This window comes from Wyeomyia smithii, chromosome 2, assembly GCF_029784165.1.
Source record: "Wyeomyia smithii strain HCP4-BCI-WySm-NY-G18 chromosome 2, ASM2978416v1, whole genome shotgun sequence".
Lineage (NCBI taxonomy): Eukaryota > Metazoa > Arthropoda > Insecta > Diptera > Culicidae > Wyeomyia > Wyeomyia smithii.
In genome coordinates, this window is record NC_073695.1 from 182,290,869 (window position 1) to 182,351,816 (window position 60,948).

The window sequence follows — 60,948 nt, forward strand, 5'->3', positions numbered from 1 at the left end:
TTTTTACCATCGGGCAAGTATGGTTCCGAATACTCGAACAATAATTGGTCAAACATGAAAGTATTCTAATTTCACCTCCAATAAAATGACGATGGCAAACTACGATGTGCTTCAAGTTATTAGCCTTCAAATCATCCCGTTTCAACGCGGACAACCACTTCTGTTGTCGTAAAGTCGATAAACGTATTCTCTCTTCCGTTCTGTGGACAATTGCCGAAAATCGACTGAATCGACATCCATCACGATTCTCACGAAAACTGCATGCAACCACCGCACGAATTTTAGGCACTGTAAAAGAATTTTGCATTTTATATTCTTCCGTCACATAAATCAATTATTTTGACACACATAGAATCGTTTTACCTTCTTCTTGTATAAGATAAACGATGAAAAGTAGTAAAAAACAACCGTAGAAATAATTTTTTCCTTTAATATTTACCTTTTGTGTCAGATGTTTTGACGGAATGTGTGCCCCCCAGAAGTCGCGTATGTGTTAGTGTGAAATGATCTACTGAACGAAATCTTATTGGAATTTGTTTTGCTATAATCAGTGATGCCGAATTGTGCCATAAATCATTGAACATGTTGAATCGCACAAGACTTATAATTGATACAAGCAGCTTAGCCGAAGTCTATCAGTTTAACACTCTGCATAGCTTTCGTTTGCTTATGTGTGCAAATCTGATGTTATTGATGCTGTTTTTTTTTCTTCGTTCGATTGCTTGGTTCAATTGGCGTTGTTCGAGTGGTTCTCGGTGAATAAGATATATCATATATAATACGTTGGCTGCTTGTTTCCATGTCTCTGGTACGTGGTTTATTCATGTCGGCAGAGAACCTAGTACATGAATAATTCTTCCTCTCAGTACCACGGGGGGCTAGAAACACAGCAACAAAATTTTTTTTTTTGTTTTTATTTGGTGTAGACCAGTGACCCGGGGTTGCCAGCTATGCAAATTGATTAATAAAAAGACTACGATCTTAAATTCAATCTGATGATTTTTGTTGGGCTCGTTTTATGATTAGTTTGGCTTTTGAAAAATGAGCTATAAATGCATGACACTCTTACAAGACAAAATAGGCAGTTTTACAATATAGTTTAAAAATAGTTTGAAAATTTAATATCGGGCTCGACAAATATTTGATCCTATCGCCTACATGCCCTAACTGGTCGGTTACAGACATTTCACTTAGTTCTATGCTTTTATTTTATGACTTTCCTAGCTTTTGGGCAATTGTAATACACATAAACAATGTTTATTTAATTATACTGTAACCGTTTTGGTCGGGCTGACAACAACTAAATTTTGATATTGATTGCGATTGTTTTGGCATTTTGTTAATAAACTTAGCACTTTGTTTTGTTTGGTATGCATATTTGCATTTTTCCTAGCTTTTAGGCTTTGGAGGCATGAAACTTTGCCAGTTTCTAAACTCAGTAGGTATCTTAGTTTATTTATTAAAAGGGAGAAACGGTGCGAAACATCGTGTCCCTGTGCGTCTGCGTCGGTAGGAGGGAATAGTGCCGCCGTGCATAACGCGTCTTCGGTTCGGGTTAGTGCATCTAAGCACATCTAAGGGTTTTCAGAGTGTAGTGACTTCCCGATGTGTCTTATTTATTCATGTCTCACGTTGACCGTTTAGTCGGAGACTGCTCGTTCGTCGGTTTTATTTAATCACGTTGCAAACCGGAATAGGTTTCGTCTGGTCGATAAATATAGAGATTAATTCAATAGCTACGCGATGTAAATCTTATAAAGGACCGCCTCTGCCGAAGTGCGCTTGCTTTCTTGGAGCTATTCAGGATAATAAGTCACTCTATTAATACTTAGATGCTTCGGGTTGTATATGATTTTCGCGCGCGTCATTCACATAGGATCGCGGTGTTTCACAAGAAAGATATTCTCGTAATGAGCGTGAACCGCGCGCAGCGGTGTTCGATTCCGTCAAATATCGTGAAGACATGACAACACAAACCTTTCTTTCCGCCACGGTAGAAGAGATTCAGAAATAAACTCGGTCTCGGGCTGTCCGTTTAGCCGGAGATTGTTCACCAATTGCTTTGATATAAGCGTGTCGCCAATCGGAGTAGATTTCGTTCGGTTTATGAATATCTAGAATAATCTAATGGCTACGCAAAGTATACCTTTGAAAGGGCCGCGTTAATCGACGTGCGTTTCTGCGTTTCTGATACTCGTGATTGGCCTTCTTGTGGTTTATTGGTTTAAATCAGATTCACATCGTGTAGTCGTATATGCGTGGCTCCAATAACATTATATTGTAAAAATCGGTCAATTTTGTCAATCCCTGACGAAGGAAGTGAGCTTCGAGGTGAAGTTCATTTCACACACCAAGTTCCCTGAGAAGGTGCTGCTGCGGCTAACAATCAGCGAAAAGGGGATGTCAAAGCTGCTCTACTTTCGTTCCGGACTGGCCGTGAACGGGGAAATTTATAGTGACTGCCTGCCGGTAAGATCTACTCCAACAATTTTGTCACGAAACCTGAGAAGGAATTGATAAATAAAACAGAGAAAAAACTCAAAAAAAAACCTTCACGCATGTTTTCGTCCGCCATGGTGAATGTTCCGCTTAACTGCGGGCGGAAGGCAAGTAAGTAAGTTAATTACTAATTATCATCCATGGGAAATTCATCTAACTTAATGATCTGTCTTGATTTTCTTAACGCTATCCGAAAAAGTCCATTATTTAATGCAAACATTGACTCCTATTACAGAAGATGAGATGAGAAAACTTTTGTATTAGGGAACGCGAGTGAAACTTGGCTGAGTGACAGGTGAGCTGCTCGTCCGCTCGCTTCGTCTTTTGTAGTAGGAGTCATACTTTTGGTCAAGGATGGTTAAAATCGTATCAGAGAAATATCATGAGAGAATCATATTGGATTCTGATCACGCCTAATACGCGATGTTTTGTATCGTCACTCGAGAAGAGAACTTGTGTGACAAATAAACTGCCGAAAGAATACTCCGTGAACTTTATAGACTGTTAACTGTATGCGAGTTTATCGTCGCTTGTTCATACGCCCTCTCGATTCTCTCATCGGTTTCAATCGGTGATTCATTATCGTCTCCCGATCCGATCGAGCCGTGGAACAAAAATCTTTGGCTTGAATCACCTTGTGAGTGAAAGTGTCCCGATAATCGTAAAATTGTATCGGGAGAAAACTGCAAGCGTTGAACCAACTAAAAGGCAGCACGAAACAGGGACACCAGATTAACAGAATTGTCTGTGAAATGTATATTTTCAGAGTCCGTGGCCAATTTTGTTTTTTTTTTCAAATGGAACATATTTTTGTTACTTTTTGCATAGCTTGCAAACTTTTTTCGAATCTGTTTATATTTGCGGATTCTTTCCAAAATGTGTGCAGGTTTTTGCTTGTTTAATAATAAACTTCGATATCGGCCAACATACATTAGCGAACAAACCTTCGATGCAATAAAAACCGACGAATAAACGAACATTGAGTTGACAATGACAACAGCAAGCAACATTTTGTTAAACGATGAAAAACCTATTTTACTGTCAACAATTGCGACTCAGAAAGAAAGGGGGATAATTGTCCAAGCGATCGCAATCACTTCTCTTTTCCGATAATTATCGTCTCGCGATTCTTCTCTTTTGTTTTGACACTTGGATTCTATCAGCGAAGAGTGAATCATCGGTTTGTAGAGCTACTGGAAATTCCATCTCTGAGAGAGAATGAATTATCTTAGCGAATCTCCGAATTGGTTCACTCGGACTGGCATATCGTACGATAAATGTTAGAACCGACTGAGAGAGGAAGTTGACTTACACGCTGAAAAAAATCGAATGTTTATCGCCGATTTTATCGCCGATCACCATCATTGCTTTTGGAGATTTTGAAGGTATTGTCATGCCGCGTTTAGATAAACAACAAAGGACTATCCATAAATATCCAGGTTGTAATCATTATTATTCAATACTGTTGAAGCCTTTTTTGGAAGACACACGAAACGGCTGCCAGATTTTTTCTCACATAAAATTCTTAAGGTATGCAAACTTTCATTTGTCGAAGTTGCAAAATTTATCACAATTGCAAATTTCAGGCAAAACTTGAAGTGTTGACCTTATTGAGAGTCAAAGCAAGCGAAATCTTGCAAAAATCTTGTTTATTTTCGAATAGATTTTGATGTTTGCCTGTTTGTTCTGGTGCTTGATAACAAAAGCTAGCAAGATTCAAAATCAACAGTCAAAATGACAACATTGCTTTCGGTATAGAGCTACCTGACAGCTGATGATGATGATGATGATGATGGTCCCACCTCATACCCCTACATCGGTTTGAGCTGGTCGATTTATCTGAGAAAGATATTATTTAAAGACATACAATGTAACCAGTAGGCAAACAAATAACGGACTGGTTATTAATACAGACATAGTAACCCTTCAAAAGAATACCAATAATTTGAAAATTAAAAAAAAATAAGCTCAGTCACGAACACTACTTCGGCTTGTTTGTGTTTCAATAGACTCAATGGTCCAATACCTTTCACAGTGTCTCTGGTAGAAGAAACTTATCCGAAAAAAATTAGTATCGCTCTTATAATCATCATTCGCAAGCTCAAGGTGTCCCCTTTAATATGCTACTAAAATTGAAATGTTCTATAGGCGGGTCCAGAACAATTTTTTTTCAGACATTTTGTTTGTAATTGAAAAGCTGGTGGAATGGGAACAATGTATACTTACGTGCTAGAGGCCCGATCAGATAGTGTTGAAACCTTCAAGTTATGTTTTGCCTTTCTCCTAGAAAGGTATAGCAATCACTTGCAAAACCGAAGATATAAAAGTGCTCCAATGGGCTGAATGGCATATATCACTCGACTCAGCTCGACGAGCTGAGCATTTTCTGTATGTGTGTGTGTGTGTGTATGTGCAGAATTTTTTTCTCACTCACTTTTCTCAGAGATGGCTGGACCGATTTTCATTAAATTAATTGCAAATAAAAGGTCTTGTTGTCCCATAAGACCCTATTAAATTTTATTGTAAGCGGATTTTTAGTTTAGAGGTTATGTATCAAAATGTAAAAATCATGAAACATCATTATCTCTAGAACCACACAACCGATTTGAACAAAATTGAATTCAAATGAACGGGCTACCTTGAAAACCCTTAACTTTTGAATTTTATGAAGATTGAACTAGTGGTTCAAAAGTTACGAAAAAAACGTGTTCTAAAGACAGTTTAATCTCACTCTTGTTTCTCAGTGATGGCTGGACCGATTTTCATAAAATCAGTGTCAAATGGAAGGTCTAGTTGCCCCATAAGACCCTATTGATTTGTTTTGCGATCGGACTATTACTTTGAGTGTTATGTTTAAAAATGTGAAATCCAACTTTGAAAAGGAACACATTCCGAAGACTACTTGGACTCACTCACTTTTCTCAGAGATGGCTGAACCGATTTCCACAAAATTAGTGTCAAATGAAAAGTCCATCTACCTCATAACACCCTATTGAATTTTACTGTAATCGAACAATAACTTCGTCTGTAATGTACCGAAATGTGAAAATCACGAAACTTCATTATCTCAGAAACTACACAACCGATTTGATTAATATTATTATCAGATGAGCGGGCTAGTTAAGCGTTAACTGATGAATTATGATTGAACACGTGGTTTCAAAGTTTGGCTGCCCTATACGTTCCTATTTCATTTGATTATAATCGAACTTAAGTAATCGTTATTAAATTGTTAATAAAACAACGAAAGTCTATTATCTCAAAAATTACATGACTTATTTGAACATAACTAGTGTCATACGAACGAGTCATCTCTCAAAATTACAAATAACAAATTTCGTAACAATTTGATATGTGGCTCAAAAGTTATGGAAAGAAAAGAAATTCAAAGATTATTTAAAACGATACCTGCTTTGATCGATATTTGTGACCTCAAAATAATTTAAATGCGGTATCGTACTATTTGAACGTTCCAAATTCGTTGATTCTTTGCGATGTGTTTAAAGTCTGCAAATGCACGGAGAATCGGCCATAGGATATGATCAAAGTCAAATAACAAATCGTTTGAAATGACTGGTTTTATCGAAATGACAACATCCTCGACTTTTGGCTTCTGTACATCGCCTTAATTCTGAATATATTCATATTGGGTGGTATTCGGTCATTTTCAGCAGATTTTCTGGCATCAATCTGACACAGGTATTTAGTTATTTTGGTTGTTTTCCAGAAACTAAAAGTGGTCGTCTTCAAATTCAAAATAGTGTCCAGGGTCAATGTTTGGTTTCTATGCATCATCTCGATATCCACATTGAGTATTATTCGGTTATTTTCGACTGTTTCCTAGAAGTTGCCATTAAACAATTCAAAATGGTGCCTGATTGGTTATTTTAGGCTGTTTTCACAAACCGGAAGGGTATTGAAGATGATTTCTGGCCTCTGAGCGTCATTCTGATTGAAGAAACACCCATATTGGGTGTTACTCGATCATTTTCGGCTGTTTCCCAGGAATCGGAAGTCGCCAACCTGGAATCCAAAATGGGTTCTGTGGGCGATTTCAGCTGCTGTGTATCATTCTTGTTCCGGAGATACTCATGTTAGGCGGAAATCGGCCATTTTTGGCTGTTTTCCAGAAACCAGAAGTTGCCATCCTACAATGTCATAGTAATTAAATAATGATTTAAAACATGTATGAATAATGAAATTTTATCTGTCGTTACTAAAACGGCGCATTTTTAATAACATCAAATGAAAGCTCTTGAGTTGCTCTATAAAACGTATAGCTTAGATACAAGGTCCAGTTTTGTGGACAAGCAAAAAAGAGCTGTTATAATCACCATTTTTTGAAGAAAAATGCAAATATCCGATAATAAAACCCCGACAGCAACTTTTAACAACCGGCATTTTATATTTTTTATAGGATAGAATGTCGATTTTTGAAGAAATCAATCAAATCAATCATCAATCAAAATCAATGTAATCAACGTCACAACATTTTTTTTGTATTCAGCTGATTTTCGACTCCAAATTTTCAAAGGTCTTTTTTACCCCACTTAACCCTTTTCAAAAAATCTGATATTATGTGAAGCTTTGTTTTGTTATATAAATAAAAACAACCCTGAGTATTTCAGTACGATCAGAGAACCCTGATATCTTTTTGTATTTCTGAAACATATTATTTATTTCCATTTCACTAGTTTTTCAATTACAAATATATGTTCGAAAACAAATTGTTCTAGACCCCCCGATAGAACATTTCAATTTTGGTAGGATATTAAAGGAGACAGCTCTAGCTTTCAAATGACGAGTATTAGAGCGATACTATTTTTTTTTTGGATAAGTTCTTCAACCAGAGACACCATGCTTTTCTTAAAGAAAAAAAATTGTCTCAAATTTCATCATTCTGCACTGTTTAGAAATACTTTTGTTATAATCTCAAGTTCTCAGAAAAAAAAAAGTTTTCCGTTTTATTATTTAATTTTTTCAGTGTATTTTTTTTTTTTTCATTTTAAAGCATTATTGAATCCGTACAATTCGTTATTAGACAGTTTTTTCATACCAAAGGTTTCTAGGCTACAATGTTTTAGTTAGCTAAAATACATACGCTTTTCTAGAATATTACTTTCGAATAAAACTAATTTTTCTAACAGCGGAAAATGCTTATTTTGCCATGTCGCTGGAAATTTAGAAATTTTCATGATAAATTAATTTTTTTCCTCTCAAGAACAATCGTGACAGGTAGTCATTTCTCATGGTTCTTCAGAAGCTTACCTAGAACTGCGCGACAAAATATGAATCACCAGTCCGCGCATGCGTTTACCTAACCCGATTCGTTTACCTGCGAAAGTATAAAAATGTAGGTTTTCCGTTAGTCCACATTGAAATACGTATCTTTTATGAAAAGTGAAAAGTGACAGAATTGAAGGTGAAATTAAACCTCAAAAGTGAAGTGCAATAAAAAAAGCTGAAAGTCGTGTTTTGCAAAAGCAGTTATTAAACATTCTTCGATAATCTTGGGAGTTAATTTTTGTTTTTCTTTGTTAATTTTTCTAAATGTTGAGAAACTTAAAATAAGTGTTTCACGTGTTATGGTCCAAATACCTATTGGTGACTGTAAATACGTTTGATTCATAATCGATGTTCGATGAAGATACCCAGTATGGACTCTTTTCAAATTCACAGTTAACCAATGGAAAAAGTTGAAGATTGAAGAATTAATCAGTACATAATTAGTCGAAATCATTGGCATCAGTAACATTGCAATTATAAAATGTTACTGAACCGAACTGAATTAAAATGGTACTGAACCGCCAGCTCTCTGACCTTCTTATATTTACATTAGCTCTACTTTTCTTACCCAACATAGCATTTTTTTAATCTAGATATTCATTAGATATTACATAATAAATTTCCAGGTTAAACCAACTATTGAATATGTTTCTAGTAAAGAATAAACATAAAATTTCAACCATTCAATCTGTTTGGTTTTATAATAAACGATGGATTGATTGTAAGCCAAAGCAAAGGTGCAATACGAAAGCTGCGCTTTCATACGTCAAAATTGTTGATAATCGAATGTCGCGAAAAACAATACCAACTTCAATCGAGCGGAGGGAGCCCCAACGGGCCAAAAGTGACAGTTACACTGCTTGTGTCGTGGCGGTAATCCATCTTAATACGTAAGCATTTTATCCAACCGTTATCAAATCGCAGGCCGTTTTCATGTCTTGCCAATAGAAAAATACAAAAACAATATCCGTTTCACTCCGCTACTGCCGTTGCTGGTGGGTGCCTGATCCACTCCGTTCGAAGATTGATAACGCTAGATAACGCGATCAGTTTAGCTAACTTATCATAATTATGGTTTGGATATTGGTACTGAACCGACAACTTTTCAGTTCAGTGCCGTATAAATTTTCCCATCGGCTAGACTCCCGTGCTGGGGAACTCATTTTTAGTCGGTTCTTACTGAAACTATTGATCAGTTTAGAGTAAGAATTAAAGCGTGGATTTTACAACAGTTTAACTTCACACAATCAACTGCAACAAATGAACCGACGGAAAGTAAGAATTGTTATTCCACAGCTGCTTTATTTAACGTGACTGCGAGGAGAAAAGAATCGAGGACAAAGCAAATTAAACCGACAAACCGACGGTGCGTGATCTGAAGTTGATGTGAGAGAAAAAAGACACTGTAAACATCTATTGTTATTGTGTCGAGATTTATCTATTCGGTTGGAGTACAGCAACATTGTGAGTGATTGATTTAGTGTGTTGAGTGGCAAAAAACATAGTCGCTGGTACGACAAACTTGGAGCCAGTCATTGGTAAAATTTACGGAAATTAGTGCGCACTTACGTCATGAGGACTTCAACCAGTAGTCACCGATGTTATCCTGTTTATCTTTTTCTGCTTGTCGTAATCGCTCAAGTTGAAGTTCGCTGTATGATACTCGATGTTCAGCCGGATGAAAAAGTGATAAGTGAGTAGTCAGTTTTTGTTACGTGTTTTGTGTCAGTTTACCTAACTAAACTGTTTTCATGATCTGTCAAAAACCTGTCACTAACATTGACCGCTCAAAAGTAATCTACCTTTATTACAAAAGTTCACATCGTTGGACAGCGTAATGGTATTCCCCCAACATAAAAATGTACTTCTATACATGCAAATTATTCTGCAATCAACCTAGATCGCAAAAATATGAAGATAGCGTTACGATCTAACTCATTTTAACAGCTTTATGCCAAATATCTGATATAAGATGCAGTAAAATGCATTTTAAATAAATAGCACGCATGTTATGAGTTTCAAAATACAGTTTTTAAGAAATGGGATCGTGGAAAAACTTTATTTTTTTCTGATTCTCACAAACAGTCAATCAATTCTTAAGTTATGATCTTAGACTCGGTGTACGAACTAGAGAAAATATCAATAGGCAGAGAAAGTTAGAAATTTGAGTTTCAAAATTAAATTCAGCGTTGTTGTTCGATATGTCAAAAAAGAAAAATTTTTTTTAATCCTAAGGTGAATTTCAAAATGTCTAAATCTAGTATTAAATATTGGGATATTTATTTCGAGACCAACATGATCGGTAATAGAGACTAAATATAATTTTGACGACATATTTATTGCGTAATGTATAGCGGCGCTACCTGCATCACTAAGATGATATAAACCTGATAGCAAAAAAGGTATCACACTGAAAACTTTGCACATTCATTGATATTAAACTATGGTTTTTAGTGATCCATGTGCATCTGCACACTTGTAGACTGCTGTAGACTGTTTATGATACATATAGAGGATAATCCACCTTATCACTTATACCAATAACATAAATTCCAGATAATCGGAGCACGTGATTTTTTATCAATATCTATATTTCGGGCAGCTATGATAGTGATATTTACAATTATAAAGTACAACTTGCCTCTATTCCTACTACACACTTGCTACTCAAAAATCTTCATATTTTTTGCTGTTAGTGATTCAGTTATCAGTAGTTCAAAATCTATTAATCGTCGATTGCCCCCCATCTCTGTTAACACCGTGGCTGTTAAACAGCAAAAACAACAGCTTCATAGTTAGAAACATTTCCCAATAGATTTGCACGATTATCCATGTTGCCCTATAGAAGAAATACATATGTTCTAAACTCCGGCTGGAAGACGCCGAAGCAATCCACTGCACTGAATTCAAATATTTGGAAATCTTACTTCACCAAAATCTGTTAGAAGCCTTAGTTTTCGCTGTTTGCAATGTAATATTATTAAAAAAAACAATCAACACATAAATCATTCAAAGTGTTGCCCATCAATACACAAATTTATCTGAGCTTTATTTAAATAACAAAGCCAGTAATATTTTTGATGAATCGAAATTTTCGACACTGCTAACGAAAATGACAAAAACCGCATTTTCACTGTCTCAAGTTGAAACGACCTTCAGTGTCAGCGGTGTCAATTTTCAATGAAAGTCCGGTCATTTTTCGATTTAGTGCTAACGTAAGAACTGTATTAATCACATAAAAACGCGACGCGCTAACGGACACAACACTTATTGTTCTTACAAACGTAAAAGGACAACAAAAAATTACCTTTTAAGTCGACCGGTTTCGGTCCCCGTGTGGACCATCTACTGGACAATGCCCAACTGATGAAATATAGAAAATTGCACAGCTTCATACTGGTACAGTACACGTCGGAAAGGGGGGTGGTGTTAAATTATCTTCTGTTTCGTCAATTGGAATAAGGCAAAAGTTATTGGGGCATCATCTTCGTTCATCAGTGGCTTTTCAGCAGTCTCGATGAACATAGATTCCCAAGCGTTCAAATGTGAAGGTTTTCTGACACATTTTTTCAGTTTTGCGTTATCCCAGTCTATCACATGGTTGTTCTCCTTAGAATGGACGGCCACGCTGGATTCGTTGGGTCTATCGTTGTCAACAGCGTTTTTATGTTCTTTTAATCGGACTTTAAATTTCCTGCGGGTTTGGCCAATGTATATTGCAGGGCAACTTTTACATGGGATCTCGTAGATGCCTGACATTTCGTCCCTCGGAATTTTATCTTTCAAAGAACATAAGAGGTCCTTCAGCGTATGATTACTCTTATACGCTGTCCGAAATCCATGTTGCTTCAGATCGTTTTGAATTGTGTTGGTCAGTTTTGGAAAGAACGGTAAACTTATTCTTTTAATCTCCTCCTTCTCTGGTTCTAATGTTGTAGCGTTTCGTCGATGTCTTTTCCTTTCATGTTTCCGTAGAATTTTGTTCACGAACTCTTCATCGTAACCATTTAAATCGGCCGCTTCATGGATTTTCTTCCTTTCTGCTTCGAAATCCTCTTTCTCCATCGGTATGCTGTATAACCGATGTGCCATCGAATGAAACGCGGCTTGTTTTTGTGAGCCGTAGTGGTTAGAATCGCATGTGATGTACCGGTTGGTTGACGTCGGTTTTCGGTAAACGCTGAACTTTACGGAATTGTCCTCTTTCCTGGTAATAGTTAAGTCCAGGAAAGGGAGTTTTCCTTCCGACTCTTTCTCCACCGTGAACTTTATTGAAGTATGTTTGGAGTTCAACAACTCAAGTGTTTGTGCTAGATGTCGTTCTTTCACAGTGGCAAAAATATCGTCAACATACCTCCACCAAACACGAGGGAAAAGTCTCTCTTTTTCTAAATCCACTTCAAAATCGCTCATGAACACATTAGCCAAAAGGGGTGACAGTTTATTACCCATGCTGAGTCCAAAGGTTTGCTTATAGAACTTATCTCTAAACGTAAAGAAGTTCTGATTCATGCAAACCTCTGCCACAGTAAGGTAGGCCTCGACGTGGTTTGGTGGTACTCGGTAGCGTTCCAGGTGTCTTCGCAAACTGCAGAGGGCGTCAGTGACAGGGACGTTTGGAAAAAGTGAAGTAACATCAAACGACACTAATATTTCACCTCGTCGCAACACCAAGCCCTTCAATTTTTCCACCAAATCAACGGAATTATTCACACTTTTCCCGTGAATCACCGGGTACCGTTTCATTTCGTCAACTAGCCATGCTGCCATTTTCTCTGTAGGTGTGCAAATGTTGGAGGAGATAGGCCTCATTGCCACCGGATTTTTGTGGATCTTCGGGAGGCAATATAATGAAGCCACTTTCGAGTTCGGAACATAAAACTTTCTCTCAAGTTTAGTTTCTCCCATCAAATGGGCTACTTTTTGCCGTGCTCTATTAGCCTCCTCGATCAAGTTGTTGAGAGGATCTTTGTGAAAGTCCGGTAATTGAAAGAAATGAGATATCTGATTTAATATCGAAATTATTCGATTTGAGCCAATTCTTTGCATGAAGTCGATGAACTATATAAGCATCTACATTCTCAACCGTATAAACATCGCTAAGGCGACACAACGAGTGCGGAATCACAGAAATGCTGCTATCACTGTCAACTGATTGAAGCTTAAAGTCTCTTTCATTCTCAGCTCGTTCGTTGAAAATTGAAATTCAAAGATTTCAATTTCAACTAAAAATCCTTTCATGACATAAAAGTTTGCAGCGCTGGCGCCGACCATATCTTCATATAGCGGCGGCATAAAAAACATTTTGCCTCAGCGGCGATCGGCACGCCGGCGGGACGCCGTTGGGTTTTATTGGCGACTGCGTGTGTCGATGTGCCACTGAATACCACTTCTAAAACATTGCGTACAACTTCGCTTGCATGCTCGGATTTTTGTAAGTTCAACTGTCAGGATGACAAAAGATGCTGGTTAGAAATAAAGCCAACAAACAATTGTTTTTCAAATCATCAGAGCACCAACAATAAAAAAATAATGAAACATGCAAATGTAACATTAGTACAAGAAAATACATAAAAATTAATGTAAACTTAACATAGTGCTAACAAAAATCATCTACGAGCCAACAATAAAAAATACTTAAAATGCTTATCCCAGAGAAAAAAAAGTTCGGTGTTGGATAAGAAGATTATTTTAAAATAATGAGTTGTAGGAGAACTAGTTATTTTTCATTCGTCTTTCACGAATTACCATGTTATTTTATCAAATACTTTTATCAAAGGGTTCATTCAGAAAATGATTAGCATATTCTTAAAAAGAATCGTTGAAAATGACATCAAAATCAAAGTTGAAGATGCATAAATGTTCGTATAGAAAAAAACACTTCGTACGATTGATTATTTTGATTATTTTGAATACAAGAACTATTTATTAAAAAAAAACTCTGCTTCAGCACAATATTATCAAATATATAGTTTACGCAAAATCTTCAGTAGATGCTTGATGCAAGGTATATAAGACATCTTGACCTTCGCAAAAATTCACTTAGTATTCTGAATAAGCACCTTGAAATTTCTATCAAGAAATTGATAAAATCTTTGTAAAGGACTTTCCCAAACCCCTAATTCCAATTTTTTTTCATTGTTTTTCGAACATTCGTTTGAAACTAAATAATTTGTATTGACAAACATAGTTACATAATTCATGAGGACCGAAAGCAGATTCCAAAAGAAAGCTTCGTTAAAATCTTAATTATTAAGCCGTGTCAATAAAATTAATTGAATAAAAAACATAATTTCATTTGAAACAAAAGAATACAAAGTCCTAACTCTTTGTTTCAACTTAAAACTCTTGAATGTCGAATTTAATACTCAAAAATTAGAATAACTTACGCTAATTGGCTGGAATTCGTGGTGTCATCAGAATCAGGAACAAAATTCAGCTTACATAATCATTACCGATGTGTAAAAAATTTCCCCGGCGGCGCGCCGACACAAAATCATCGGTGTCAACGACGGCGCACAGGACTAGTGTTAATATCGTAATAATCACTTAATATTAAATTTCAAATAAAAATAAAAAGAAAGTTCATAGCTTACGGAATACTTCTTGTTTCGACGCCATTTCGAATACAACTGGGCATGCATAGACAAAACAAAAAACACTGGCAAAAAGAGGAGGTAAAAAGCTTTTATATGCATACTTTCACTTCTTTCTGAGCGTGTTTGCTGTGGAGTAAGGGGGCATCTAAATCATTCCAAATTTTCAGTTGTCACCCGTTATCTGTCAGCTTGGCCAGCATTAGAACTTAGTTGCGCACCTAATAGTTTTTTTTTTCAAGTTACAAAACCACCCTTTACACTTTTTTCAAATCTGTTCGATTCCTACATTTTTCCATATATTTTTTTTATTTTTGTGGGGTTGTTTTTGAATATTTTTTTCTCATAATTTTTAGATAAAAGCCTCCAAAACACATATAAAAAAAAATTTAATCAAAAATTGAAATTTTTACTGCTAGGCGGGATTCAAAACGAAAATTTACATGAAAAAAAGATCCTTGATATTTTATCGGGGGGCCAAGATATTAGCGTTTATACATGTGATGGAAAACTATACATTGTGTCAAAAATGCCACTAAAGCTCAATATCTCCATTGCACAGTGTTTATTTTGCCGTTTGTGCGTGAAATTTCCTAAATAGTGATTCAAATGTTGATTATAGCCATAAGGTATGTTCGGAGAAGTTTCAGGATATTTAAAAAATGCATCTTTTAATGTAGAAAGATGGCTGATCAATCCACCAAGGAGTGAGATAAAAAATTTACTTTTTAATCAGAACAAGATAGACGCAAGGTGTCTTCGACAAAGTTTTAGGTTATCTTAAAACAAAAAACTTTACCGGAAACATCATGTTTCTATCTCTTATATATTACGTACAACATTAAGTTTTCCATTAGAAGGCACTAGAAATCACAATTTTCGTTCTAACTTTTTTTTGCAGATTTTTCCGAATTTTCAAACCTTCTACTAAGTTATCAGCCATCCAAAAACGCATTTGTTTTCTGAACATTGTTATTTTTTATCATTTTTCATGTAAACTTTCGTCGTAAATCCCGCTTTGCAATGAAAATTTCAGTTATTGATCAAAAATTTTTTTTATTTCTGTTTTGAAGGGTTTTATCTTAAAATTATTAGAAAAATTATTTTTTCTGTGATGTTAAATGGGCTCTGGAAGTCAAAAAACTAAATGCAATGCTGAACTGAACAATGCAAAATATTCAATAACAACCCCACAAAAATTAAAAAATATATGGAAAAATGTAGGAATCAAACAGATTTGAAAAAAGTGCAAAAGAGTGGGTTTGTAGCTTAAAAAAGTCATTTTTTCATAAATCACGTTTGGGCAATCTGAGAACAATTTTTTAAAAAGTGGTAATGTTCTACAAAAATACTTTAAATAACATTATCTTTCAATTTATAGCTGAGCACCTTGACTTTTTCAACATCGATTTTTTTTCGGGACACCCTACTAGTCATGTTTTCCAGGGTAAAATTATTGTCGGCCAACAACAACAACTACAAAAAACGTCGTTAAAACATGGTTGTGATAGAAACGATTTGCTTGGACATTGAAGCTGTTGGTAAAAACTATCATATTTTTTATGGTTACAATGAAAACATTGTTTTCACCGAAAAATACTTAGTACAGGTCGAACTCGATTATATATAGTCTCCGATTTTTTTTCACTATATATAATTGAATTTTATATATAATCGAATCATAGAAAAAAAATGATTTATATTCATTTTTCATAAATGATTTGTTGTTTTTGAATAAATGAGAAAATTTTTATTTTTGATTCATCCCCGTAAAAGTCAGAAAACACATTTCTTACAAAAAAAATACATATCTTGTAGTTATTCCTGATGTAATTGCAGTCAAATGTGAAGGAAAATTATTAAAATAAATTCTAAAAGTATATGTAGATTTGTCAACTTGTTTGTATTAAATTTCTTGAACTTCAAAAAATTACATTTTTTAATTTTTTTTTAAATTTTTTTATATTTTTGAACTAATTTTTATTCAGGTATTTTTATTAAAATATTTTTAGTTTTTTTTTATTTTTGAATTTTTTAAACTATTTTCAAAATCAATTTATTTTAAATTTTATTTCTATTTTTTCCCCTTCTTATCGAGCGTTACGTATTTTGTAGATATTCCCTTACGATATATTAGCTCTAGATAAGTCATATTTGAAATTTAAGAAAAAAAATTTTTTGCTTCTATATATAATCAAGTTTAAAATTATATTAATCGAATCATATATAATCTAGTCAATATATAATGAAGTCTCTATATAATCGAGTCCAATCTCTTCTTTTTCTACGGGAACGCACGTTCATGCTTACCATGAAAAACCTATACGTAAGTAGAAATCACTCAAAATCCTCTTAAAGCGCACAAACTCAAAATTTCAGTAGAGAGGCTGTACCTACTTCTGAGTTGTATGATCATACCTATAATTGGATAACGAAATATACCTAAAAATTGGTAACATATAAGATAAAACAAATACAAAAATGACTTGTTTTAACGCATATTGGGATGTTTAAGTTCATGATTATCAACAAAAATAGGTAGTTTTAACGATTAAGTTCGTCAATTCAACCCAAAACTAGTTTGTTTTACAGATCATTGGTAATGCGAAGTGGGTAGTTTTAACATATCAGTGAGTTAACTTCACCCTAAACTAAGTAGCGTCTAATGACAAATTTCTACAAAAATAAGTAATTTCAACCTAAAATAAAGTTCTTTTTTACTCCATCCTATAGTATTGAGTACCCAAAAGTAAGTAATCTGGTATGAACTACAAATTGGGTAAAAATTACTCAACGATCGATAAAACTACCCAAAATTAAGCTCAAACTATGCACTATAAGCATTGAGAATTTCTGCAACAAAAATTGGAAATTTTGGTGTTTTAATACAAATAAAACTCAAAACACTAAAGATAATGTTTATAACATTGTTTATATTCCCTCGAACAACCGAAAGTTGCTTATCACACAATCGATCTTGAGGTGTGTTCGTTCGTTTTCTTGGTGGGACCTTCAACGCTGTAAATTTCCGGAAAACCAAAATCTGGCCCGTGCAACTCTGGCGCACACCAACAGTTCATTCTCCGGTTCAGTGTCCCCGCTGGCGATACCACTTTCTGTGCGGGTGGTTTTGCTTTAGGAAGGAGGTCTACAAGAAACAGCATTTTTATTAGACTATGGAGAATTTCGCATTTGAAAATCACAAACCTTACTTTTCGCCAATCGATGAGGATATTTAATTCATTTTGAATATTTTAAGGGGTTATATACCATTTTAGTTTTCAAAAAAACGAAATTTTTTTTATTGTATTATCTTCAAATACAACATCTTGAGAACATTTTCACAAATTTTCATAAAGATCTGAGCAATAGGAAGAAAGTTAGAGCGATTTGCAGCGCGCCTCGCCACGGCCGCATAAGCTAAACTTGAAACTTTACACGTGATTATCTCGGAATAGTGATTTCCGAAAAATGACTTTGCCGTGATCCTGATTGCGGGAAAACTACTGAACTGATTTCCTTCATCTTTTTTTTTAAATTTTCGTTATTAAATTCGCCGGTCCTTAAACGATCGTTTTTCGAAACATACAGTTACATTTTGCCGCAAAAAAATTTTTAATGCAATTTTTAGCGCTCAAAACGTGCATTTTTTGGGAAAAATGTTCCCATTTGCACTGAAAACAAAATACTCATAAAAGCAATCGTTCAAGGACCCGGCACACTTCTAAACTAATGAAATAATATGAGTTTTTTGATTTCGGTTGACCCGCTGAGTCTCTATCAGGATCACCGCAAGCCTCTGCAAATAAAATAGCGTTTCGGGGAAACGGCCATTACTTCAGTGATAATTGGTATATCTCAAAATAAAGGTATTTTGTTGTTGTTGATAAACTGTACTTTCAGAAAAATACCACTTTGATGCAATGAAAATGGTGCTATGCACTTAAAAATAAATTCAAACTTCCCTCATTTTTCTCGACCAAAAAGGTATATAACCCCTTAAAGCAAACAAAATACTACTCCAAACCTTCTTGCACTAGAAACCCGAGTTTTAAGCACTCGTAGAAAAAAAACACTGTTGATTTCACAACTGTTTCTTTCTTGACAGCACTGGCAGGTTGAAAATTTTCATCCAAAATTAGGTAAACAATAACCTCTCGAGCAGCGAAAATTCAAAACATTTCATTCAAAAATAGGTATGCTGTATTTATCCATCATATGAGTTTTTTCTACAAATTTCACTTAATCAAAGTTACTCAAAATCGCAGTTCGCTTAGGCGAACTCAAAAATTGGTAGTTTTCGTACTCTTAATTAGGTAGCTTCACTGTGTGGGTCCGTGTGGGTCTATTAATGAACGATGCTTAGAAAAAAAAGAGAGACCTATTTTAACGATGAATGTTTTAGTTGACGTCTACTATCCTTTAGTGATAAATTTCTTACATATCCGCTATTTCGAACTTATTCCTATCCTTGCTTGAAGAAAAGAGGTAGCCGCTATAACCCATTCCTGTTTTATTTATTTAAGGAGTTATATACCGTTTTGCTGGAGAAAAACGAGGAAAGTCTGAAATTTTTTTAAGCTTGTAGCCCCCTTTTTCTCCTGCATAAAACTAAAATGGTATATAACCCCGTAAAGAAAGGAAACAACCGCTAACTTCAATGCATTTTACGGAGTTTTGAGGGCTTCTAAGGTGAGCCCCAACATTTGGTCTGAATGTTAGTGGACAAAGTTTAAGTTTTGATAAAAAAGGCCTGTGGATTAAGGTCAGGACTGCTAGATGGCCAAGCTCGGCATTGTGAACTGGAGCTCCATCTCGTCGAAAAATGACTGTTTACTGTTGATTTAGTCTCTTTTTTGGAATGAATAACTTTATTGGTACTTATTGGCCATCCGTTCATTTTGACAGTTCTCTAATTATTCAAAGACACCTATAAACTAAAAATACTCAGAGGAGAGAGATAAGCGATGAAAAAACGGCCAATTTGGCAACTATGTTTCACATGTCAGAGGTGCCAGATCTCTTCGCAAAGCGCAATGTTAACTAACTTGTTCTTTCGACTCGTACAACCGATTTTGACGTTAGAAGTCCTGGGAAATAATAAAGTGCATCACAAAAACCGTGAATGTGTTAAATTTTATATTTAGGTTTAATTTTATATGCTTGCACCATTATTGATCATTAATTTGTTGACCTTAAAAAGGTTTGTGAGCTACCAGCTAAAATCAGTGTGATAAAGCAATTTTGGAGCATTCTCAATCCATTGTTTAGTAATAGAACACGAAAAACTTGTGAAAATAAAAATATTTTTTATTGTACCTGATTGCAATACCTCTCAATGTATTACCTTTCTTGTTAGTTTGACTCGGATTTTGACATGTTCGTTTGGCTTACAACATTCTCATCGCATCCCGGGCAGGAGAGCATAACAAAATCATAACTCATCAATAACATGTTTAGCTATGAGGACTTATTGTGTTATTCGAAGGATATTCACGTTTCAAACATGCATATGAAAATATCAAAAAATTTTGATATATTTCGCTATGCCTTCAATAAAATATTTGAGTTGATTTTAAAATATATCATTGAAAGTGAGTTTTTAAGTGAAAATTGTTCGTTATTGATCATTTATTATATATCAGTTATGCATTCAGTGTTTAATATGTTGAAAATATCTGAATCGGTCATTTTCGTTATTTCTAATGAAAATTATTGGTTTGTTATTGAAATATCAAGCTAGTTATTCATATAATCTTGGAGGAACAATATTTTGGTATTATTTTTGAAGTAGAATACTTCTTTCAGGAAGTTCGGCTACATAGGGATGTGAAATGAAAATCTAAAACCGAAGAAAGTGAAAAATATGTCCAATTTCAAATGCTAATAAATCGGTTAGTATTCGATGGATTTTCTTCGTTCTTGCAGCAATAGATTGGAAAATCTTCTAAGATTCATCCCAAAATAAGATAATTGTAATTCTATTATTCACACTATTGTACTATTGGAAATAGTCAAGCCTTGTTAAAACGAAAAATTCGACCTCTGATTGGTAGTTATATGATTGCTTCCCAAGCACGGTCGGCAGAATCATATACCTTGCAATTGAAAACATGCTATTTGGCCTATATAAGAGCCTCATTTTCAGCCGAAGCCGCTCATAATAGTTCTAGACAGCGACGACAGCAGTCGTCCTTCCTTAGCAGCAGCACTAGCTCTGTGGTTGGTCACCACGTCTCAGGAGCAGCGCGGTTTTTTTCAGCGTGTGTCGCCAGACTGCCATTATTCCCCCTGTGTTGGGGCAGCATGAAGATTGCATTGAATTGAATTTACGACAACACAAGCAAGCGTTCTGTGTTGGATCCTAGCAATTTAAATCTGTCGCGCCCGTCTTATTCACTGAATGTGAAATAGCTTCCACAGTGCATGTTGTCCGTGTATCTTAATTCCCCCATTGTTAGGGCAGCTCAAAGGCTGCGATTAGCAACCGATTTTGAACCGCAAAATGCCTTTTTGAAGACAAATAAACAAGTAATTGAAGGTTAATAATTTTCTGGTATCAACACAAGCAGACATTCTGTGCGGGATGCAATCAAATTCTGTTGCAGTTGTATAATTTTAACTTTATTGAGGTAACCCCCCACTGTAAGGGCAGCGCAAAGGCTGTGATCAGCATAAGCGATTTTGAATAACAAACTGCCCTATTAGAACACCCTCACAAAAGCAGTTAGTTCGACTATGCCGAGCTAATGTGAAGTCGATTCAATCAATCAGCATGAACAAAATTTCGTCGTCTCCCAGCTGCTAAGTTGCAACATGATGCAACACGCAGCAGCGAGCAAACGAAATCGCTTGATGTTACAAGCCGCAATACGGTTAGGGGTTAAATAAAGTATTCTACTTCAACCTTGCGGTCGTGGCTTTGCACACAACCCTCCTGTGATTTTTTGTTATTTACCAATTATATAAACCATATTGAGATCACAATGAGGTGTATTTCCAATATCTGGTTGTGATATTATAATGATATTTTCTCCTGCTCGGGATATCTCTCCCTCTGAGTATTATAACGGTTTGAAAATTATATATAACGATTCGAAATGTTGTCTATGTATAACATACAGAAAGTCAATTTCCGATAGCAAAATCTAACACCCAGACTTTGCTTTATGAACGGATAAGAATCCAGCAGAAACTTCAAGTTATCGACCAATCAGTTTGCTTTCTTTGATTAGTAGACTCAACAGTATTATGTCAGAAGTCAATGAAAATTGAAGTTTTGCTGATGAACAGTTTGGATTTCCCTATCGGCATTCCACAATTCATCAATTGCTCAGAGTTATACGAGCTAAAAAGACTGAATGTTATTCCACTGAAGAAGTGTTCGATTATTTGGTATTTGGTATTAAAGTTTGGTTGCGAAATTGTTAAAAAAAATTACTGATCGAATACTACAAGCTTATCTACAAGAATTCAAAATATGATAAGTTTTCTGTCAGAGCAGGTGTACCTCATTGTTCAATCTTTAGTTTTTCCGTGAAGGAAAAGTCTTCTTGTCATATGCAGTTGATTGCAGAAGAGCTTAGGTATTTTCTGTTTCTTCTTGCAAAAGTGAAAAATTCCTCCCAATGCTTCTAAAACTCAATTGATCACTTTTCTTCATAAGCCAAGACCTTCTATTTTAGCCAAACATTATTCACGTTATCAGGATAGTTGGGTTATCTGAAATTGGTCGTACAAAATTACGTACTTTTTTGTAAGATTCGAACTCCTGCGACTATTGTTTTATTTTTTTGTGGTATAAATGTTTTACCACAGACTAACAGACATAACACGTCGAACAAATTTCCAATAAAATCATCGTTTGGATGATTCTAGTATTCTACGTTAGTAACACTAGCACCATCTGCGGTCGTGTTCGCGCTGCATCATGTATTTCGACATCAGCGCCAGCGTTACTGCATGTGTAAAATGGGGAACTACAAAATATGTATGAAATTGCATGACAGCGCCCCAGACGACGTTTTCGCGCGATGACTGTTATTCGATTGAAAATTTGAATTGAACGTTTTTTGTGGCGATGGAGCTAGGTTCCAGTGTTACGTCTGTTAGTCTGTGTCTTTTGCTTAGAACTAATTTAAAATAAATAAAACTTATTTCGGAAGATCACATTAAAAGTTTATGAGCAAACTTATAATTTCAAAACAAATATACCGATTTTTTAAAGCTGTTATTCTATAAGGAGGAAAACGTTTCCAAGGATTCCGAATAGAATTCGTAAAATGATTTTGAAGCGTCTTTTTTGGTTCGATGTTGGAGCTACGTCAATTAAAATATTATCATAAATGTTGCTGAGTTTTCGACTGTTGAAATGTTATGTACGTTGGTCAGGGCCGGATTTAGACGGCGGGGGGACCGGTATAAATTTTTTAATGAGGCCCTCTTTCCTTAAAACATTTAGAGGTATCGTTCTGGAAGGTTGACGAGCAAAAAAAAAGGTCTCCTCAGGACTAGGGGGGCCCTTTAATCGGGAGGCCCGGGGCATCTGCCCCCTTTGCCCCCCCTCAAATCCGGGCCTGACGTTGGTTGTACTTTCGGCTGGGTTGTCACAAAAAAAGTAGACGATAAACTTAAAATAGCATCTGGACAAGGAACGACCAAGATATTTTTCTCTGAACATGTCACTAATCTGTGACGAAACGACGGAAACTATAAAATAGGTCTTTCTACGTTTTTGTGACTGCTCATCCACTAGTACAACCTACGTACACAGACAAACAGACGTGCCACTCGATGACGATTTCATCGACTCGAAAAATAACGATAATTTTGAAATTTTGCTTATTGGGCAATAATACCGCCTGTGTCGCTATAAGCAAGCGTGCACATTCATTATCAAAAACAAAAACCATCAGTAATGCCGCTATTCTCGGACGAACACATACGATTCGCATAGATTCTCTAGGATTCCTCACATTGGATTCCTGAGCGTCCTTGGAAAGGATGCCTGAAAAAGAATCCTCAGGAATGCCCTGTATATGGCACTAGGATTCTTGAAATAAGAATCGTGAGTGGGAATCCTCCGGATCGTGTTTGCGATTCCTTTCACGATTCCGTCACCGAGTTATAGGTATCCTGGGGATGGTTTCTCTGCGTGTTAGTAAGAGTAGTGTTGATTTAAGCAAGTGTGCACACCCATTAGCAAAGACAAGAACCGTTTTACGAAAATAAGTTAGTGAGCAATAGGCTCACATGGTGGCGCATGAGTGTAACTTTTCGAATAAGGACGAAGATTTTTCAAGAATTTTGTTCAAGAGGCACGTACGTTTGTATGTGCTACGTACATATAATATAACCAATTTTCGATAATAGCAATTCTTAATCACTACGATAAGTTCTCGTCATAGTCAATAAGTTAGTGATCAAATTGATTGTAAGACCATTCAACAAATCAATAAAAATTTCCTAATTTTAATATTTTTTTCTCAATTGTCAATTTTAATTTGTCTGAAACTTTGCGCAGGCTATTTATGACATTTTTTGCTGTCATTATTTGTTTTGAATCACGACTGATTTGTAAAAAGGGAATATTTTAAAAGGGTATTTATTATTGTTTTGTACAAATAATTTTAGAGCCAGAATCGCGAGAGCAAAAATAAGTTTGATAATTTCTACTAAACATTTCTAAAAAGGATGAAAAGTCACCATTACGTTACTAGCTACAGAAAACAAAATCATTAGCTATAATTAATTATAAAACACTTAAGTTCCAAACAACCAACAACCCCTCCAATAAAAACATTGAGAAATGTGATTAATAACAGCGAGACAATAATGTATTTATTATTGCTCTTAGAACTTCTAACAAGAATAATCAAAAAAGTTCCGACCTCATGAACATCTCGAAAGCTATGAAATAATTTCTGATGACGGACAAAATTTGTGACTTTTCCAGCTGTCGGAGATAACCAGAACAATATCGCAAATACCAAACAAGATGTACGCATACCAGAAGCACCGCTAATGCGCTACAACAATTCAGACATCGACATTCGCCATGTCGCACTCGAAGCCTATTCACCAGCTGATCTTTCGTTAGACGAACGAATTGAGCTGGAGAAGTACATTTGGCACTGGTACCCATGGCGGCGGATTAACTATAAAGTACTAGAGGATGGCCGGAAGGTTGAGCTGGTATGCGATGAAGGATCTGCTATAGACGAACTTCCAGACGATATTTTCACACGTAAGTCACGGTGAGCTTTTCAACAGTGGAAACTAACTAACTTATTGTGTTTGAACAATCTCAGAGGAACAGCGGTTGCAGGGTGCAATCATACTTCATTTTATTGGTGCCATTTACTTCTTCTGCATCTTGGCTTACGTGGTGAGCGAATACTTCCTGCCGTCGGTCGAGTGCATCTGCGAAGATCTCAAGCTTACACAGGTGAGTGCCAATTATATAATCTGCTGTAGGTAATTGCAGCCCGAAATTGATGGATGGTATTAAAATTAAACGCCATAATTATACATAAGGACGAGGGACAAAGGTTAACGCGGGGCGAGTGTGTCATTCGCGGAAGTTAGGCGCGATAGCGTTGAACCGATTAAGGCGATATGCGCTTTGCGGTAATCAGGCATGCGCACCCCACTTCCAGTTCATAATTCGATGCGATAGCCGAGATAATCGTTGCTACACTTTTTACCTTTCTCGCAGTGGAAAGACTTTGAATGTTTCAATGGATATGCTTTATTAGGTCTTCTATCATAAAGGTTTATAGTAGAGGAGAAGACAAGTTCTCTAGTATTCATAAGCAACACTCATATCTATGTTTTCGGGACTTCTTTTGCGGAAAGTAGTAATGTGATATCGTCTTATTTAGGAGAACAAGCTATTGTGCTATTCTATTATCACAGTCTGATTGGACATGATATGGAGTTATGAGTTTATCATTTGCTAGATTAAGGTTGGATTTTCTTTTCTTTCGCCTTGGATATTTTTTAATTTTATCGTGGACTTGGATTCGAAGTTTATCTTTGAAGATAAATGAATCAATGTACGTGGTTGTAACCATAAGTGTAGAACCAGTAAAGTTAATCATCTATTTCGATTTTTATTTGAGTCCAAACCTTTTGAAATGTACCGATTTTTTGATAAAATGATAGTAATCATGATCGTAAAATGATTTTTATTTTACGCGACTGTTGCCAACGAAATTGGTTTAACTTGTATAGGGACTTACTATCTCCAACAGAAGAATATTTTTTTATTTCATAATATATAACTATAAATTCATATGCTGAGGTATAAAATAAAATAAAATTTTATAAAAATCAACATTAACAAGTAACGTTGAAAGGGACAGACTTAAAACTTTAATATCTTCCATACAACTGTGCGGTTTAGAGATTAGCGTCGCTAAGTTAGCGGTGCCCACCACTGGTGAACATAAGGAGAAAATTCAAGGTCGATTTGCAGATGTTTCTGACGCAGGCATCAATAAGCAATTCCATTCGTAATCCGTAATTCTATGTCAAGCCTGTGTTTGTGCCCTAAGATACGAACTTTTTTTTAATAACATAGAATGGCAAAATGCCTGAGTTTGCTAAACTACGAAAAACTAAAGCAAAAATTATCTCTACCATCCCTTACTAACACGCAGAGAATCCTGAGTAAGAATCCCCAGGATTCCTTTAACTTGGTGACGGAATCGTGAAAGGAATCGCAAACACGATCCGGAGGATTCCCGCTCAGGATTCTTATTCAAGAATCCTAGAGCCATATACAGGGCATTCCTGAGGATTCTTTTTTCAAGAATCCTTTTCAAGGACGCTCACGAATCCAATGTGAGGAATCCTAGAGAATCTATGCGAATCGTATGTGTTCGTCCGGGATGCAAGAATCAACCCACTGTCGAATTACTTTATCTTCTGAGTTTGGCATCTCATGACACACAGAGATCAAACGAGATGTTTTTATCACGCAGCTGTGTCGGTAGGTTATAATCATAAAGAGCGTATCGTGTAGCCTTAAATTATTATCCAGAAGTCCCCTAATTTAGGAATCTGTTATCCAAAAATAAATGTTTGTCAACTTATTGTTTTATTTTTTAGGATGTCGCGGCAGCAACTTTTATGGCCATTGCCGGGAGTATTCCCGAGTTTTTCACAAACACGATCAGTACGTTCATAGCAGACTCGGACATGGGACTGGGAACAGTTGTAGGATCGTTGCTATTTAATACGTTAGGCTGTGCTGCGATAGCCGGCCTGGCTACTAGGAAGGTAAGACTCCTTTTTTTTTTTTAAACAAAGAATAATCATTATCCTCTCACTCGCAGCCAGTGCAACTGGATTGGTGGCCCCTAACGCGGGATTCGGTTGTATTCTCGGTACACATAGCATTATTGACTGCGTTTGCCTGGGATGGTCGCATCTACTGGTGGGAAGCAATGGTTTTTGTAATTTTGCTCGCCAACTATTTCCTCATCATGTTTCAAAACAGACGAATAATGGGCTTTTTTAAAAAATATATCGAAGTCAAGTGGAATCTTTGTGCACGGGTTGTCAGAGAAGTTGAAGAAACAGAGCGCGCTGAAGCGGAAGAAGCGTCACGAAATGCCAACAGCGTCACTGGAGTAAAGACAGTCACCGAAACACCACGAAAAACGTTGGATAAGCCGATGGTTCGCATGTCAACAGCATCAATCTTATCAGAACAAATGGCTGAAACGCCATTGAAGGCAGGAGCATTGCACAGTAAGTGTACAACTTCTCGGGTCACATGGCAGGAAAATAATTTTAAACACTTTCAGTACCATCTCGACACACGGTGGTCGATCCGGAAGATCATCCGGATATGACCCTTTGGAAAGTTTCTCGAGAAACGTGGCTTCGTGGTTTCTGGTGGTTCTTTAGTTGGCCATTTCGTTTCGTCCTAACATTTATAGTACCAAATCCGGCCACCATGCGGCGCTGGTATCCGTTAACATTTATTATGTGTATAATATTAATCGGATGCTGCTCATTTTTCACTTTCTGGATGATGTCGATTATAGGATATACTTTAGGAATTCCAGATACAGTCATGGGATTAACTTTCCTAGCCATGGGAGGTTGCATGCCAGAAGCTATTTCTGCGGTGATTGTCATTAGATCTGGTAATTTGTTACAGCCTTTGATATTTTCTACAAATGACGCTGAACATTTTTATTTTCAGGAAATGGTGCAATGGGGGTTTCTAATGCCTTGGGAGCCAACTCATTGGCGATCCTGTTTTCATTAGGTGTGCCCTGGTTCATCCGGACGGTAGCTGATGGAGGCGCGTCAACCAATGCATATTACGTAATCGCATCCTACGGAATGCAGTATTCGATAATTTCGTTGCTCTTCGCGGTTGGGTTCCTTTACTCAACAATTTATTTAGCGAAGTTCAAATTGCGAAAGCGGATCGGAATTTTCCTATTTCTTTTCTATGGTATATTAGTAACATTCATGTTACTAAACGAACTTGACATCTTCTTCCATTCAGGAGACGAGTGTTGATAGGAAGTAACTGTTTAATGCTCGAATTCATATGGACATTATGTATTGATAGCCTTATTAGAAGTATTTATAGTTGAACAAAAAGCTGTTAGTTATTAGGAATTAATGATACTCGACTGCCGAATATTCGTAGGTTACTGATCTATTGTTCGTTATAAGTAGTTAAGCCCCTTTTCAAACCGTGTCGTATAACGTTGTGATATTTCCACAATGAACAAAATGATATTATGTTGGTGCGAGCATATAAAATGTTTATTGTTGTCACTCCTTCTGTAAATTACTGATAGTTTGCTAGACGATATTCGTTTCCGATGTTTTGTATTTATTCATTGTCTTATTATTCAAGTTAGGTTGATACACTATGATGTTTACGAAATAAAAATTGGAATAAAATTTCTATGACTTCAAAACAGCTGTAGTGAGTATTTTATTCAAATGTTTAATGATGTGCATGTGGGCAAAAGCAGAGATGACTAGAACAAGATACCTGACTCTTGCAGAATTCATCGGACATGATTGTCGCTGCGCGTGAGCAAAAGTCGTACTAATTTTCACACTGTTAATATGTTGTATACTTAACGTCAAAATCAACTGACGACAAGGCCAAGACATGACTGCTGAAAGGTAAAACAATTTTTTCAGTATCCATGTGGACGACTGTACGGTGCTGCCATCCGAAAAATGATAATAATGTGTACGAATGTTTAGTTTCCAAACATGAAACTTTCCGAAAGAATCAACAATAATCGGCGCATCATTTAAAATTGAGCGTACCATCAGAAATTCCTGATAACCGCTATGAGCACGCCTTACAGCCAAGTTTTCCACTCTTGCCGAGGGTAATAAAGCAAAAATCGGGTACCCCGGTGAACCTGACCATATGCACAATGGTTCTGAAACCTGGCTTGCGACATAATAAACTTTAAGTTTTGGTAGAATAAGACCTGAAAATAAATAAATCCCCTCAATATTAACCCCCACACTGACAGTCAACTTCACACTTTTCTTTCGTACTATGATACGCAAAAAATATGGCAATAGCATTAAGGGCAAAAAATGACAATATCATTAATCTGTATGTTATCTTAAGCGTCGAGCTGACCAAACTGCTACACCTTTCTCATATACAGTCTTGAACAGCTCAACGATCATTGACGGACTATGCACGATAAATCGGTTTTGGTCATAGTGACAATTTTAGGAGATCAAATGGCAGCACTAACCGTTGGAAATCGGTCGTATTCAAAACGTATGAAAAATATGGAAGTTAGGTATCTTTTTCTAGTTATCTTTGGCAAAAGTAACGCAATAAAATTAGTTAAATAAAATATTGTTAGTTTAATCAAATTCTTCCTACACAGATGTCGAGCTCGTGCATCATGGGGAGCTACTGGTTGTTACGGTATTACCTAGGACAGCGGTTTTCAACCTGAGGTACGCGTATCCCTGGGGGTACTCGAAAGCCTTCAGAGGGTACGTGAAAAAAAATCAGTAATGGCGGATAAAGTAATTTTTTTATAATACTTCATATGTTGTTCAATCTTGCTCTTAGAACCTGACTGTAGCAAACAAACAAATGACGATAGTTGATTTTTAAACCTGAACTAGACTACCACAGCAAGATCTACCACTACTCTCTCCCACTCTGCGAGAACATTCCAATCCAGGGAGGGGGCACAATCGATGTGAAAAATATCGCCAAGGGGTACGCGGACAAAAAAAGGTTGAGAACCGCTGACCTAGGATGTAATACATATACAATCACCATTCACATTTTTTTTATTTCAACTATAAATTTTTAGTGATATATAACGGCTCCTAATAAAGATATGTGAATGCTGAACCAAAATAATGTTATTGTCGCAACCCAATAAATATGTTATCAGTAATAAAAACAGAAAAGCAAACATCTTTTAACTAGATTTTAGATCCGGTAAGATCTATGCTTTCAAGTATAACTGGTTGCTAGTCAGTGTTGTTGTTTGTTTTGATTATTTTTACCGAGGTAAGGCTGTAATTTCACTCCACACGTAAGTTTCTAAACGAAAAAGCGTAGAGCAGTGTCAGGAATACCAATCGACTCAGTATTAAAACCTGAGTAAATAGCCTGTACTAAAATATGAACATTTTCTCTCATCAAAGGGTAATATATGCTTTAATGTGCCTTCATTAGGGTAACTACCCTGCTGATCACTAATGAATAATTTCTTATTCAGAAACATTGTTTATGCACTCTTCGCAACTTGTGCATTTCCTTTTCCATCGTATGAAGCACGCTCATTGTTCAAAAACCCGAGCTTTTCCATAAAAGTGTCTTAATCTGATTTTTATTTTCATTTGTACTTTTTGGTTTGGCTGAAAATTTGCACAGATGTTTTTATAAAGTCAAGATATCATTTTGTGCTATTATAGTACACTAAGGTCTTTTTTTACGCGGTTTTTTTACGCGGATTCCGGAATTTACGCGGTTTTTTTACGCGGATTCCAGAACTTACGCGGTTTTTTTATACGCGGCACGTATCCCCCGCGTTAAAAGCGACTTCAGTGTACATTTTTTTTTGAATCACGAGGAATTTAAAAAAAATGTTAATGTGAAAATTGTATTGATAATTACAAATATTTTTAGTGCCAGAACAGTCACATCGATCAAACAACGATGTGACGTCTTCGGTAAAGTTGTAGATAATAGTTTTATCTTTTCAAAAAACAACATAAACAACGTGAAGAAATTTTTTTAACAAAAAAAATAATAAAAATGTAAATAAAAGCCGTCATAATCTTATTTATATTTTTGTTACCGATTTGACATGCCAGCGCTTTTGTCGCAGCGCGAACACGGTAGCAGATTGTTCTAGTGTTGCAAACGTAAAGTACTGGTATCATCTTAAAGTGAAAAATAAGTGTAGCGGACTTTGAGTATGGGGAGATTGTTGGGTCGAGTGCGCATCGAGTGAGACCATTTTGTTTCTACGGCATAGTTGATTGGTTGCTACAGACAGCAGTTAAGCTTGGATCGCTGTTAGTGTATTATTGCGGCAACAGCATTGTTAAGCCTGTATCAGACTAACCGTTGCAGCGGTCAACCGCTATCGTTCCGTTCTTTTTCGACCAATCAGAACACAGCGGTCGGCCGTCGCTTGTTGTTGTTGCAAAAAATAGAATCTTTTCTATTTCTGCCGCCGACCGTTCCCAACGGTTGCCGGCTGCTGTCATTGACATGGCGAAGGCAAACGAATTTCTTCACACCTACACAAGATCACATATAGAGACTTGACAAACGGAAATGTGTGCTTCTCTTTTTGGCACACACGACAGCCAGTCAAAACATTGATAGCACCGGCAACACTGGTTGGCGATGTCAATTTTAGACCAACGCACACTGGCAAAAATGAATCCAAATTCCCACTAATTAAAAGCCGCTGGGTTGGATACCTTAAATATAGCGAAAAAGACCATTTCCCGTGCCCTGTCCAAAATGAAACCATCGCCAATCAATTTGTTGACCAATTTTACATAAGAAATGCCATTATCATGATTAGCTCAAACGTGATACTAAGCTGTATACTGCCAGCATTCACAACGAATGGATGCAGTTGATAAATTTCGGTAATCATACGATTATGTTCATGGCGAGTTGTGTCGGCAGTTTCTTTCACAAATTCTATTGAAATTGGACGACAGTATCGTGTTGATGATGGAAACATGTTCTCCCAGATGGTGTTTTTTCCTGAAACAATTTCAATAGTACGAATGGCGTCAGTACGACATTAGCATCTGAGCTGTCTGCATTTTTGAATTTCTGGTTATATTCCGTACATGTAGTTCCATCTATTCCCCGTTTTAGAACTAAGCGCAAATTATAATTATCCATTGAGTTGAAATCATATTCTACAATATCAGCTAATCTGGAAGCCGTATGACTAAGTAATTCTTGTAAATCTACTTTGCAATGATTTTCCGATATAGTGAAGAATTGATCTGGTGGAAAGCATTTCTTTTTAGCGGCAGATATTGCATCATAAGTTGGATATATATTTTTTGCGGGCTCTCTTATAATAAGGTAGCTGCGTTTAGACAACTCGGCATCTACAAAAATAGCTAAAGCTTGTTCAGCGGTTAATTTTTGTATATTGGAACCAGTTTTCAGAAAATCTGCAATTTCTTTCTGACCCTTAGTACGCAAAACCACTACGGTAGCAAATTGCAACTCACCTATGAAGTAAAAAAATCCAAAATAGACATAAAATCAACAATAAGGAGCATAACGCGACGTACTAGAACTGCAAGTACTACGCAAATTTTCAGTTTTGCGTCGTTTAGTTCGATTGCAACTTTCTTCAAAGTTCATTGTCGGACGACCACCTTTATCACCACTAGTTTCCGAGACAGGTCTAGGAAACACTATATAATTTTCCAGCCACTCTTCATTTGCATTCAAAAAAATGTATCCTACATATTTTTCTATGTAAGCTTTAATAGCGGTTTGTTTTTCAGCCAAGCTGCTTACAGCTAGAGCAGACTCCAAGATGTTTTTTCTTTTTAATGAAATTTCTTCAAAATAGAGAAACAAATCAAACGTGAAAGGTTTGGACAAAAAGTATATAGCTTACCGTTTAATTTTGAACACATTTTCGGATCACACAGCTGTCTATTAATTTTATATTTTCAATGAATTTAGCTACATGCTTCTTCAATGTTACCGCACGCAATGTCTCATAACGTTTGACCTCTCTACTTCGCACGGCCGGGCAATTAACACGGCCTACTATGATTAAAGACGCCAGATGTTTGCAACTGCTCGAAAAAGCAGAAAATTTGCTCGAAATCTGAGTACAATCTTATCGCATCTAAAAAAATACACTCGCTCTGGTAAACATCTGCGAAAATCTTTACACGTTTTGTAAAAGTATGCGTGAATGTAAGAAGGCTCTGACAAAAAAAAAATTTGCAAATATCGGCAAACCAATAAAAGTCTGCACACGGGCTCAAAAAATTTATATTTTCAGACAAATTTCAAAATTTGGTATCCCTGACTACGATAATATGATTGTGACACGTCACTAATTATGCACTAACGCATATAGACACTATATTTTTATTAGACTGGTGGAGTGAAAACTTATAAAACTGGAAAACACCATTTTGACTATGTTGAACGACGAATTTTTGCTTGAACTAAAGATTTTTATGTCTATTAAAATGGGACCATTTTGCATATTCCATTACTCTATTCTTCACTACTGTTTTTTTACCGTAAATTTAACGTAAACATAAAATCATTTCAATCATAAAAAAAGGTATTTATCTAATTACTACACGATCGCAGTTTTTCAACTGCGAAATTCGAAACACAATCGACTATTTCCCATTTTAACAGTTAATACTGGTTTCCTATATTCACTTCGCCAGACCAGTAAAAAGAAATGGACTATACTGACGCTAGCCGTACTTATTGAAATTATAATGAAAATTTTCAATTATTATTTTGAAATAATTTATTATCATTGATATTTTATATTGTAAATATTATTCTCAGTTTCGCTGAGTCGGCTGGTCCTTCAAACATAACAAAAATGGGAATATAAATGAATAATAATATACATGAAAAAAAAAAATTAGTTATAGGAAAATTTTGATTGCACTTTAGGGAGATGTTTTCCTGACTTTTTGAACTTTTGATACCAAAATTGAATTTTGCATCCAAAAATCAACCAAATATGGTTTTTTTTTCTGCTCATTAAATGAACATTTTGGGTTTTGTCCGACTTTTGTTCGAAGACCCGCCACTGTGAATCGGGACATTGCTTTTCGTGGCTGTCAACTCAAGACCGAACGTGTTAGGGCATCTTCAGCGGTGGTTTATTTTTGAAACAATTTTATACTAGATTTACACCAGCGAAACCTGAATAGAACCAGCTGATATAGATCTACTTTTCGTTCTCCGCATCGGTGTTGTATATCTTGTTGTTTTAAACCGCTGACATCTGTCACAATGTCAACAATTCAATACCCCATGCTATCAGTTTATGAGACTTGTTTTAATAATAAAAGCATTTAATATTGAATAAACGGACATTCGATAAGTTTCACGCACATTTAACGATTACTTTGGCAAGACACTTTAAATCAACAAGACTTTATGGATTTGACGGTTTGACCCGAGCGTCAGTGACATTTTTCAGGATGGATTGGTATGATCTTAAAATTTCTGCTACAAATAGGGCTTCGGAGGATAGCGAAAAATGTTTGATCGCGTAGATGTTCATTTTCCGTTTTCATGTCATCAATCTTTCAGAATCTTGCAGTTCTTTAAACTTGGGTTCGGTATTGAGGATATTGAAACAAGCCTGGGGTATCATTGCGCATTTCGTTTCGAGTAACTCGAACAAAACTAAATGATCGCTGGTGGGCGTTATGTTTCGTTTTCCGCATTTTTTTTTCGACTTTGCGGGTTAGATGAGCTGAAGAACAAATGACATTGACAGCTCCTTTCGAGCTTAGAGCAAAACTGGCAGTATGTGACGTGCTTGAAAATAGCGAAAATCATTCGATTCGAGCTGCACAATGCCACTCCTGCATTTTGAACGTTTTCAGTTCAGTGTCTTTGAAGAGCATTTTTTTTGCCTCTTGAGGCCTCCTCTAGTCCCACTACAATTAAGGCGATTAACTAATAGCCAACATATTTGGCTTCCTGGTGGCTGATGGTTGCAAACCAAGTAGTTGAACCGACGGTTATGGTCTTCCAGAATTCTCTCTTTTGCTAGTCAATTTCCTTGAAGTCAAGAACGACAAACATGTTCATTTTCTTCTTCAGAAAAACCACAAAAATTAATTGTGAATAATCATGAAAAATCTTTGTTTTATTTATCCCCAACTCAGGCAAAATGCTTATATGTAAATAGCTAAAAATGAGGTATTCAATTAAAATATGACATTTTACCCACCTATTGGTAGCGTACAAAGCGTTTTAGAACGATCTATTTCTTGTTCCAAAAAGTGACAAAAATAGATCAAAACGTATACCAGTTTCAAATTTTTTCAATTTAGATCTGGTATTAAACAAAATTTACACCACCGGTGCAGCAATGAATTTGAGTTTGTTCCAAAAAATAGAACAAAACAACGATTTGGACCACCGCTGAAGATGCCCTTAACGAGCGTTGTAATTGCAAGTCGAAGAGTCAGCGCACCAACGGAAGCTGGTCAAAAGGAACTAGAAAGGGTGGTCAGGTACCTTGTGACTACCAGTTGCTTAAAAACAATAGATACTGTCTGCCGGCATCCATGATCACCGATATTCTCATTAAGATATTAGACTATCTAAAGCAGATACAATTCAAGGAAATGTTGGGCCTTACCGATCCCAATAACCGCTGAAGATGTCGAGAAGGAGTGTAAAAGTACAATATCTTTCCTCTCGAGTCTGTGACTAAACGAAAAGCGAAAAATAAAAGAGAAAAAATAACCTATTCTCATTCAATTAAACTTTGGTACGTTTCGATTAAACGAGATGCAAAAGTATACATTGCTATACACGGAATCTGAAAAGTCCCCGGTCGATTTGAAACTTTCTGTCGGAAAGTTATTCACCTTTTAACCTGTCTGGGATTGGTGGTCTCCATTCTAGGACTTGGACTTGGCCGGTACCGTTATTGAATCCTAATAGTCAGCTCACTAACCGACATTCCACAATGAAAATGCTTTGTTACTCCCAACATGATTCAGTTGATTCACTAGTCTGAATTAATCACGAGGTAGCAACCATTGACAATATGGGCAATCGGTATAAACTAAGTGTACTTGAGACTTTCAAGTTGAGAGTGCTCAATTACCTGCAAAGTTTTTGTACTCCGAAAAAATATTATAAATCGATCTTCCGACAGCATTGTAACTTAAAAAGACAAAACAAGACGATTTCGAGTGGGCAACCCACAATAACGCACAACGTTTAATGTGTTCTCTGAGAGGCTACTATACAAAAAGCTTAGTTGGATTGTCAGTGCTTCCTGTGTACGTTGTAAATACATCCGGAATTTCTAGAATTCCATGCAAGCCATTTACAACGCAATCCAAAGCCTTCAAGGTGACGAAAACGTTGATGTAATTCGCTCCAGCTCCACATATTTTCCCACCCTGTATGAAAGTGGTGTAAAGCCATAAATCGCGAATGTGTCTTTGTTTACACGGGTGAACTCGTCCCGGTTAATGACGGGCGGCGAAAGCCCAACTAGACAACAGATAGCCCATAATTATTGCTCCAGAACAACGGCCAGGCGGCGTGGCCACCCGTCTGTTTGAAGCGTGGAGTCATTCCCATGTCCATATAGATACGACAGATGAGCTGTTGAAAGGAATGCAACCGCACTTAAGTGTTTTACGATGATAGTGACCCGGCTGATTTGAACTGATATCTTCGAATGGATGGAGTGATTTACAAACAAGTTATAGACAGAAGAAATTTGACTTCCCTGTAGCATTCATTGATGGCCCGTCGCCGGTGGTGGTTCATGCGGAACTCATAAGAAGTGCTTCGAGTTGGAATACGAAAGAGAGAACACGCGGAGATTTGGTGACTAAATTTGTGGCGATTATCTCGCAGTTTGATAGGAGTTGATATATTAGTGCCGCAGTGATAATGAGAGCAAATGTAGTTGTTGTTGTTATTGCTACATTTTGGCTGATTCTGTTCGTAGCTAACCTGGACGCAGTTTACGGTAAACAATGATAAATGTAAACAGATAGAACGCCAGTAAATACGCAGTATATTTGGAATTAAAAGTTTTTCAGAATAGTGAATAACAACTCGGTTTCGTAAAAGTTAATGAATCAACACCATGGTTCTCTCCAATAAGCCTATTGATTAATAAAAGTTATGTACATTATTGGCGCTAATTAGAAGCCGGAAGATTCTTTAATTCTACCTGTAGAATTATTCAAACTTCCATTCAAAGCTAAAAAGCAATGGTTGATTCCTTTTTGCTTTCGGTTAGACTTTTACTTTACTGTTTGTAGGGTTCAGTCTCTAAGAAATAAAATCGCTGTAAACATAGTCCGTTGCGTAATTACGAAAGTAATATGGCCATATTGTATAAACAATATCGTTCCAAAATATGAGATCCACGAAAGATGCCAGATGCAGTTTGATTACTAGAGATAATTGTATTGCAGCACAAACGGAATGTGATAAGGAATCGATCACTAAACACTTTCTTTACACAATGCTATCGATCGTATTACACTATTAGAGTGTAAAACACTACCGGAGAAACCCCTGCTAGTACTTATACTGGGAATGAGATTTTTTTTATTTTTGTTTATTTTCCGTGCGTGACTGTAGTGCCAAGCACCGATACTATTGATCTACCGTTATTACTTCCTCGTGCGATCGATCTCAAGTGATCCGGGTCTAGTCACCCCCCCCCCCCCCCAGACACTTGGTCCGAAGAATGCAAACTTACGGGGACCCCGGTGCGGGACTTTTCACTCTTTATCGGCGAGGAAAATCCCTCGCGCAACGGTAGAAGCTAATCTATTTTAGGTTAGGTTAGTTACATGCATTCTGTCGCAAAATTTTGTTTTACAGATGTGTATGTTTTTAGCTTGTTTTATTCTCAGTGTTTTGATTTTTCTTCATGGCTCATCCAGTTTAAAAGTTAATGTTACATGTTTCTTTTCTCAACTCTGATATTGATTTCATTTTTGGATTTTTGTTGTTGTAAGACTTAAACCGCTGTGACCAGGACTCTACATTTTCGAAACAAAACAATGAAACTGATATACTCGCGCTGTCATTTCGATTTTTCCCTTGATTCCTTTTGGCTACTATCAACGAATCACTTTTTTCTCTCCTTCCCTCTTTCTCCTTTCGGATCATTTCAAATGAAACTAATGACTATTTCAATCGACGGAGAGGGTGACGGAGGGAGAGACTCTTTCCTTTCCTTCAGCGTCTCAATTGAAAATGCGGAGCTAATTTGTTGCTAATTTGTCGTTTGATGGTAGTTTTCTAATACCGCAGACCGTAGTTAGAACGGCAATGGCATCCAATAAATACGTTACGCAAGTTCCGATCAATATTTCCTTCCTCTTTCCTATATATATATATTCTGTATGGAAGCCTTCTGTCTCCGTCAGCGCTAATTGCCATTTTCAATTGAGATTCGTCATGTGAGAGTAGTGATAATATCCGCTTTCAATTGAAAAGCATTTGTATCAATTCCAAGCCCTTCAGTTGTCAGAATCACAGCAAGAGCTTTCGACTGTGTGTCATGTGACTCACGGAGTGCTCGAAAATGATACAAAAGCTTTTCAATTGAAACGGGTCGGGTCAAAGCGTCACTATAACCTGATAATTGTCAATTGAAAATGACTTTGTCAGCCTCTGGCTGTGCCCATTGCTTTGATCTTTTGCGGTATATACTGCCGCGCATAGCAAGTCCGTCCCATCTGTTAGTTTGGCACTGAGAGGTATCGATTGGAGCTTTATCAACCAGTGTAGGAATTTGGATGAGGCCGTGTCAGGATTTACTGCATTGATTCAGGAACTTATACATTTATATATTCCCAAAGTTCGTCCTCGCTATAAGCAAATCAACTCTGCGTGCCTATCAAAGAAACAGAAACCCCGTCAATAGGATCCGTTTCACCTCTGCCAGTCGATCATATAAAGCCCTGAACAGAAGTCTATATTCGTCTTTCGTGCGCAGAACGAAAGGTTTCTTAATTCGAAACGTAAGGAGGATGGATTACCATCTAGCATGTTTTTGTCAAATAATGTAGCGTCCACGAATGACAGTAAATGCGTTCTATTTGCCAAGTATTTTGCTGGTGTTTTCAATAGCGAGTGTGCATTAGGGTGGGACAAAAAATAAATGTTAGCTCTCATGCACTTTTCGTGTTCCTTATGGGTCCCATAACAACTGTGTAACTTTTCAGATCGATCGGTAAAACGCCCGATTTGCGCCCGATTTTTAAAGTTTCCATACGATTTTATATGGAAAAATCCACTTTTTCAAAACTTATTTTCTAGAAATACCCAGTTGGCTCCTAAAAATATATGGATACATGAAATTTGTAGGAAATTTTCCTGGTAAAAACTCTTCTGAAGACCGTAAGGCGCTACGATGCTCGTAGAAACAGCTATTCACCCCAAACAGATTGAATGTCTGACGGACGGCTCACCATTGAAATTTTCCAGCAACACTGCTACAGAATGCTGCTATTGCAAACTTGCTTAAGTATGAGAAATAAATTCGCGTGGAATTAATTTTAAAAGTGTGATTTTTGCTCATAGTATCTTCGGGGAAGCTCCAAGATAAATTTAAGCGATATCATTTCTCATTACATGGTTGAATTTGCTGCAGCATGCCGCAGCAGTATTGCTAGTAAAATTCAATGGTGAGCCGTTCGTCAGATATTCAATCAGTCTGAGGTGAATATCTTTTTTCACAAGCAAGGTAGCGCCTTGCGGTCTTCAGAAGAGTTTTTTCCAGAAAAATTTCCTATAAATATCATGTATTGATATATTTTTAGGAGGCAACTGAACATCTCTATAGAAAAAGTTTTGAAAAAGTGGTTATTCTCATATAAAATCGTATGGAAGCTTCAAAAATCGGGCGCAAATCGGATGCTTCACAGATCGATCTGAAAAGTTACACAGTCGTTATAGGACCCATAAGGAACACAAAAATTGCATGGGAGCGAATAAATAACACCATCGCTTTTTTCCCATATAACCGTGTCCCAGTCTAGTGTGCATCCTCCGAAATTGCTGAAGCCATGTTTCCTGCTCCTAGTGACACATTTAGCGCCGATATCTTTACAATTTCAAACGAAGAAGTTGCTGAAGCCATTTGCAACCTGAAGCAATCATTCTCTCCTGGACCCAATGGTATTCCTGCCGTAATTCTGAAGAAATGCGCTGCAGTTTTAAAGTCACCGCTTGCCGCTATTTTCAACCTTTCCCTTCAATGTCATCAATTTCCTCGCAGTTGGAAAGAATCTTTGATGTTTCCGGTTTTCAAAAAAGATGATAAACGAAATGTGGAACAATATCGTGGGATCTCTTGTTTGTGTGTTTGTTCAAAAATTTTTGAAACAATTGTCCACAATCATCTTATGTTCAGCATAAAAAGCTATATTTCTACTGTTAAGCATGGATTTTACCCTGGTCGATCCGTTTCCACTAACTTGCTGGAATTCACTTCACTCTGCTTGCGTGGTATAAATTGTGGACTTCAGGTTGATGCTGTCTACACGAACCTGAAAGCTGCCTTTGATCGTGTTGATCATGGAATACTTTGTGCAAAATGCGACACGCTTGGAACTTCTACTGGATTGGTTAAATGGCTCATTTCTTATCTACGCAACCGACAGATCGCGGTAAAGCTGGGAACGTCGCAATCCGCTTGGTTCAGCAACAATTCTGGTGTTCCTCAGGGCAGCATTCTTGGACCGCTGCTTTTCTCTTTGTACATTAATGATGTAACTAAAGTTCTACCACTTGGCACACGACTATTGTACGCTGATGATACTAAAATATTTCAAATTGTTGAGAATTATGATGATTGTTGTAGACTTCAAACGTTTCTCGATTCTTTCAACGACTGGTGCCTACGCAACTATATGTTGCTGAGCATTTCCAAATGTACCGTGATCAGCTTCCAGCGCAAAAAACAGCCGATGCTTTTTGACTATCGTATCGCTGGCACTTATTTACATCGTAGCCAGTTTCTCTCGGCTTGCTGAAAATATGAGTGGGACTGACTTGCTATGCGCAGTAGTATAAATATCAGCGGTTACAGTAGGCCTATCCGATATTTTTTAACAGAAAATTGTTATGAAAACCTATTACTTACTTACTTTTACTTACTTCAAAGGCGACAGACCGATTATCGATCCAATGCCGAATCCAGAATACGTCGCCATGTCCCTCAGTCTTGGGCTGCTATCCTCCAATCGCCCCTAACACGTATTTCGCGTGCATCCTCGTCGACAGCACACATCCAACGAGTGCGGGGTCTACCTCGAAGTCGTCGATCTCTATCGGGATTCCTGCTAAATATAGCCTTCGCTTGACGCTCATCCGGCATTCTCGCTACATGCCCAGTCCACTGAAGCCTGCCGTGTTTTATCCGCTTGACTATATCCGCCGATTTGTATGCCTGGTACACTTCATGGTTCCTGCGTCTGCGCCAAACACCATTTTCTAGTTTGCCGCCAAGGGTTGAACGCAAAATCCTACGCTCAAAAACACCAAGAGCTCGCCGATCAGCCTCTTTCAGCGTCCATGATTCATGGCCGTAGGGGGCCACCGGAAGAATCAGTGTTTTATAGAGTGCAAGTTTAGTTCGGATTTCCAGACTGCGGGACCTTAGCTGGTTACGTAATCCGTAAAAGGCCCTGATGTTGAACAATAAGTTCGACAGCCCGTCACCCTGCTTCAAACCAACTAACGTCACGAACGAGTCCGATATCTCACCGGCTATCCTGACGCTTGATGTAGAACCTTCAAGGGTGGCACGTATCAGCCTAATCAGCTTTGTTGGGAAGCCATGTTCCATCATAATCTGCCATAACTCATTCCTCTTGACTGAATCGTACGCTGCCCTGAAGTCTATGAACAGATGGTGCGTCTGCAAGTTGTATTCTCGAAATTTATCGAGGATTTGTCGCAAGGTAAACATTTGGTCCGTCGTGGAGCGTCCCCCTCGAAAACCGCATTGGTACTCGCCAACAAAGGTCTCCTGCAACGGCCTCAGTCTGTGAAACAGGATGCGGGAGAGAACTTTGTACACGGTATTGAGAAGTGTTATGCCCCGATAATTGCTACAGTCCAGGTGTGCTTACGTATGTTCCGGCGTGCAAAACAAGTGCTACAGATAGCCATCCCCCTAGCTGCAGCGAAATTAACAAGCCTCAGGCCATTGTTGTTCGTAATAGAGTGGAAGCTTTCCCTACCAGTTACGGAGCGGAAGAAGTCTTCCTGCCCGACCTGTGCATTTGCATCTCCGATGACAATCTTTATATCGTGTCCTGGGCACTCATTGTATGTCTTTTCCAGGAGCTCATAGAACTCCTCTTTTTCGTCATCGGGTTTCTCGTTGGTCGGTGCGTACACATTTATTAGGCTGTACTTGAAGAATTTGCCCTTAATTCTTAACACGCATATACGGTCACTGATCGGCCTCCATCTAATGACACGCTTCATCTGTTTTCCAATTAGCACGAAACCGACTCCTCTTTCTGCTTTCACGCCGCCACTATAGTAGATGTGGTACTTAAATGAAGTGTCCGCAATAGAATCTACTGCTCGGAATTCGCGTTCTCCCGATTTCGGCCACCGCACCTCTTGGATAGCTGCAACCTCCACATTCACCTTCCGCAGCTCTCTAGCCAGAATACTTGCGCGTGCCGGTTCGAATAGAGTCCTTGCATTCCAAGTACCGAGTTTCCAATAATCGTTGTCCTTTTTCGTTCGCCTAGGTCCATGCCGATTATTCCGTTCCGTATTTATATCTGGATTGTTCGTAGTATTTAATATTCAGTATGCTGCCTTACTAGGGCTGCGATACCTAGTCTCGCGACGGGGCTGCCGTCTTTGATATAGCTGGCGAGACACCGCGTTTCATGATTCAGCCGCCCGCTCCTGATCAGACGCTGTTGTACGCCGCCCCTAACATGGGGAAACAGCCGCGTACGTTCCCCCTGCCCAGTCAGCATACGACCAAAGTTTCCACCGGGGTTGGTTACCCGATCTCCGCTAAGGTTACTCGTATCCCGGTCGGCACCACGTGGAGGTTGGGATAGGAGTTGCTGGACAGAGGTGAATGACCACAATAGGAACTCAAGTGACACGTGTCCAACCATTCGCCAACCATGAAAATCTATTTCGATGGTGAAAATTGCAAGTTGTTTCTTTATGTTTTCAAAAACCTGGGCAACAACGACCGAAAGAAGCAATTTGATTTTGGACACTCGTAAGGAAAATTCGGCATGGGCGCATTGCGTTTTCGCAAATAGATTTGCCCGGAAGTTCTAAATTCGGCATGGGCATCACAGTAGTGGACTGAAAACCAATATTATTTCCACAAAGAAGACAATGGACCCGAACGGCAGCGGCAACCGTTTTAGAAGAAGATAAAAAATAATTATCATCCGTCGGCATGACATCGGCTTTCTAAGATGCTCATCAGATAGTTTCTATCGAATACCTTTAAAAAGGAAGCAATCAACCGCGAGTATTATGGGATCTTCTTGAAGTTTTTGAATAATGAAATCGAGAAAGAGCTTCGATCAAAATCAACAATTTTTAAAATCCAACAAATAAAAAAATTGTCCACTCTTGGAAAATACTCAGCTTGCTATGTCAAATCAAAAATGGTCGATATTCGACGTCAGATCCTTCAGCATGGAAACGCTTCTTCGACATTGCAATCCTGATTGAGAGACTCTCCTTGTTTACTCTCTCTTTTATCAATAACTAAGTTGTTTTTTACATCTTACATGATACTCTTTGATGGTAATTTATAATCTTTCGATTTGTGGAAAGAAATCGTTGAAATCTTTTATAATAACGCTGTAATTAGCGAAGAAGAGTAAGAGAGTAGAGAATCTCTTATTGTTACTTAGGTCCTTTTGAAAAGTTACGCGAGAATAGCTAAGTGAGAAAAAGCGACGCGATCATTGGCGCGTAAACCGTACTTCGGTGGTAGAGGAAATGTTTCGCCAGCCCGAGCATTTTTTCACCAAGATGGTGCGGCTCAAAACAGCGTTTGATCACCATGTTAAGATGAACCACGAGCTGGTGCATTTCTACGGCTAGCCCAGTATCCAGAAAGTCGCTAAAACTGGAAGGGTACAATGAATTGAACATGTTATAAGAATTTCCGGACAACAATCCCGCAAAAATGCTGTTCGTCTCGAATCCGGTCGATACAAGACATAGAGGCGCGCAACGAGCTGAGAGGTTGGACCAATAGGAGCAAGGTCTCGGAAATGTAGGACGCTCAAAAAACAGGAGACAAGCTGCCATAGACCGAGTGCATTGGCGTAACATTGTGACGGAGGTGAAATCCTACGGGATGTTTCACCTGGCAAGTAAATAAGTAGTTGCCGGGGACCAAATCGACCACGTTCTAATCTACGGCAGGTCTGACGTCATCATCCTTCGAACCTACCGTAGTGCGAGTAAAGATTTCGGACCACAGAGTCGATAGCGTGTAAAAAGGAAGAGTAAATTCACACTACTCACAAGCACGAATGAAACAAAAATAATAGGCATGCAACTTCTCAATAGCGGCATTGCCAATAATAGAAGTGCGGGATACAGCATACACCCGGGCATATCTCACAATAGATCAACGATTCTGGCCGCAGTTAGGAAGTTCATACAAGAAAAAAAAACACAGGAGGGTTGTGTGCAAAGCCACGACCGCAAGGTTGAAGTAGAATACTTCTACAAGAAAGATAACCCAGCTGCTTGCGTGTCAGAAATTTTTTCTAGTAAATAAATGTTGACTAACCACATCAATCGAATTTTGCGCTTCAACAAGGATTGACCATTTTCAATAATACAGTAAGTTACTTGATTTGGGCTTGACAATTTTTAAATTTTGGTTATGCGATAAATTGATTTTTATGCATATCATAGCACAGAGACTGCATTTCACTAACGTGCCTCACTGCATCAGCTGCTATCGGTACTGATACTCGCTGCAACTGCTACGCTATCCGTAGCCATGCCACAGCTGTGATCGCTATTGGTATCCGCTGTCCCTGCTGACCCAGCTGCTATCGATGCTGACATCCGCTGCAACTAGTGCGCTATCCATTGCTATGCCACAGCTGTGGCCGCTATTCGCTATCGCTGGTATCCACTGCACTGCTACTGCTGCTACTAAGGAATGACTGCTGTTGTCGCTGTCAAGAACTATCATGAGTGGCTCCGGCTGAAACAGGCTCTTATATAGGCCAAATAACATATTTCAAATTGCAAGGTATATGATTCTGTCGACCCTGCTTGGGAAGCAATCATATAACGACCAATCAGAGGTCGGAGTTTCCGTTTTGACAAGGCTCGACTATTTTCAATAGTACAATAGTTTGAATAATAAAATTACAATTATCTTCGATTGGGGAGAATCTTAGAAGATTTTCCAATCTATTGCTGCAAGAACAAACGAAATCCATCGAATATCCACCGATTTATTAGCATTTGAAATTGGATTTTTTTGGTTTTAGATTTTCATTTCAAATCCCTATGTAGCCGAACTTCCTGAGAGAAGTATTCTACTTTAAATACTATAAGGTAAACAGCCCTAGGGGTTGTATGAAATGGTGACGTTGGACTAAATATATATCGTCAGTTGAATTCAATACTGGTACAACTCAAAATTTTGCAGTTTTGAGTTATTGATGGCAAACGATTCATCTCATAAAGACCCGTTTCAAAATTCACAATATTTCTAGAAATATAAGTAGACGTGCCTTTATTGCACAAAGCTAAAATATCCCTAAAAAGACGGAAAAATGAAGTTCCAACTCTTATCACTTGCTTATTATATGCACATGATAGACCCGAACAAGTTCAATTAAAATAGGAAATCTTAAAATAGGAATTTTTCACGAAAATGAAAAAAAAATTCCGGCGCAAATTTCCAAACGCGTTTTTCTCGAAACTATGAATTTTTAGTTGTGCCAGTATTGAATTCAACTGACGATATTATATGCTGAGCTAAACTGTTCATAGGCAACACTACCGTTTATTTTTGATGGTCGTTATTGTAAAACTAACGATGCATGAATACATGAAAATTTTACACTAGTAGTAGTTGCGAAAATTCTCATAACTCTTATCTTCAAGCATCTATAGTTCTAAAAAGAACCGATTCCATAATATTCAGTTAGAAATTCGTGCTACAGAACGCTGATAATCGCACGGTAGCATTGAATATTTTGCTTGACCGCGCATAATAAAGTTTGCTCTCCGCTGTGCCCTCCAGTAGCTGTGCCAGCTAAATATTCTGCAGCGTACGATGGTAACTGTTGCTGCCGTATGCAAAATAAAAGTGTAACATGTTCCGCAGTGCCTGGAAGTTGACTCGTATGCAGCTCTCGTTTCTCAATGTCGCGTACCTCTAACAGCTATACTGCCCATAAAAGCATAAGAGTCCCATATGACTTTTAGGCAAATTCAAGTTTATTCCGTCAATGTATCTAATTTTGTTCAAGTTTTCATATGGCTTGATGAAATTTTAAAGTTTGTTCTGAAAATTACTGGAAAAATACCAAACCTTGCCTGTCCCATATTGAAAATAAAGGCATACGAGTCCCATCCTAAGTATATATTCAAATAACTTTAAAAACAACATTTCACATTTGTCATCAGTTAAAAGAAAAGTGTTCACATCAAAATATCATTGACTTGAATCATTTAAAACACAGTTTATGTTTGCAAAGTTCTATTAAAAATAAGCTAGAGACAAAGAACTGATCAAAACTCATGTCTAATTTCGAAAAAAATCGAAAGATAAAGTGAAGTTTTTATGGAAACTGTTTCTAGAAATCCTTCTTAATATCTGGGATGTGTGGAAGTAAAGTGATCAGGAGTGTGACCTAACAATCAGCATAAATTTCTTGTGTACTTTTTTCGGAATTTCATTGTAGACTCTATGTAGAACAAGCTTTCGTCTATCAGCTGTGATTGCTCTGAGATAAAAACATGCACTGATTTATGTTGCTATCCGTTGAAACCAAATCGCTGTATTGCAACCGTCTTAGAATGCGTGGAGACTGATATGCTTTTATTTTTTGTGTATAGAGAGAAAATAAAGGCAAACGAGTCCTATAATTTATTTCCAAGCCTGGAATTCATGCAAAAGTTCTTAGAACTCATGGAAACATGGAATGTTGAATTAAACATACTTTTAATTAAATCATCGTTATTTCATTATAAATTCAAAATTAGAACTTCATTTGCAATTTTCTCAATTGTGAGCATTTCCATATGTGATTCTTATGCTTTTATGGGCAGTATACTCCACTCGCTATTGTGTAACAAACTAAACTGAAGCTGAATTTTCTACACGCAGTACACTGGGGTCCCTTTTTACGCGGGTTTTTTTTTCTATGCGTTTTTATACACGGGATATTTTTGCAATTACGCGGATCATTTTTACTCAATTCGGAAGATTGTTTGTACGCGGTATCAAATAAGTTTAGTATAAATATACCTAATCTAATCTTTTAAATGCGGTACAACCGACCGCGTAAAAAGCGACTCCAGTGTATTTTGTATCGAGTTCAGAGTAGATTTTTGCAATTAGGGCGTGGCTACGTAGCTCGGAGAAAGAAGAACAATCCAGAACACCTCCGATACTACTGAGTGATTTTCATAAGCATCAAAAGTAGCAATGGGCGAGCTTTGAAAAAAAAATCGATTCTCCCGCATCGATTAATCAATATCAATAAAATCGTTTTATAAGAAAATTGAGCCTAAAAAATCGATTCAACAAAAAATCGATTTTTGTTCGGTATAAGCTTTTTACGACCTTTTTTGGCTATATTTATGGAGATTTTGTTTTGTTTGCGTTTCCTGGTTTATCAATCATGTTCAACGAGTTTTCGTTCACAACATCTACTAACGATACGGCTTTTCTAGTTTATTGCCATCTTCTTTTACCGCGTGTACTCTTTTGGCGGTTTTTTTCTACTAAGAGTTTTCGTTGTCGCTCATCCCATAGACCATTTCACGAGAAGTTTGTGAACTTTATTCATGAACGAAATTTTGACAGATAGTTTGGAAACGCTGACATAATGCACGTGAAAGCATCATCAACATCAGCAGGATCCGTGACACCTGTCAGTTCGTGAAATGGTCTATTGTTTCGGATGCACTAAGGTAATCCAAACCTGTATAATTGGGTTGTTTAGCTATTCACGGATTTCCGATTTTTATATATCATCTAAAAGAGTGTAACTTTCTAAGTGAAACGTGATTTTTTAAAACTTTATATCATTTTCCTTCGGTTTTTAAATAAAAAACAAAAATTCGCTCTAAATCGCTACAATGACAGTTGGTATCTTGTTTAAGAGCAGGCCAATTTTGTTTATTTGTTTATTTGTAAAAAATACATCAACAGGCCTAGTGGCCCAACTGATTTTCTTAATCTAAGTGCTACGTGCTAATGTTAAAAATCGATTCTTCAGTACTTCGCGGCTGGCTTCAAAGTCGAAACATGATGCGTAACGGTTAAAATGGCGCTGTAGACCGGTTATCGTGCCGAAGCTACTGTAGTTTGTTCGTCTACTTTGCACGTGAAGAAACAGGCTATTTCGCAACATACGTGGTCTAACATAGATGTTAAGTTGTTCGAGAATCGCCGGGCACTCTGTCCGTGAAGTCAATACGTCCGAGATGAATATAGCTCTGATCACATCCCGACGAATTTGTAGGGTGTCCAAATTGATAAGCCTGCAACGCTGTTCGTAGCTTGGTAGTTGAAAGGGGTCAGTTCACGGTAGTCTACGGAGCGCAAAGCGAATGAACCGTCGTTGTACTGCCTCGATTCTGTTTACTCCGTTCAGGTAGTAGGGACTCCACACTGAAGCGCAGTATTCTAAGCTGGATCGTACCAAAGCGCAATATAAAGACTTTAGACAATAAATGTCGCTGAAATTTTTTGCAATGCGCATTATGAATCCCAGGTTCCTGCTGGCCTTGTCGACGGTGAAGGTCATATGTTGTTTAAATGTGAGTTTGGAGTCGAGCAGTACTCCCAAGTCATTAACACAGGTTGTGCGTCGTAGAGGCGTATTTGATAGCTTATAATCGAAATTCACTGGGCTAAGCTTTCTTGAGAACGTTATAATCTCGCATTTGTCGACGTTCAATTGCATGCGATTGTCGACACACCATTTCGCGAAAATCGATAACTGCTCCTGGAGTGCAGCGGCATCTGATGGGACCTTCACTTTTGCAAATAGCTTCAGATCGTCAGCGAAGGACAGTCAAGGGCCCTGAAGCCGGAAGTTGACATCGTTCAGATAAATAGGAAAAATCAGTGGCCCGAGGTGGCTACCTTGAGGAATGCCGGAGTGAGCGGAAAACGAATTCGAGGAAACTCCGTCGATGTTCACTGCTAAACGCCGATCTGTCAAGTAGGATTTAAACCATAGTAGTAGGGGGCCTCCGATGCCGAGCTTTTCAAGCTTCGCAACGGCGATCTCGTGATTCAGTTTGTCAAAGGCGGCGGAATGGTCCGTGTAGATAACGTCCGTCTGAGACTGCTCGTCAAAGTCAGTGGGTTCGTGGCTGTGGATCGCTTGGGCATGAAACCGTGTTGTTCGTCTGCGATGTACTGCTTGAAGTACGAGAAAGTGGGTTCGAACACGCTGAGCTCAAAAAGCTTCGGGATAGAGCAAAGCGCTGAGATTCCTCGATAGTTATGAACGTTTCTTCTGTTCCCTTTCTTATGTACTGGAAACATGTATGCCGATTTCCAGATCGAGGGGAAAACACCCAAACTGATGGATTTGGTGAAGAGATTACTCATTGGAGCAGCCAGACTACTGATATAGTTTCTCAGGAAAAAGGACGGTATGCCATCTGGCCCAGCAGATATGGAAGACCTGAGCTTCAAGGCGGCTAATGTAACCGTGCTAACGTCGATGGAAATGTTAGTCAATGCACGACCGAGAAAAGGAACACGTGCCGTCGCAGAAGTAATTTCGTCCGTCGTTAACCTTTCGTCTACAAACACGCTAGAGAATTTCCGCGAAAATAGTTGGAAGATCTGTTCAACACTATTCGCTGTATCACCGTCTAAGAACATGCTTGATGGTAGGCCGCCGTCTTTTCGCTGTTCGTTCACATATTTCCAAAATGATTTGGGGTTACGTTTGAGCTTGCGCTCGACAGTCCGAAGGAAGCCTCGAAAACAGGAGCGACTTAGCTGTTTATAGCGAGTGTTGATCGATAAGTAGTGGTTCCGTAGAGGTAGAGTTCTGTATTTTGAAAACCTTTTCAAGGCCGCTTTCCTCTCTGATTTTAGACGTCGTAGCGTAGTGTTCAGCCATGGCAATCGCTGTTGATCGGAGTTAGTTTTTTTCGGTACATGTCGATCAATGACGTAATTGAGAATATGGGAAATAGTTAAGGCGGCGGCATTGACGTCAATACGGCACGGCACGGGCGAAATCGTAATAAACGGATGTCGGTGCCGTAGTCTCGGCACAGGAGATTTTCTGATGGACAGACACCAGCAAGGCCGCGTGATGCATGACGTGTTTAACGAGCGGAGAAGGAGCCAAAGCCACTTCAGGGGCTTGGCAGCGCACAGTAGCGAAACAGAGGTCCAAAAAGCGCCCATTTTCGTTGGTGATTCTGTTGCATTGCTGAAGAGTAGCGGTACTGTAGCTATCTAGCAATTCGTTAGTAGCTGGTGACAAGCTGAGCGAGCCGAAATCAGCGTACATGAAACCATTACCCCGGTCTTGCCAAGTGATGCCAGGTAAATTAAAATCGCCTAAGATAATTACGTCATCCACTGCGGACGTCTTCGAAATGATGGTGTTAACCGAAGACATGTGTGCGCGAAGTAAGTCTGTATCGCGGGTACGATCAGGAGGAACATAGATAGCACACAAAAATAACGTGCGTTCCACGAGTTTAATTGCTGCCCACACTTGCTCGGCGGTCGACCAATCATCGTGTTCGAGAATAGAAGCATTGAGTTGACGGTGAACTGCGATCAAAACTCCACCACCAGAAGTTTTGCGACTATTTTTAGGGTTCCGGTCACAACGAAAAACTTCGTAATTGGGTCCGAAGATTTGACGAGAGAGTGTTCGATTGTCGAGCCAGGATTCGGTCAGAACAATGATGTCATATGGACTGTCGGCGCATGCTAGTAAATAGTCGGAGACGCTAGCGTTCATACCACCCACGTTTTGGTAATAAAGAAGTATATCATGTCCATGGTCAACGTTATTCGTCTTCGGATTGGTCGACGGGCTAAAAACGGGTAGCGAGCCAGTGGATGGTCTATGGTTAACGTTTGCGCACTTGCCTGATCTGAGATTTTGGATGCTCCGTCCCTCGCATCCGCACGCAGGACCGGGACGACTGATGGCCGCTGGCTGGAATTGCCCGACTGCGGCGGGGAGGTAGGGAGCATCCATGATGCCAACATCGATGCGTCCCGGTGTCACGTTGAATCTTGAAGTGTCAGTTGAAGAAAGATGTCGTCTTGTGAGAGAGCTGTCATGACAGCGGGAGTCAGTGATTTGATCGTTCAGGAGCGATAAGTCAGTTGTCGGTGGGCTGGAAACGCGTAGCGCATCAACAAATGAAGGATTGCTAACAAATTCATACTTGCCGCAGACATCGATCTGGAAGTTCCGTTCCCCTAACCCACACGCAGGACCGGGACGACTGATGAACGCTGGCGGGAAATGCTGATAACGTTGCGTCTCGGTGATGGAGCGTGGTTAATTAGGGTTCCTCTATTGCAGATGCTTGTATTGAAGCACTGTCCGACGCAGTTCCTCCAAAAGGGGCGGGCAAAACAGGGGTAGCGGATGCCGTCCCAGTAGCAATGTTTCCGTTGGGAATTGTTACCGGAGTGGCTGGGAAAGCGGAGGTGGTGGGAGGTAACCAAACTGTGGAGTTACCTCGTGTGTCGGCGAATTCCCTGAAAACGATCCCTTGTGGCCAAGTACCAGGACTCAAGGCAATGGCTTTGTGTTCAGGGGGAACACCGACCTTGAACGAAACAAAGTTCAGTGACTGAAGATCAGTTCCTTTTTACCAGAGAGACGACTTTGATTGCATCCCGTGTCTGTAATCCATCCCTGACTAGTTTCTCAACGACATCGACGGTCACGGTAAGGTGAAAACGTGAGAGGTATACCCAAAACAAATCAGGTGGAGAATTAGCCACTAGCCTGTCATGATTTTCAACGTGTCTAGTACCAACAGCCGGTTCGATTGGAGTTTCTGCCTCGCCGCGACGACGCTTAGCGGGACGGTCTCGATTTGTTATTCGCACCGGGGTTGCAGCGATTACCTTATCGGCAAGTTTAGCTACATGCTGATTGTTTTTAACAATTTCGTCCATGAGTTCCGAAAAACTGTGTAATTGGTCGCCAAGGACAGTAGCGACCACGTTCCCGAGGGTTGAAACGACACTTTAAAATCGGGTGTATTTCATTAGTTTAACGCACTCATCGCACATCCAAAACAGGTTGTGTTTATCTCGGACGACCTTTATGAACGGCGCGTTGAGACCGGCACAGCGGATATGGCAGATTTGATCGCAAAAGCCCATGCATTTAAGAAGTTCGTCTTCCTTCTTGACGGATTTTGCACAGCGGTCACAGGCGGCCAAATCAGTCATAGTGGCCCGAAAAATTAGTAAAGTCAGATAAGCGTGTAAATATTCAAACAAATTAAAACTCGCGTGCAGATGCTCTTAATCCAGATAAACTAATCCAAGTAATACAGATAAACTAATACAATTGATACAGTAGATGGGCGAACTGTCATTGTAGCGGTTTCGAGCAAATTTCAAGCAGTTTCAAATCGTGATTTAAAAAGCGAAGGACAATGATAGAATTTTTTTTTAAATCACGTTTAACTTAGAAAATTGAAATCTTTCAGATGATAGAAAAAACTGATATAGGGTAACCGCTCCTATATTCATCTCAGTACCTATATTGATCTCATCACGCCTTTTTGATCAATTTATCGTCAAATTTTACCATATTTTCAACGTAAAACTTTTAGCCACTTGAGAAAATCGAGAAGCAAATAGATTTACTTTCAAAAATTTGTAGAAATTTGACGGTAAATTGGACAAATGAGAGAAATAATATTAATATAGGTGCACCAAGCTGTTGAGATGAATAATGGAGCGATTACCCTAGCTGAACAACCCAATTCATAAAAAAATCGGAACATCCGCAGCACAAACTCAAATAAACAAAATGGCGAGCGCGACACCATGCAGAACAGAATGCAGCACGGCATATACACGAACATTTAATTCAACTTTTGCAATATTTGAGTTAACGAGTACCCCGCTACTCATAGTTGAAAAATAAGCGTAATGCCTTTTCTACCGAAATCAAAAAATTGGTGCTTGATAGTAAACACCCACAACGATAGTAAACAACGTCCCTACGGAATCCAATTTTCAAAAAGTGCACTTGCAGAGGTAGCAAATATGAAATAAGGTTGGCTAAGATCCAAAATGGTAAATTAAATATCCAAAGCAATGCAAAATTTCAGCTCAATCGGAATTCAGGAGTATTTGGTCTAAATTTCACTTTCTCGACTTCTGAAGAAAAGCACATTTTGTAATAGTTTTTTTTTGTGCCAAATGTCTTATGCCTTGTTCACACTATAGCAGATATCACGGGATATTGCGTATTTTGAAACATACATACATCTAGTTTTCACGGAAAATTTGAAGTATGGGATTTGAAATCAATATAAGCAATATTACATCATGTGAACGGGTTATTAGAAATGTATAAAACGTCGAGGTCGGGTGTTATCCGAAATCGAAAATTTGCTAACTGTTCGTGAGGGCGAAACATTGAACACTACTTCTACATAAAACTGTCAAAGTCCATTGCCACCACAATATACACCAAGCAGTTAGTAATGTTTGTATACAATATAAGTCAAACTTTCGAGGCGGTCTTGTGGTCGGTAATTTATATTCAGTTCGAGGTGCAAACTTGTCTCGTCGTTCTTTTCATCCTCGCTAGGGATGGGCGAACGGCTCACGAGCCGTTCATATGAACCGGTTCTTAGAAAAGAGCGAAAGAACGAACGGCTCACGAAAAAGAACCAAGGTTCTTTGGGCGCAGCAGAACTGTTTGGTTCGCGCGAACCCGAAGTTTACCGAGACAACACGAACTGTCAACGCTCGTGATCATTGTGAACCATGAGTCAGTTCAGAGCCGCTCTTGCAAAAGAGCCGTTTCACCCACCCCTAATCCTTGATATATTCACGGGTGAGAATGCAGCAACATCGTACGAGAGCGAACATGGAACGATACCCACGAGCAAAAAGACCGAGACCGCGAAGTAATGGAAGAACAGTACTAAGCTGACACTCGAAAGATCTACGAGAAGCTGGATAACTTTCGCAATGGCCACGTGCCGCAAGCTGATATGTGCAGAAGCTTGGTTAATAACCTCCATACGGAGTTTGAGGAGGTGATTGAAAGTTGGAAGCAACACGACTATCTTAACGGTGATGCAGTAGAGCGCGAGGATAGTCCAGTTATTGATCTTGTTACACGAGCAGAGGACAACAGGATTCTAGCCTCTGATGGCTGGCTGAAAAACAATGGACCTTCCCGTGAGCAGCTGAAATACGATGAAGAAACATTGGTTATACCCATTTACTAGGTCATTGCCAAGATTAGATAGGAATAAAGGGCTATTCCCACTGCTTCCGTTCCGGGACCGGACCGGGACCGGGCTCGTCCGGGACTATTCATGCATTCACACTGCGCTTGCACCGTGCCTGCGCTGCGCTCTGGCTGAGAAATGTTGATGTGTGTATGTGAAAGAACGTCTTTCTCTTTTTTTCATACCGCAGCTCACTCCGCGCGAAATATGTCACTACTACATACACGCATCCACCCGAGTGCCTTCCGTGCACTCTCCGGCCAACACAAAGTATCGTCGGCAACGATAGTTTTTCTCTCGCACTGCGGCAGCACGACGGCAACTCAACGCTGCCCCGGTCTGGGCACGGCGCGTCGGTGTGAATGCGTTCATAAGAACGCATGCAATCAATCTCAAACGAGCCCGGACGACACACGGAACAGCCACGGCCCGGTTCCGGCCCGGTCCCGGAACGGAAGCAGTGGGAATAGCCCTTAAAAAGTACCGGAGGAGTAGATCTGCCCATGATTCAAAAATTGGCTAATATGCCATAGGCATCAAATCGAGAAAAACGCATTTTAAAATTTTTCGTCGGTACAACATATTTTGACTGCCGATGACAATTTTTTTCTTGACTACATCACCCTACTTCATATATGCTGGAATCTTGCCGTTGAGTTGAAACAGAGAAATCTGCAGGAAAATTCCATCCGCCACGTATTTTTAACGCAGTAGCCGTTTTTTCAATTATATACCAAAGGGCAGTCGACAAACCGGTGTGCAATTTGGCTAAAATCCGTACGATGTGAATTATATCGTGCTCGTTGGTAATGAAAATTGTTTGTAAATTAGTAGAACAACACGGAAGCACAAGTGAGGGCGAAAAGGACGACGAGACAATTGTTTCGTGCAACAATATAACAATACATATAACGAAAATATTATTATTTATGATAATCTCACAATCCACTTTCCTATTTTTTCTCATCAAATCTAAAATGAAATCTGAATCTTCAATATTACTTCTAATCAAAGAGCTAAATAGCATTTTTAAGAATGTAAAGATTTATGACAGAAGAAAAAAAGTCACGCGTTTTGATCATTGGGTTTCGCAGCACCGAAAATAAATTCTTGTTGCATCAAATATATTGTTCGTAAATAGTCAAATTTGATGCAAGGGCCTTACGATCGCTTACCTGTCGCCAGTAACCACTAGGCTACAACACATTTTCGAAAGTTGGATGAAACAAAGTACAGTAATAATACACTGGTTCGTAAACATGCCACAGGAAGAAACATATTGGATATTAGCCAACTTCTCAATTATTTTGGATATTAGCCAAAATTGTTTCACCTCTGCTGCCTTCCCAAATGCATTTTTTGACAATCGGCTTCCGTAGGGACCTTGTTTAGGGTGTTAACCGTCTTAAGAAACTGTTTTCCCGATTTTGGTGAAAATGGCATATTAGCTAATTTCTGAATTATGGGCAGAGATGGAAAGTATTGTGTCCCATCTACAAAAAGGGCGACAAGCTTGAGTGCTGGATTTACCGGGCTCTGCCTCAACGAATTCGAGTACCTGGGCTCACTGGTAACCACTGACAAAGAAACGAGTAGAGAAATTCACCGGGGCATTATGGCAGGAAATCACGCAGACTGTGGTCTCTGGAGCAGGCTTCGAAATAGTCACGGTAGAACCACTTTTCACTGCGATAATCGTCTTCTTCTTCCTCTGACGCTACCAAGGCTCGCTGTCTGAATACATTCTTAAACAAACATGTCAAATGAGTATCGCCATCACGACGTTGTTTTCCTCAAACGTATTTTGACATTTTTTCTAGAAATGAGAATTACGCACGTTGAGTGCGTGTGTTCTGGAAATTATTTATATCATTGATCATGTAATATTATTTCTCAACATGAATGAACGAAGTAGACAGAAATAGGCCGAAATAACATCGCTAAACGATTGACAGTGTGCATCTCTTTGATACGCGAGTGTCGTTTGACTATCCTTTTCTTCCTGTGAGCTGAGTGGCGATGGTTTGGTTATTTTACATTTACGAGCGAAAGCCGACTGTGACGCACGCTAAGGAAGCGAGATCAAATGAAAATGGTGACCGTTTACAAGCCTGCTCTGGAGGATGCTTCGATTGAGTAGAATTCATCACAGCAACAAGTTGACCATCTACAGGAAACTGATCAGACCGGTCCTCAACAGTCACGCCATGTCTCATGCTTGCCGCCCTACGAATCACACCTTCCAAACCGATGTTAAATAGCAAGCACGATAGTCTATCATCTTGTCGTCACCCTTTTCGAAAAACAACGGTGCCGAGAGTGATTTCTTTCGGCTTCGCAGTCTTTAAAATGTGAAAAGAAAAACGATATTTTTCTCTTACACCGACGTTTCGAATAATCTTCTTCTTTATCAAGGCTCGAGAGGACCATTTTCCTGTGGAGTGGCTCTTCGGCTAGAGCAATAATAGTCAAAAACTGATAATTATCAACATTATGAAAATTAATACTAGACACTTTAACGAAGCGAAAGTATGACAATGAGTATGAGAGTGCTACGAATTTCTAGTATAATTTTCATAATGTTGATAAATATCTGTTTTTGACAATTATTGCTCTATTCGAAGAGCCACTTTACAGGAGAATGGTCCTCTCGAAGCTTGATGAAGCATATAGATATTTCGAAACGTCGGTGTAAGAGAAAAATATCGTTTTTCTTTTCACATTTTTAAGACTGCGAAGAAACTCCTCTGTTATATATAACGGAACTAATAATATATTGTTCTATTGAGAATAAAATATTGCAGAGATTATTCAGTTTTTTAGTGATCGCGCATTGCAAAAATCAAATTAATAGACCCTTCAGGAAAATCGTGATCTTGTATGAGAAAAAACACTAACATATTTATCAGAAGCAGGCAACTGTGTGAATTTGCTTCGAATATCTTCGCGAAGTTGCGTGAAATGCGCTTACGTTACATGTTTACGCGTGTTGAAACTTTTGTTCGTATTATTTCCATGAAAACGGCAAACACGATGCATGGAAGAATGCTGTTTATAATAAAATCTGACCAAAATGATGTAACGGTAAGCCATGTGATATTATCGATGCATCAATTGTTGTATATTTATACAAGTGTACAATCCAGACTGAACTTGGAAAGTCAGCCGGCGTGGTTGACAATGACACTGCTCAAGTACTAGCATGTGTTATAATACCTCACTCACATATTCAAGCAAGCTAGTAGCCCTGTCGGTTAACTTACACATTTATCAATCACATGTATTTTATGTGATCGGAACAAAGCGGTTCAGATTATCAAAGTTACACTGAACCGGAAAATAAAGAAAAATTTACTTACAAATTTTCGCATTCCTGTCATCTTTTGCAGTACCAACATTCCACGATGTGTTCAAGCACCACCTGAGGCAAAATCTGTCCACAGGAGTGACAGATATGGCCGTTTTCGACGATCGAGCCAGCATCGATTTTATTCCAGGGGCAAACGAATCTCTGTCGCCGATGGTGTGCGTACTGACCACCTCCATGGATGATCTTCCTCCAGATTATTTCTCGAGTTTGTACGATTGGTCGTACGAATCGAGCGATTTTTCATAACTCTGTTTTTCATACATTCCAGAAAATGAACGACTCAACGGTGCAATCATACTGCATTTCCTGGCAGCTATTTATTTCTTCACCATTCTGGCTTTCGTTTGCAGTGAATATTTTCTTCCTTCGGTCGAGTGCATATGCGAAGATCTGAACCTATCGGAGGTTTGTTTGTTTTTCTTAAACGCATAGGATAATAATCTATTCAAGCCGCTATTTATCAGGATGTCGCCGCAGCGACTTTCATGGCCTCAGCTACGTCGATGCCGGAGTTTTTCACCAACACAATCAGCACGCTAGTGGCCGATTCGGATATGGGTCTCGGAACAATCATGGGATCCATGCTGTTCAACACTTTGGGAGTTGCAGCTTTAGTTGGACTGCTAACGAAAAGTGTATGTATCAAAAGTGTAACAGAAAACTGTTTTGGTTAACCATACTTAAGTTTTCTTTTATTATCATTAGCACGTTCAATTAGATTGGTGGCCGCTAACTAGGGACTCAATAATTGTCCTTATTACCACGAGTTCTCTCGTCAGTTTTTTATGGGATGAACGGGTCTATTGGTACGAATCAGTGGTATTCGTCGTTTTGTACATTTTGTACTTCTTCGTAATGTTTCAAAACGATCGAATGAAACGGATAGCCGTAGACCTCATCGAAACCCGTTGGAATCTTTGTAAGCGATTAGAAACCGATACTAGAAATGAATTTACAGACCATAAAGCTGGTCGAAAGTATTCTATCGCTGTTTTGGGTGAAGCCATTAACACCAGCATAGTTATACCTAAGGAAGAAAAGCAGATCCCTCATAGCCCCAGTGAATCAAATGAAAATACCGCAATCGGTATGAGACTTTTTCGAATCTCAACTCAATCGTGGTACAACATCATCTGGTGGTTTTACACCTGGCCGTTTCGAATACTTGTCTGTTTGACTGTACCAAATCCACGGGCCTGTCGTAAGCTTTACCCGTTGACATTCATCATGTGCATAGCTTGGATCGGCGGCACATCCTATATGGTTTTCTGGATGATGTCCATTATCGGCAGCACTTTCGATGTTCCGGAAACAGTGATGGGACTAACATTTCTCGCCTTCGGTGGATGCATGCCGGAAGCCGTGTCAGCCGTTACAATGATAAGGAAAGGTATGGCTGAGTGTATCGAGTTCTGAAGTTGAAAATCTACAGCTTTTTCTTCATTCATAGGAAACGGAGCAATGGGCGTATCGAATTCACTGGGTGCAAATACGTTAGCAATCTTGTTCTCACTCGGACTTCCCTGGTTCATTAAAAACATGATGATGGGAGGAGCTACTACTGGAGCATACGTGGAGATCAACTCATACGGAATGCAATATTCTGTGCTTGCTTTGTTTCTGGCTGTAGCCATTTTATATGTAGTACTGTATTTGGCCAGGTATAATTTGCGGAAGTTGGTTGGACTGGCATTATTTTTAGGTTATCTCCTAATTGTTGCTTTCATGATATTAGTCGAACTAGATGTTTTCTTTCCTTCAGAGAATATATGTTAATTTTTGTACTAGAACAAAGATAACTCATTTTCAAGGTGGTTTGGAGATACTTAAACCTGTAGCCTTTAGACAGTCTTCAGTTAAACCTCCAATCAGCTTCAATCAATACTTAAAAAATATTTATAAAGTTTTATAGTGATTTTTTCGAAGTCTGTCTGAAAATTAACTTGGGAACTAGAGGGTTAAGAAATTAGGTACGGTTCTATTTTTTGTTGCTATGTTGTTAGGCTGTTACGAGCATTTATTATAGAAAGTAAACGTTCATATACTTTAATGAATGTTTTTTCTTCACACTTTAATGAATGTTGTCAGTTGCATAATAGCGTAGCAACAAATGACAGAGAAGAGTTTTACAATATCAAAAGTAAGAATAAGTTTTAAAACTTTTCCTGTCAAAATAACCTGGAATCCGCGAAATCCGAAATGAACATTATTCGAATGAATATTTGTTTACGTGTTTGGTTCAATAAACTGAATATGTTTCACAGGTTTTAGACTTGAAAATATTGTTTTAAAAGAGTATATGCATTTTAGCATACACTTTATTAAAATTATTGTAGCTCAAAAACCTTTGGCTTCAAAGAAAATTTGTGTAGGAACTAGTTGTGGGTATTTAATACTGCAACTTGAAAGTATACATACCCAATGCAAAAAACAAATTGGTTTAGACAAAGCAAAACTTCCAAATAAACTCTAGTTTTTTTTGTATTAATAGTTGAAGCTATAACAGAAATGTTATTAAAAAGTCAGAAATGTCAGATGGTTAAACTCTAGAACATTTTTGAAATTCCAGCTGTTTTCGGGAATAATGACAATGTTAAACGATTCTAGTGGTCATTTCAAATCATAAAGTTTTCAGTGATCAACTTTCCAAAACCATATTTTAAATTTAAGAAAATCCTAATTTCTAAAAATACTTCCTAAGATTCTACTGTTATCCGTAATCCTCCATCAACATCTTTTAGTTCATTTGAAGTCACTACCTGATTCATAAATAGAAACAAAAACCTTTGGGAACTCCTATAAAACAATGCACATTTTTTGTGCCTAATGGTGTATCAAAATACGAACTTTTATTTCAATGCAAAACAATAATTTCAAAATAACTTTTCTATTCTTTCGCTACAATAATTACACCATCATATTTAAAAAAAAAAAAAACATAAATATTCTAGCGCGTATAACATTGTGTTACTTCGTGAAAGCATAGCTGAAGTCAATGGTTCATCGATGTTATTGAAAAAAAAACCTACAAGAAAATAAAAGAAAAACATCTGGGTTTTAGTGAAAAAGACTAAAGATTAATTTGTTGAAACGTAAGGTGAAAGGTGAAGTAAGGTGAAATGCACAAAGGAGCTTTTTGATTATCTTGTATGTCTTTTATCGGTAATAACGTGGATTATTTTGAATTATGGTCTATAAACGCTAGCTGGTTGCTTGCCCCAGTT

At 38.2% G+C, this 60,948-nt stretch overlaps 2 protein-coding genes across 2 annotated transcripts; both read left to right on the forward strand.

Moving 5' to 3' along the window:
- The first annotated feature begins 8,763 nt into the window (after nucleotides 1–8,763).
- LOC129722974 (sodium/potassium/calcium exchanger 4-like) lies at nucleotides 8,764–28,338 on the forward strand. The gene is made up of 7 exons (XM_055676869.1): nucleotides 8,764–9,478; nucleotides 24,337–24,627; nucleotides 24,692–24,828; nucleotides 26,496–26,666; nucleotides 26,723–27,140; nucleotides 27,197–27,541; nucleotides 27,601–28,338. The coding sequence occupies exons 1-7, from the start codon at nucleotides 9,358–9,360 to the stop codon at nucleotides 27,924–27,926; spliced, it is 1,809 nt and encodes a 602-aa protein (XP_055532844.1). The 5' UTR covers nucleotides 8,764–9,357; the 3' UTR covers nucleotides 27,927–28,338.
- Nucleotides 28,339–36,046: 7,708 nt separating this feature from the next.
- Nucleotides 36,047–60,344, forward strand: LOC129723009 (sodium/potassium/calcium exchanger 4-like). Its single transcript, XM_055676923.1, has 6 exons — nucleotides 36,047–36,640; nucleotides 57,744–57,929; nucleotides 57,993–58,129; nucleotides 58,189–58,359; nucleotides 58,430–59,114; nucleotides 59,175–60,344. Exons 1-6 carry the CDS (start codon nucleotides 36,562–36,564, stop codon nucleotides 59,498–59,500), a joined length of 1,584 nt encoding a protein of 527 aa, XP_055532898.1. The 5' UTR covers nucleotides 36,047–36,561; the 3' UTR covers nucleotides 59,501–60,344.
- Nucleotides 60,345–60,948: the final 604 nt, after the last annotated feature.

Coding starts and splice junctions, on each gene's coding strand:
- LOC129722974 (XM_055676869.1), top strand. CDS start 9,358: ATGAGGACTTCAACCAGTAGTCACCGATGTTATCCTGTTTATCTTTTT. Junction 24,628..24,691: donor TCCAGACGATATTTTCACAC/GTAAGTCACGGT, acceptor GAACAATCTCAG/AGGAACAGCGGTTGCAGGGT. Junction 26,667..26,722: donor CCGGCCTGGCTACTAGGAAG/GTAAGACTCCTT, acceptor TCTCACTCGCAG/CCAGTGCAACTGGATTGGTG.
- LOC129723009 (XM_055676923.1), top strand. CDS start 36,562: ATGAGAGCAAATGTAGTTGTTGTTGTTATTGCTACATTTTGGCTGATT. Junction 36,641..57,743: donor TAACCTGGACGCAGTTTACG/GTAAACAATGAT, acceptor CATCTTTTGCAG/TACCAACATTCCACGATGTG. Junction 59,115..59,174: donor CGTTACAATGATAAGGAAAG/GTATGGCTGAGT, acceptor CTTCATTCATAG/GAAACGGAGCAATGGGCGTA.